We start from the raw sequence: 71,061 nt of genomic DNA on the forward strand, positions 1-71,061 counted from the left end.
CCGCCATCCCTGCGGCAAGTCCCGGCCGGCGCCCGGCCGCGCTCGCCCCGCGCCGCCTCCCCCGCTCTCGCCCTTCCTCAGCCGCGGCGCCACCGAGCCGGCTGTCCTCCGCCTCTCAAGCGCAGCGGTGATTGGGCAGCCGCGGAGATTCCTCGCGGGCGATTGGTCGTCAGCCCGGTCAATTAGGGCACCGGAGGCGGGCGCAGCTGGAAGCGGCGCTGTGTGCGGGGTTGGTTGAGAGCCGCGGCGAGCCCCGCTACCGGCCCACGGCCGCCCCCGCGCAGCCTCGCGGCCGAGGTGCCCGCTGGGCGCTGTAGTCTCCCTCCGCGGCGGGCCGTTTCCCGCCGGGGCTCTGAGGGAGCGGTGGGCAGCGCCCGTGGCGGGAATGGCCGCAGGGCCGCTCAGCGCTGCAGCGCCCGCTCTGGCCCGGGGGGAGAGCCGCCCCCTCGCTGCGGTACCGGCCTCCGCCTCAGCAGCCCGGGCTCGGCCACCCCCGGGCCTCATCGGCGAAGGGGCCTGCCTAGGGGCAGCGGGCCCGCGCCGCCTCCCCCGCTCTCGCCCTTCCTCAGCCGCGGCGCCACCGAGCCGGCTGTCCTCCGCCTCTCAAGCGCAGCGGTGATTGGGCAGCCGCGGAGATTCCTCGCGGGCGATTGGTCGTCAGCCCGGTCAATTAGGGTACCGGAGGCGGGCGCAGCTGGAAGCGGCGCTGTGTGCGGGGTTGGTTGAGAGCCGCGGCGAGCCCCGCTACCGGCCCACGGCCGCCCCCGCGCAGCCTCGCGGCCGAGGTGCCCGCTGGGCGCTGTAGTCTCCCTCCGCGGCGGGCCGTTTCCCGCCGGGGCTCTGAGGGAGCGGTGGGCAGCGCCCGTGGCGGGAATGGCCGTAGGGCCGCTCAGCGCTGCAGCGCCCGCTCTGGCCCGGGGGGAGAGCCGCCCCCTCGCTGCGGTACCGGCCTCCGCCTCAGCAGCCCGGGCTCGGCCACCCCCGGGCCTCATCGGCGAAGGGGCCTGCCTAGGGGCAGCGGGCTGAGGAAGGAGAGGCGGGGGCGGGAGGGAGGCCGGCCCCTCGCCTCACCTGAGGGACCGCTGTCCCCTGCGGCGGGAAGCGCTGCCCTGAAGGACACGGCGGGGCTGTCACCCGTGGGCTCCACGCTGTGGCGGTAGGAAGGGGTTGATGCGCCCCGCACACAGGCCGGTAAAGCACATAGGCCTTCGAAGAGAAGGGTTCAGCCCTCGCTGGTGGCTCCTTACTGCAGACGGGACTCTCCAGCCCGCTGAGGCGATGGAGCCGGAGCTGGCACAGCGGCCCACGGGACGCGTTTGTGGGCCGTGGTGTCAGCCCGGAGGCCGGATCCACACGGTGTCAAACCCAGCGATCCGATCCGTCTGGCAGCTAGGAGAGAGCTGTTCGGGGGGAAGGGGGAAGGAGAGATCTGCTGTCCTCGCAGCAGCTTGTGTGCAAGTGAGTAAACGCGTTGCAGCCTTCCCCTCATGGGAAGTTTCTTAAAAATAAAAAAAAAAAGAAAAAGCAAGCTTATATTTCCCTACTGATAGTGTGCATAACTTAAGCTGTTTCTTCATTCATCACAAGGAGATCATAGTCAAAGAGTAAGGTTAGAAGAGAGATCCGAGAGCTAGTGGTTTACAAATGAGTTACCCAGCAGTGGGGGCTGGTGATATAACCCAATAGTGAGCCCAAACGGATGTGACTTGCACATTGTCACCTTCAGTCAGATGGTGACACCTTCTTCGTTCTCAAAGTGAACTACCCCAAGCAGTGGTCCAGCGGTGGTAGTGGTGCGGGTACAGCACTGGTGATAAGCATACATTCCTCTGTAGATAGAGAATGTGTGTGTGCACAATGTGTCCTAACTAACAATTGAAGCAGTTACAAGAAGAATTGAAGAAGTTACAAGAAAGATGATATGATAAAGAAATGTTTGTTCTGTGAACAAGGAGGGTTGCTCGGACAAGGGGAGGGTTCCTTTTTTGTCTATTTTTTTTTTCAATAGTACATCTTTTCCCTAATTGAAAAATGGAGTTACGAGTTTTGCTCACCTTTGATAGACATTTACAGTTTCTCTGATGGAGAATATTCTACTGAAGGTACACATTCTTCCAAATCTGTCTTAAAGGCATTGCAAAGGTGGCAATTACTCTAGGATAGGCCTGTTCCTTACACTTACTCTTCTTATGCACTCCTTCTAAACTAGACAGTACTTTTTTTCCCCAGATTACAAGGGGGGTAGATGAATGCCCTAACCACCTCTTATTTTAAATAATGCCAACAAAACTTGCTATGTACTAGGTGTAATGGGGAGCTTATGAATATGAATCCATCTGTGAAGAATACTTTATTGTTCCCCAAACAATTGACATATTGCCTGAGGCGTACAATTCTTCAGGAAAATATTCTGATTCAATTAAACAGAATGGAAAGGCCTTAACAAACTTGTTTGTCTGGTTTGTCTGTTTACCTGTTTAACATTGCTAATCCAAGCCGGTGGCAGTGGTGTGGGTACAGCATTGGTGATAAGCATACATTCCTCTGTAGATAGAGAATGTGTGTGTGCACAATGTGTCCTAACTAACAGTTGAAGCAGTTACAAGAAAGATGATATGATAAAGAAATGTTTGTTTTGTGAACAAGGAGAGAATGTGTGTGTGCACAATGTGTCCTAACTAACAGTTGAAGCAGTTACAAGAAAGATGATATGATAAAGAAATGTTTGTTCTGTGAACAAGGAGGGTTGCTCGGACAAGGGGAGGGTTCCTTTTTTGTCTATTTTTTTTTTCAATAGTACATCTTTTCCCTAATTGAAAAATGGAGTTACGAGTTTTGCTCACCTTTGATAGACATTTACAGTTTCTCTGATGGAGAATATTCTACTGAAGGTACACATTTTTCCAAATCTGTCTTAAAGGCATTGCAAAGGTGGCAATTACTCTAGGATAGGCCTGTTCCTTACACTTACTCTTCTTATGCACTCCTTCTAAACTAGACAGTACTTTTTTTCCCCAGATTACAAGGGGGGTAGATGAATGCCCTAACCACCTCTTATTTTAAATAATGCCAACAAAACTTGCTGTGTACTAGGTGTAATGGGGAGCTTATGAATATGAATCCATCTGTGAAGAATACTTTATTGTTCCCCAAACAATTGACATATTGCCTGAGGCGTACAATTCTTCAGGAAAAGATTCTGATTCAATTAAAGAGAATGGAAAGGCCTTAACAAACTTGTTTGTCTGGTTTGTCTGTTTACCTGTTTAACATTGCTAATCCAAGGGACATGGTTTCTCTCATCACTTTGTAACTTCACAAGTTAATTCATTATCTAATATAACCGCATTGTCATGCACAATATCATGGAAATAGCATTATGAATATGTCTTCTTAGCATACTGTAAGTCAGGATGCACGCTGCAAGCTTTAAAAGACAAAATACTCTTTCTCTTCATCATCTGTTAGTTTTAAAGTTCTGTAAAGTGATCTGTTAGATTTCAAATTACCATGGACTCTTCATAAGTAGACAAAACCTGAATGGTTCAAATAGAAATCAAGCAGGAAAAAAATATACTCAAACTGAGTCTTCTCGAAAAGAAAATCTGTTTCCACTTAAATGCAGGAGGTCAGTTAGTTTTAAAGTTCTAGCGATCTGTTAGATTTCAAATTACCATGGACTCTTCATAAGTAGACAAAACCTGAATGGTTCAAATAGAAATCAAGCAGGAAAAAAATATACTCAAACTGAGTCTTCTCGAAAAGAAAATCTGTTTCCACTTAAATGCAGGAGGTCTTTACAGAAAAGATCTCATCTTTTTTAATTCACTGCTCCAGAAATATATCAAGAGGTTCTTCAAGGCTTTCTGTTCTACTATTTTTGGTTCAAAGACGATGGTAAATGTAACAGATGCCAGCGTTTCCTCTATCAGTGCGAACTCACAGAATATTTTCACCACACACAAAAAAAAAGCCCAAGACATTAAAATCTCTATCTTTGTGTAACTATGGAATCAAGCCACTCTACCATTTTTACTTTTTAATTCACTGCTCCAGAAATATATCAAGAGGTTCTTCAAGGCTTTCGTTCTACTATTTTTGGTTCAAAGATGATGGTAAATGTAACAGATGCCAGCGTTTCCTCTATCAGTGCAAACTCGCAGAATATTTTCACCACAAAAAAAAAAAAGCCCAAGACATTAAAATCTCTAGAACTCACAGAATATTTTCACCACACACAAAAAAAAAGCCCAAGACATTAAAATCTCTATCTTTGTGTAACTATGGAATCAAGCCACTCTACCATTTTTACAGTAGTACAGGTAAAAGCTTAAATGCATAGTGTTGATTGGGCCTGGAAAAAGTTATGGGGCCAACCTTTATTCAGATTTTATGTTGCTAATTCCAAGTGGCTATCTCAATGTAAGAATGTGCCTTTTTTTGTGGTGTAACTATACCTTGTTCTTATCTTCTAACCAATTGTATTTTATTGCTGTATCTGGCTCTGTGTGGTAATTACCTGGTGTTCCATTACATGTCATTAAGAACAGTTTTGGATGCAGAGGGAGTAAAAGGGGGATTAAGTGTAAAAAGTGCCCCTAAATGGTATCTACTTGTGCTACTGTTAGAGACAGACTAGAGAGCCAGGTGGATAATGGGTCTGACCCTGAAGGGTATTTCATGTCCTGATGTAACATCTTTTTTTTTTATTTTTTATAGGAGCTTGTCATGCAGCATTTGAATCGCTGTTATCAAACATATGTGAGTGAAGAGACACTTCTGAATCTGCATGGAATGGTAAGAGCATCCTAGGTCCTCCTATAAAACTACAAAGCTCTTGCAAGCATATTGAAATGCAGTAGCCCAGCACAGATACACATTTAACTCCAATGTGGCCGTGAATTAATCTAGTCATTTTAGTTTATTAGTACTTATGTAGAAAGAAAAGGGGAAAGAAGATGAGCTTCTAACTCCAACCTGTTGCATATCTCTGAGTCTATTCCTGCTACGAATATTCCCTAGAAGGTGAATTCTCGTATGTGCATTTTACCTGTCTGTGCATATAAACAGTAAACCTAAATATTTCTTCTTAAAAGTATTACATCGCTTTCATTATTCCTGAGAAATGCTTACACTGAAATTAGGTTAGCATTTTTATCATAAAATGTAGCGAAAACATTACTTTTATAAATAAATTATTAAAATCACAGGAAGGGGAAAATCATTATTCGCATCTACAAAGGTTCAGATCTTGCCAAAAGGTGAATTTCACCTTGAGGTGGAGAAGAGCAAGTACTGGAAACAATTGTCAGCTGGTTTAACTTTTCTGAAGTCAGAAACCTTAGGATGTTACTTCCTAAGCAGAGGGAAAATGAAGTTACTTAGCAAAGTTAGTCAATAGCTGTAAATCACCACACATGGACACCTCTGTGTTTGTTCTGAAGATTCTTAAATATCTCGGTTTGGTGAACTTCCAGGATTGTCTATAGATGGAACGTAACTTTCTAGTGTTTCAACTTCTGCTTTCTTAAGCTTCATGGATAATCATGGAAAAATAAATTTGCTTTCCTGGAAATCTTCTTCCTTGTGGAATAAGAGAGATGTGAAAATTTTTATCTGTGTTTTTTGTCTTAAAGGAATGATCTAATGTTTCTTCAAGGAATCTTTAAAAATTAAAAACCACACCTAAACACAAACATGTGCTTATATCTGCCAATGGAGAAGGGTGACATGATTAACAATGTGTAAGACCTTCTGAACTCTGCTGTTATTTTCTTGAAATAAATGTGTATGGGAGCAGATGATTCATCCAGCATAGTACAAACTCCTTGGTTTCAAATACTTTTATTGGAACTTCTTTGCCTAGACATCAGTGTGTTGGGTTTATTTATTTATTTCTGTATGAGTCAGAAGTTCTGACTACTGTTTCTGCTTAGTTGACCACAGAAGTAAGAGGCAAAGCTCCAGAAAATTTTTTGAGTGTCAGAAATCAAATTATTGTAAGAAAAGAGGAGAGAGAAAAAGAAAGAAAAAGAGGGGAGATAGATAGTAAGATGCACAGACTTCATAATTGCTCATTTCCAAGAGATGGAAAATTCCAAGGTGAGAAAAAGAGATAGATAGTAAGATGCACAGACTTCACAATTACTCATTTCCAAGAGATGGAAAATTCCAAGGTTTGCTTAGTCAGTAAATGAACATCCACCAAATTGTGGAATTTGTTGAAAATTGCAACTAAAAATGCATGTATAAACAGAGGTGGAAACAGTGCTCTCGCTGAAAAGTAGAAAGGAAAACACATTTTATAAGCTCACATTTTAGGCAAAAGTCAGTGAGCAAAAAAGTATTGTCCAAAGATGGCATAGGACTTACGAAGTTTTGTAGATGTTTAAACAGATATTCAGTTCATAGCAAATGAAAAATTACAGACCTTGAGACATCTAGTTCAGCCCTTTTTCCAAGGAAGGACCAACAGTCCTATGAAGTTCCTGGCTAGTATTTGTCAACCTTTTCTAAAAGTTGATGGAAATCCAGTTTTTTTTATTGTCTGTTTCACTATTCTACTAAAAGAAAGATTTCACCCATTATTTCTTCGTTCCTGGCTAGTATTTGTCAGCCTTTTCTAAAAGTGCTCTGTTGATGGAAATCCAGTTTTTTTATTGTCTGTTTCACTATTGTCACTAAAAGAAAGATTTCACCCATTATTTCTTCTCCTGTCACCAAGGAATTTATTCCCTTTCACTGTGCAACTATCTTAAAATTACTTGAACACAATTTTTACCTCTCACCATCAGTCTTTATTCTAAGAAAACCAAGTTCCTTCAGTCTTTTTTCTTTTTTCACCGATCACGATTTCTAGACACAGAGTGTCAATACTCTATGCTAAGAAAACCGAGTTCCTTCAGTCTTTTTTCTTTTTTCACAGATCACGATTTCTAGACACAGAGTGTCAATAAGCATAAAGTCCCCTCTGAAGGGACAGAGGGATCTTGGATGTCTTTCAGAAGAGTGCTAAGAGCACTGGGTCTGGGTGCTGGGTTTTGTCTATTTGACAGCTTCAGAAACTTTGTGAGTCTCTTTTTTTTTTCATAACTGTCTCCTTTCTAAAGGAATCTCAGATTCCCTACAAGATGTTCTGAGTGATATTGTTCAGTTCAAATGGTGTCTAGAGAGTGATAAACAGCACCGACATCAGGTTCATAATAAGGTGAGAACAGACATCCTGATTAGTATAAGAGGTCTATAGGAAGTCTCTTCAAGGAGAACTGTGAGAGTGTATGTCTGACTCCTTTGCTAGGGGAAGAAGGGTTAATTGGCAGTACAGCACACCAAAGTATTGATGCTATGAGATATTGAATAGAAAAAGGAAATTTTACATTATTATGTAAAGGGAATTTTGTTGGGAGCCTTCATCATATGTGTTTAATTCCATTCTGCAAAAAGCTTCCTGATGACTGACTTGTGGTCATAGAATCATAGAATTGTTTAGGTTGGGAAGGCATCCTGATTAGTATAGGAGGGCTATAGGGAGTCTCTTCAAGGAGAACTGTGAGAGTGTATGTCTGACTCCTTTGCTAGGGGAAGAAGGGTTAATTGGCAGTACAGCACACCAAAGTATTGATGCTATGAGATATTGAATAGAAAAAGGAAATTTTACATTATTATGTAAAGGGAATTTTGTTGGGAGCCTTCATCATATGTGTTTAATTCCATTCTGCAAAAAGCTTCCTGATGACTGACTTGTGGTCATAGAATCATAGAATTGTTTAGGTTGGAAAAGACCTTTAAGATCATCAAGCCCAACCATAACCTAGCACTGCAAAGTCCACCACTAAACTGGGTCACTAAGCATCACGTCTACTTGTCTTTTAAATAACTCTAGGGAAGGCGATTCCACCACTTCCCAGGGCAGCCTGTTCCAAAGCTTGACAACCCTTTTGGTGAAGAAATTTTTCCTAATCTCCAATCTAAACCTCCCCTGGGGCAACTTGAAGCCATTTCCTCTTGTCCTATCACTTGTTACTAGGGAGAAGAGATTGGCACCCAAAATGGATTCAGAAAAAAAGTTAGAGCCAGAATGGAAGCTTTAGGTTACTAACCAATTTAAAATACAGTTTCACTTTCCGGCTTTACCATAGGCTACTGGTCTGATTTTAAGGTGGATACACTATTTCTGTGCCTTAGTTTTCCATGTGTAATGACTCACCATGAGTCAGGAGTGGATGACTCAGAGGTTATGGACAGTAGAGCTCCTATGGATTGAAATCAGAGCCAGCTTGATAGGTACCTGCACAGAATATCGAGGAGTCCTGAAGACTAGCAGTACGTGTGCAGCGCAGTTCATGCAAGTCTTCTGTAATCTCCTTTCTGCCTGAGACTGGCTCCATCATCCATATTGTTATAACTTTAAACATATGAAAAATGAGAATTATAATACATATTTTTCTGATTTGTTTAATCTGTGATTTTGTCAGGCAATGCAATGAGCTACAGTTACAGTATTTGGATTTTGCATGCAACGTAGTACAGTGGGTCTTCTGGCACAACAGTGGTACAGTGTATAGCTCTAGTTGTAAAAACATATAATTGACTTCGTTTGCAATAAGCTTTGTGGCATTCTAATGTACAAACTTGGTTCTTCTAAATTACTGTCTATCCCCAGTATCTCTTTCCTTTGAGTTTTGACATGCCCTCTGCCATCTCTGCAATTCCGTAAGAATTTCAGGTGGTGTGATTTAACGTAGGTATCTTCATCTAACTAAAACAACCATAATCATCTAGATATCACTATACTTCCTTCTTAAAAGTTCAAAAATTTAATTGAGAGGTGAATATTCTGTAAAGACCCAGTTGCTTCTATTTGCCTAATAATTTACGCCTCTCAGTATCTGCTGTGTGGTTCACAACTTTACCAAGGCCATAAAAAACAGAAAGTCTAAATTCCCTTTTTCATGCCCTTTCCCCATTAACACATACCAGAGAGAATCTCTTTCAGAATGTGGACTGTCCCTCTGAAGCACTGACATGTTGAAGAATAGTTGTGCCTCTAGGTTTAGTCCATTACACCAAAATCTCTTTAGTTATCATTTACATTAAATACAAGATTAAATGGAAACGCATGCAAATATATATACTAAAAAAAACCCCCACATTAATTTTTGGAAACTAGATGTAAAATACAGTTTTGCAGCATGCATCATCCCAACTAGCTATTTAACTAGGCTAATTCATAACGCATCTGTCCTTACTTGCGGACTTACATATTTATAAACAGATAAGTAATTGGCCAAACATACATTAAATTTACCTGTCTCGGATCCGAAGCTACGGCACAGCAATCTCCACTGTTAGCAGGAAAGTATGTGTTTCCCTTCTACACCACTGGTTGATAGATGGCAGGTCCCCATGTACAACCACTCCTGCTGGGTTACAAAATGCTACTCTGTCATTATCATCTTGGTGTCCAGGCTTCCCAGCAGGTCTGTAAGGAAGTGCAGCATGGTTATTTATAGAGGCCATAAAACAAAAGTAATTTTTGAGTAATTCAACTTTAAGTATTAACTTTGCAGCTGAAACCATTTCCCAATATGAAACAGAACAAAAAATCCAGGTAGCATTGACTTCTATTCACATGAAGACTGGTTTGAAGTGATTTCTCACAATGATGCATTCCTGAGCTGCCCCTAGCTGTGTGAGGGACCTCTAATCTCTTGAACGCAAAGAAAAGACAGCTTCTTCCTTTGCACTGTAGAAAAAAACCCAAAAACCAACCTACATACAGCAGTACTGCCATCTTCTGCTTGCTTGCTTTCCTGCATGGAAGTACCAGGTTTATACTGCAAAGCAACAACAGGAAAGGTGCTTTTTTCTACTACTAGGTATCTGAAGCAATAAAACTTTCTAATAGTCAGGGATAACATATGTCTGGAGTTCCACAGATGGGGGTAGAGGGGTAGGTTTCACATGTGAACTTCTGGGCATAGAAGAGGACTTCAGATGTTTGTCCAGGATTTCTAATCTATCACATCCCAGCCAGAGCAACATCTCAAAAATGCAGAAGGCAAACGTGTACATTTGTGTACTTGTGCTGTCCACAAGGAATATATTATACTCATTGAAGGTGCTCCTTAGAGGTGATCCCTATGAAATTGTACACATTTGAACAGAACTAACACATTCCTTGTCATCTGCACAAGTACACCAAGACCAAAGCACGAATGACCCCTGTGCACAGGACTAATGCAATGCAGTTGGGGTATATTTGATCATAGGCAAGCATTTGTGTGGTCCGTATGCAGTAGGTCCAACAGGTCCCAGATGTATCACATGTGCTCTTCATCTGCAGTTTCCTGGATGTGCTGTACATCCACACATAGGCAAGAGAGAAAGCTGGAAGCCCTACTTCAGGTATTTTTCTTCACTGTGAGGGTGGTGGAGCACTGGAACAGGTTGCCCAGGGAGGTGGTTGAGGCCCCTTCCCTGGAGATATTCAAGGAGAGGCTCGATGAGGCCCTGGGCAACCTGGTCTAGTTGGGGGTGTCCCTGCTGACTGCAGGGAGGTCCAACTAGATGACCTTTGGAGGTCCCCTCCGGTCTGGGCAATTCTATGATTCTATGATTCTATTTTCTTTAGAAAGGTGAAGGTATGGTAAATTATATTTTTCCAAACTGAAGTTGCCAGCAAAAGGCACATTGAGCCAGTGTGGGCTTCAGGGACCCCACACACATCAAGGGAGCTGCTCTGTATAAGTTTGCCATATGGTCCTAGCCGATGCATTGTTGGATGGAGCACCCAGTGTAAATACTGATGGGTGCAGAGGGGTGTGAGGCCATAAATGAGATGAACAGGCGTATTCCGAGGATCCAGAGTTAGAATGGGAGTGGTATCACGGGGGTGGTTGACTGCTCCTCACCAGCTGGGAGCAGACAGCTTGTGCTTCTGAGAACATTCCTATGCATTGCAATCCCCGGTGCAGGGTCCCTGGCAGTCAGACCTGTGTGCCTACTGAACTGCTGATGTGTTATAGACCCTACAGACCAAACCCGGTCCTGGTGAGTGATTCAGTGCTGGTACTAACATCACCACTGACTCGATGGAGCATTGCTCAGGCTCAGCTTGTTGCCACTGCTGTTGCCAGTTCTGCCCAGCCACATCCATCCCACAAATTGCTACATGCTGGGCTCAGAAATGCCAGAGGACAAATGCTTTTGCTTCTGGCTCGGGATAAAGCTTTTAAGAGTCTAGGGCAGAGGTTTCTACTAGATTGTTCTTGAACCTGGAAAGCTTCCCACACCAGAATCTGCTGTGAGTCATAGAGGATGATCCAATTGCTCTGGTTTACTTGAATTCCTTCCTTGGACACATCCACAGCCAATATACAGAGGATGGACAACTCCACCCAAAGAGAATAGTGATGATTGCCTATATAGACTTTCTCTTCCCATAGACCCAGAAAGTTTAGTTAGTTTCATTCTTCTCTTAGACCCAGAATTACTGCTAAGAACAAATTAAGAACTAATGAAGACATTAGCAGGTAGTGAAGAACAGTCTGTTGCTTACTACCCCAAACCTCTGGGGGATAAAAAGGCAAAAGATGTTAGCAAAAATCCATTTTGTCAGTGAGATCTCAGTTCACACTCAGTTAATTGGCCTGTTTTGCAGGATTTAACCTGGTGGCATAAGAACCTTGAAATAAATCTCTTAGATACGATTAGAGATGAAAGAGAGATTAGCACGGGCAGGAGAGTTGAAGTCTTTTTCTCCATCTCTGTAGGTGAGTCAGTGTAAAGACAGAAGAACTACACAGACATCAGGAAATCAGTTCTCCACTCTTCCTCAGGATGCCTGACCCAGGTATTTTCTCCCCTGTACTCGGCAAGTTACCAGTTTCAAGATCTTGTTCAGTCCTCTGAAGCAGGTTAGTGGTTTCTTTTATATTAAATCACAGATAGGAATGTGTGATTAGCTAAAATGGCAGGTTTTCATGAAATTGTTTAAGATAAGATGTGGTTTATTTATGAAAAAATTGCAAGCCAAATTTCTTTAGAATCATAGAATGGTTAGAGTTGGAAGAGACCTTAAAGATCATCAAGTACCAACCCCCCCTTTAGACAATTTGCATCTGATACGTCAACATTATAAATGAATAAATAGCTGTGCTATGTCTTGTTCTCCATAGTTAGAGGAGTTTGATAGGAAAGGAACAGGTAGGTGCCATCTTGGAAGCAAAAAGCTCCAGTATGCTGGTGGAAGCTAGACAAGAAAAGCTTGAGAACAGTATCGATAATACGAGAGAGATTTCCACATTTGTTTGGCTGCTTCTGTTGAAATAAGTATTTCTCCCCTTACAGAATAAAATCCAGCTTGCTGTCCCGTAGCTGGGAAAAAAAGGTCTGTGTGTTTATGCTTCATAAATCCAAAGTAGCTTGTGTGCAATGGTGAGGAGTGATTCTAAGAACTTTGATAGAGATGTTAGTTCCACTGAACTACGAGGAGTGTTTGTGGTTTTACAGTAGCTCACTGCCAAATTAACTTGGAAAAGAACAGATACGTTTTGCAGAGCAAGACAATGACACTTTTATCTCATAACTGCACTTTAGTTCTTTTGGCTGGAAGAACTTTCTTCACAGTGCTCAAAAAATGCTTCTGTGTGGCAGCATTTGTGTTGCAATACAGCTTATTCATAAATGTATTCAATACTTCATCAAACAACTAGGGAAAGAATAATGTTATGGTGTATTTACAAAATTCATCATGATGGGAAGAGAGTTTTCACATTATCTAGCATAGGAAAAAATAATCTCAAGAGAAGTATCCTTGTAGAAGCTGGGAACACGGGAACGGAGTAGATATAAGTTGTTCTTCTTGATACACTCAGAGTTTCACCAGAAGCACAGTTATCCCAAAGATCCTTTGTGCAATCCTGGGTATATAAGTGACGACAGGGTCAATCAACAAGTGGTTACTACACTACAACAACCAGTCACTCCCCTGTTTTGCTCTGGCCAAATGGCTCATGTGGAACAGCAGATCTTATACTGCTGGAGGACTGGGGTGTGGGTACCTCTGTTAGATGAACGTGAAGATTCCATGAAATCTGGTCTTACAAAAATTGCACCAAGGAAGCAGCGGGAATTACCTTATGAGAATTACTGAAGGCAAGGACTTAGTAGGAGAAGGTGCTCTTGCACACAAATTTTTCAGTTTTTTACCTTTAGGCATCTGAAAACAGGGGAAGGAGCTGTATCGGAATAGCTACATGAGATAAACTGCTTATGGAATTCAGCTTCAAGTTGCTTTATGGCTAGAAAATGACAGAAAAATCTCAAATTTACCTCTTCCTAAATCAACAGTGCCTCTTGAGTAGATGGATTTTAAGTAGAACAGTTTACAAATTTTGTTCAAATGTTAAAGCAAAAAATGCTTGGCGAATAGGGGGTTCCTAGTGACACCGTTACTATATATATCTGTGCCTGACAATTTAGAGGCATTTTGCAAATACATCTGCCATGTCATACATGAACAGTGAGCGACACATTCATATACACTGGCCATCAAATGTGAGCTGCGCATCAGGCAGCCAGGAGATTCCACAACAGATTCTCTCTCCTGTGAGCCCTGAGTATCAGGGGCCAACAGGCCTATTTGCAGCAGCCACCCGCAGCTATTTCAGTTCAAGTCACGAACTGCTTAACTGGTGAAGCAATCAAAGGTGCTGTCTCCAGGCTTAGCAGACAGGCTGTCAGCTAAGGAATTCCTATGGAGGCTTAATTCTGTGCCAGCGGAGCGTGATCCTTTTAAATGAGGTCTGAAGGGTACCACAGAAGAATGGTGTGAAGAAAGAATTGTCATTTTATAAATGACTGTTCTCTGGACTTGTTTGCACAGAGGTGTCTATCAATAATCAGTGTTCTGTCATGACAATCGATAAAATTATCACAATATGATCACAATCAATACTCAACCATAACTCATGATCAGCCTTAACAATCATTAAAATTAGGATCTTGTTTTTAAAGTCAAAGAGCCGCTGGCCTCAGCACCTTTGGAAATAATACCAGTAAGTGTGTATTGTCCAAAAGACATATAGAGATGAATAGAGGGGAATTAGTTTCCTCTATAAATGCAGGAGAAAAAAAACATGCAACATGAATTAATTAGATCTCACAGGTATTAAAATGTTTTAATATTCAAATGCATGAAGATATCTAACTATGACAGTTTCTAATATGAATGGAATCTTTATCTCACCTGTACACATACAATTGGTTCTTTCCAACAAATACAGGTGAAGTCTCTGACGTACCATTACCTTTTTAAACTGCACTCTACAACAATCTGCTTACCCAGTGTTAAGCTTCATTGCCGCTGCGGATCCTTTAGTGGGTAGGTGTAGCCCTGCTTCTGTACAGCTTGTCTTGGTTTTCATGCTGGTTTAGCTCATACCAGTTTTTTTTCAGTTTAAGTGAAGTAGTAGAGTCCACTAGCTTAAAAAATACTAAGCGAGAATAATGCTGCTTATGCTTCCCTATTTCCCCAAGTTTGCAGGGTTATAAATGCCATTGTAATAGTGGAAGTAGAAGACTGCATAATCATATAAACACAGAGTTGTACAGTATAAAACCACTCTAATGAAAATGACTGAATTAGTACAAGACCATGCTGAGAGTAGGTGTTCTGGGGAGGAAAGAAAGAAAATCTCCATATATCTTGCACATGTTGGGGAAAGGCAATCACAAAGCATCAGAAGCACTGAAGAAGGGTAAAAATTCATGGTTTGATCCCGAGGTACCACAGCATAGTTCTACATCCACATCACGTACACCAAACCCACATTGTCTCCAGCTCTAACAAGTTTTAGATCTTGGATGTTATTAACTGCTCTCTGCCTGCAATTGCGGTATAACTGGGGAAGTGCAGAGAAGCTAGTAGTAAAGTTGCAGAGAAGCAAAGTCAAAAGTGCTGGGAAATATGTTATTTTCTTAGCTCCACTAATTGCTGGGGAAAAGAAGACAGACCTTGAAACACAGAAGTCGTCCTTCAGCTGTGAAACTCGGAAATATCAGATTTGAAACTCAGGGCAGAAAGAGTCTCTCTGAATATATTTTATGTCCGTCATTGTGATCTTTGGAGAGAAAACCAGAAGAGTCTGTAGATCACATGGGAAAGTTATTAAAGGACTGCTAATAATCTAAGAGTAGGTGTATTGAAAAGAAACTAATAAAACATACAAGATATAAACTACAAAAAAAAAAAAGGAGTAGATTCCTGTAATATTTCAAATGGCTCCGCTTCAAAAAATATTGTGGTGTCTGTTGGGCTGCAGAGTTTTCTTCAGGTGGGAGAATGGAAGCAGTTCCAGTGGACGGTGAAGAAGACCAGGTTATTGCAGAAAGTGCAACCAGGAATGAAGTTTGGGATTCTGACTGAAATATGGGGAACTGGGAAAGAAAACTAGGCTTCAAAAAATATTGTGGTGTCTGTTGGGCTGCAGAGTTTTCTTCAGGTGGGAGAATGGAAGCAGTTCCAGTGGACGGTGAAGAAGACCAGGTTATTGCAGAAAGTGCAACCAGGAATGAAGTTTGGGATTCTGACTGAAATATGGGGAACTGGGAAAGAAAACTAGTCTACAGGTGGTAGGAGGGTTGGAATAAGGTTCTCAGGACAAGGGGAAAGAATAAGGAACTTTAGCTGCAGGAGCAGAGGTTAAGACAGTAGTGGTGATTCCCTAAGGATTAAATAGGCCTCATTTAATACATCACGCTATTCCAAAACCTGTTTCTAAATAAGAACTTTCAGAAAGAAAGGAAGCACAATCAGGTAGAAAAAGAAATAGAGCATCTTAAACTGTTCATTTTTTTTCTTAAGGTGTGAAAATGTTCTGCTTTTTTTTTTTTTTTTATGTTACTTCATATACAAATGGTAGTGCTTTTATGCCAGATCCAGTATGCTATTCAAAAAATCTGTTTCTAAATAAGAACTTTCAGAAAGAAAGGAAGCACAATCAGGTAGAAAAAGAAATAGAGCATCTTAAACTGTTCATTTTTTTTCTTAAGATGTGAAGATATTCTGCTTTCTTTTTTTTATGTTACTTCCTATAAAAATGGTAGTGCTTTTATGCCAGATCCAGTGGAAAAATGTGGTGGAGGCTGATTTGTTCACCAGTCAGGTCACAGCACTTACAAGTTAAGAAAATTTTGATCGTATTTTCTAGAAAACCAACACAGTCATTGATAGCTTAACTACCTGTTGAACATTTTGTGTCTGTGGCTAATCACAGTCACTTCCCCCTCCAGTTGTTGCCAAACTGATCATATCTTAGTAGTATAAGTGTAGGAATAAAACTGTGCTTTGCTAGCAAAATCATGTTTTACTGCACATAATTGATGAAATGACTAAAATTGCCTGTAGGAAACTGTTTCTGGTACTATTTTCATGGTTTTTTTCCATATGGATAAAAGGCTTATGTGATTATGCTGTATATATCTGCTCGTTCATCCTGCTTGTTCAACTTTTGAAGGCAAATCTGACCATGATGCAGTAAGAATTATAAATTCCTATAATCCTCAAGAAAATACAGGCAACAAATAGAAGAGAAAAGCACTGTGAATTTTTTTGAAGGGAAAGACAGCAGATCCAGCTCATTTCCAGACATCAGAACACCTGCACAAAAAATTGCTCTTGACAAAAGTCCCCAGGAATCCAGAGTTCATTGATTCTACTGGTCACTTATTTTTGATTGCTCTAGCTGGTCCTTAGAATTTGGGGGTTTTTTTCAAGTGATTCACACTGTATGAAGTTTAAGCAATAAATTTCCCTGGGGCACTCCCTTGGCAGGACTCGGAGCACATGAGGCCGTACAGGAAGTTTTGTGTGGTGTCTATAAATACCCGGTCAGACAGACAGTAATCTTTCTCTCTCTCTTCTTCAGATTTCTGCTGCATGCCTTGGATACATGCTCCTAATCAGCTTACGAGCTTTCCTTGACCTACGCTTCTTTTCCTGACGTTGATCTGACTATGGCTGTCCTCAAAGTAAAATTCACCAAAACTAGAAGGGACAAATTGGCTCAGATCTTATGGATCCTCAACTGGGTTTCTGTTGTGAGTGGGATAATTCTCTTCAGCCTTGGCCTCTTTCTGAAAATAGAGATCAAGAAACGCAACGAAGTGATGGCAAAAGGGGACATTAACTCTGTCCCCAACATGTTGATCTCTGTAGGGGTCATAGCATGTATCATCAACTTTCTGGGTGGCAAAATCTGCTACGACTGCTCAGATGCCAACAAGTTCTCTCGGTGGAAACTAGTTATGCTCCCATACATCGTATGTACCTTCTGTTTTACCTTCTGCATCCTGGTGGGTGCTCTCATGTGCTATACCATGAGGAACGAGCTGGAAGAGTCTCTCTATCTGGGACTGAGGGATGCTATGAAGTTCTATAAGGACACGGACATACCTGGACGATGCTTCTTAAAGAAAACAGTGGATCTGTTACAAATTGGATTCCAATGCTGTGGAAACAATGGCTTTAGAGACTGGTTTGAAATTCAGTGGGTGTCTCCTCGTTATCTGAATATGGCTTCCAAGGAAGTTCTGGAGTAAGTATTAACTAGTCGTAAGAACAAAATTCTAGGAAAAAGCCTCATTCAAGAAGAATTTGTACTGAACAGGAAGTAAGTAACAGTCCTGTCAAAAGATCTCAAGACGCATCGACGTTAAAGAGAATATAGAATAAGAACCGCTTGTTCTCTGCCAGCAGCCAAAATATTCTGGCAGTGTTTTTCCTCCTTATAAAAACAGCATCTTGTGGCTAGAAGGCTTCTCTCAAAGGTCATTCTAGATAATTCTGGTAATGGGCCCGAATCAAGAGGAGATAGATAACTTTTCTTTGGTCACAGGCATGTTCACAAATACTCTCATAATTTAACTAATGTAGAAACCTTTACTGAATAATAGTGGGAATAACACTGTCCTGTTTCTAAATAAGAACTTTCAGAAAGAAAGGAAGCACAATCAGGTAGAAAAAGAAATAGAGCATCTTAAACTGTTCATTTTTTTTCTTAAGGTGTGAAAATGTTCTTCTTTTTTTTTTTTTTTTATGTTACTTCATATACAAATGGTAGTGCTTTTATGCCAGATCCAGTAGAAAAATGTGGTGGAGGATGGTTTGTTCACCAGTCAGGTCACAGCACTTACAAGTTAAGAAAATTTTGATCGTATTTTCTAGAAAACCAACCCAGTCATTGATAGCTTAACTACCTGTTGAACATTTTGTGTCTGTGGATAATCACAGTCACTTCCCCCTCCAGTTGTTGCCAAACTGATCATATCTTAGTAGTATAAGTGTAGGAATAAAACTGTGCTTTGCTAGCAAAATCATGTTTTACTGCACATAATTGATGAAATGACTAAAATTGCCTGTAGGAAACTGTTTCTGGTACTATTTTCATGGTTTTTTTCCATATGGAAAAAAGGCTTATGTGATTATGCTGTATATATCTGCTCGTTCATCCTGCTTGTTCAACTTTTGAAGGCAAATCTGACCATGATGCAGTAAGAATTATAAATTCCTATAATCCTCAAGAAAATACAGGCAACAAATAGAAGAGAAAAGCACTGTGAATTTTTTTGAAGGGAAAGACAGCAGATCCAGCTCATTTCCAGACATCAGAACACCTGCACAAAAAATTGCTCTTGACAAAAGTCCCCAGGAATCCAGAGTTCATTGATTCTACTGGTCACTTATTTTTGATTGCTCTAGCTGGTCCTTAGAATTTGGGGGTTTTTTTCAAGTGATTCACACTGTATGAAGTTTAAGCAATAAATTTCCCTGGGGCACTCCCTTGGCAGGACTCGGAGCACATGAGGCCGTACAGGAAGTTTTGTGTGGTGTCTATAAATACCCGGTCAGACAGACAGTAATCTTTCTCTCTCTCTTCTTCAGATTTCTGCTGCATGCCTTGGATACATGCTCCTAATCAGCTTACGAGCTTTCCTTGACCTACGCTTCTTTTCCTGACGTTGATCTGACTATGGCTGTCCTCAAAGTAAAATTCACCAAAACTAGAAGGGACAAATTGGCTCAGATCTTATGGATCCTCAACTGGGTTTCTGTTGTGAGTGGGATAATTCTCTTCAGCCTTGGCCTCTTTCTGAAAATAGAGATCAAGAAACGCAACGAAGTGATGGCAAAAGGGGACATTAACTCTGTCCCCAACATGTTGATCTCTGTAGGGGTCATAGCATGTATCATCAACTTTCTGGGTGGCAAAATCTGCTACGACTGCTCAGATGCCAACAAGTTCTCTCGGTGGAAACTAGTTATGCTCCCATACATCGTGTGTACCTTCTGTTTTACCTTCTGCATCCTGGTGGGTGCTCTCATGTGCTATACCATGAGGAACGAGCTGGAAGAGTCTCTCTATCTGGGACTGAGGGATGCTATGAAGTTCTATAAGGACACGGACATACCTGGACGATGCTTCTTAAAGAAAACAGTGGATCTGTTACAAATTGGATTCCAATGCTGTGGAAACAATGGCTTTAGAGACTGGTTTGAAATTCAGTGGGTGTCTCCTCGTTATCTGAATATGGCTTCCAAGGAAGTTCTGGAGTAAGTATTAACTAGTCGTAAGAACAAAATTCTAGGAAAAAGCCTCATTCAAGAAGAATTTGTACTGAACAGGAAGTAAGTAACAGTCCTGTCAAAAGATCTCAAGATGCATCGACGTTAAAGAGAATGTGGAATAAGAACCGCTTGTTCTCTGCCAGCAGCCAAAATATTCTGGCAGTGTTTTTCCTTCTTATAAAACCAGCATCTTGTGGCTAGAAGGCTTCTCTCAAAGGTCATTCTAGATAATTCTGGTAATGGGCCCGAATCAAGAGGAGATAGATAACTTTTCTTTGGTCACAGGCATGTTCACAAATACTCTCATAATTTAACTAATGTAGAAACCTTTACTGAATAATAGTGGGAATAACACTGTCTAAACCGTATGCTCCCTCTAAAAACAAAAGGTACCGAAGTACTCAAGGCAAAAAGCATCCTGCTGTTTAGTCATTCTGGGGTTCTAATACACACCTCACAAGGCCAAGTTGATACTAATTTCTGCTGGACCTTTGTCTCAATCAAAAAAACTGTAGAATGACCATGTTACTCACAAAATAGGCTAACTGCATGCACAATCCAAATCGCCTTTTGCTAACTTTTTTTCCAGGATGCTACACAAAGACATATCTTTCCTGTTTTTAATGGGTGAATTAGCTACCTCCAAATTCCCATTATATTGAGCTGATGATGGAAAGAAAAAAGGATGGTACTACCAATATATCCCACAGTCATGCTAAACACTGAAAGATCTTTCTTCTTCAAGATCTTAGACTTTACGAATCCCAGTTCAAACCTGAACGTTCACGTGTGAGAAACTGCCACCACCATGCATACTGCATAAAAAAGGAGGAAAAAACCTTGAATATTTTTGTTGGTGCTTCACACGATGTAGCAATTGTGAAGTTATATGCTCAAAAAGAAGAATCTAGTAATTCTTTTCTTCAGACAATAGAAAAGGTAACTAAAAATTTTTTTAAAAATAGACAATCCAATATGTAATAATTCTTCTAAAGCTGAAAAAATAGTCTTCACTGGTGAGAGCAAAGTAGCTATAAGAAAAAAAAAAGTCTTCACTGGTGAGAGCAAAGTAGCTATATGTACCTGAGAAAGACAAACACAAAAATCTTGACTGGCATTTGTCAAGTCTTCTGTTCAGTTCAACTCAAAAATCAGTGACAGTAAAGCCAGAAGAAGGGAGGCCAAAGATCTTTTTTTCATAGAATTTGCAACTTGAAACTGCCATTACAGCAAAGCATAAATACAAAGCTGCTGCAAATATAGCAGAGGACAGGACTTGGGAGGAATAGGGACAGGAGGGTGCCACCATGCATAAGGGCAGTTGGCTGTGGACATAAAGCAAGCTTTAGAACAAGTGTTCTTGAGAGAGAAGCTGGAAAGCACCAGCGACACAAAGCAGACCGACCCAAGAGGTCTTTTAAATCCTGGTTCTACACTGATAAGTGACACGACAAGAAAGATGGTCCACAGCAACTTAAGAGTAGTATCTTATTGTGAGGACAAAAGTAAAATATACTACTTTTTATTTCTATGAGACATGCAGAAACAGTAACATTTTACCCAGGGTCTTGGCTAAAATCCATTTTCTCCTGCAGGGTCCCCTGTACTTTGCCATTATTTTGAAAATAGACTGTCAGTTAATTTTTGCCACATGTAGGCAGAAGATGCCGGTGAAATGCATGAGGGAAGTAGTTACACTGCATCATTTCTTTTACTGTATATAAACTGGAGAAGTCCATCTTGATTGTTAGAATCCAAGTTGGTGCTATATAACCAAATTACACTATGATTTCCAAAAATCTGGTAGTGAAACATTTGATATGAAATTGTTGGAAGCAAAGTCCAGCTGGTTACGTTCTCCAGGACGGAGAAGGAACCAAATACTTTTCTTGGTTTCATCTTGTACTGTGTGTCAATTAGTACTTGGTAGATTAAGAGGCAAAGCAGTTGAGAACTGACATACTGTCAACTCACACATAACCTTCATGAAACTGAACTTTTCACCTTCCTTGATAATCCTCTTTTCCCCTCTGTCTTCTGTATCTCCATTGCCAGCATCCCAATGTGACAAGAAATGGAGAGAGTCAATGGGATGGGTAGGAGAAAAAGGCAGGTGACAGCGGTGCAATCCTATCCCTGCTTTGGTTGGGTAAAAATCATCTTTCTATAGTCTCAAAAGCAAGTTTTGCTTTACAATCCCACAACACCTTCAAGCTGCAACAAGAAATGGCAGTGAATGTCTCACTCCCTCAGCTCTGTCACCAGGGCCTCCCTTCTAACCGTACCAAGATACATCATTCTTTAATTTGCCACTAGTAGAGGAAACACGATGGCAGAGGGACATAACCAAAGTCTGGAAACTGCTATTTTTGGCAGCAGAAAGAAGATTCCTCTTTATAACATGTGGCAGGAAGAAAAAAATATAATTAAATTGATGCTTGGGATCAAATGAAAAGCCTAGGACCTCGTTTAAGAAACTGTATTTTAACGATTTTAGATGCTGTACTATATTTGGGTCATGTCACTGAAATACACAGGGCATTTTGCTGGCCCATAGCAACGTGCTGACCCTCTGGCTCCCTCCCTTGTTTCCTTCCCAGTGAGTGGTTTTGCCTGTGTCCGTTACGCTGTCTGCACACCTGAGCCTGCTTTCAGTAGATTGTTTGGGTTCTTTTACATTGGTTTCATTGGGTTGCTGTTACCTGGAGTGTGATGGCCACAAAGTGAAGAGCTGGACTTTAAGATGGAGAGGAATTCATGCTTAACCCTTTCCTAGGTGGGAAATGGCAGATGAGCTTTCTGACTTACTTGGAAAGATCTTCGAAGAAGATAGTTTTGACTAAATGTTAAACAAAACATGCCACCACTACTCTCCCCCCTCCCCTCCAAAAAAAAGGGAAAAAAAAAAAAGGAAGGAGGTTGCATTTGGCAGACCCACAGTAACAAAATGAAGGCGATTTTTCTGCCATCCCAGCACAGCCACAAACACTGACCTTCCTAGCAGCTTCTTTCTTTTGAAGGATACATTTAGTCCCAAAAAAGCCTTAAGAACACTGGACCACAGAGTTTCTGCTACTTCTCTTCACCTGATGACTTCCCTTTAATTTAGATCATCTGTAATGGAACAGGAAAATATGATGTGTAAACTTCAATACATGAGGATAAGTTTTGGAAAATATTAAAAATTCTACTATTAGCAAATGGTGAAAGCTGGGTATCTAAGAGAAAGTTGTCTTCCCTCTCTTCTGGCTCCCTGGCAAAGGCTGAAGGGCATGGACTTCATTAAAATAGGGCATGGTTCTCACCTGTGGGGAGCATGAAAACTGATACATGCTGAGGAGCTACTTCCCCAAAGGGTGAGAGCATCTTTCAACATCTTACATGCTCTCCAGTTTCTGGAAGATCTATTTGTCTGAAGAACCTGCTTGGAAACAGAAGCCCTTGCAAGGATGCTAAAGAGCAGGGAATAGAAGGAAAATAGGTCTTGAGGATTCATTTAACTGTTCCAAAAAACTCTCAATTAATCTGAGACTCTTTTCTCTTTCCATCTATGATATTTTTTTTTCTTCCTCCTGTTTCTTTTTCTTTTCCCACTTGTTTTTCTTCTGATCTTACAAGGAAGGGAAAGGAGTATTTTTTAGCAATGAATACAAACAGTTTCAAAAGTTACAAAAAGTATAGTTACAAGAATCATAGAGTCATCTAGTTTGGAAGGGACCTTTAAGATTGAGGTTAACCATTAACCTAACACTGCCAAAACCACCACTAAACCGTGTCCCTCAGCACCATGCCTACTGTGTTTTAAAGGCCTCCAGGGAAGGCAATGCCACCACTTCCCTGATCCAATGTTTGATAACCCTTTTGGTGACGACATTTTTCCTAATATCTGATCTAAGCCTCCCCCGGCGCAACTTGAGGCCATTTCCTCTTGTCCTATTGCCTGTGTCTTGGGAGAAGAGACCAACCCCCAGCTCACTACAACCTCCTCTCAGGGAGTTGTAGAGAGGATGTCTCCCCTCAGCCTCCATTTCTCTAGGCTGAACAACCCCAGCTCCCTCAGCAGCTCCTCATAAGACCTTTGCTCTAGACCTCTCTAGAAGTAGAAGCTCCTTTGTGAAGTAGTCTCAAAACATGTGCCGAACCAGCCAAACCAGGGTACAATGACAAAATGCCAGCAGACAATTTCCAGTGGTTCCTGTGGCATGCAAGGTTGTTGTATTAGGTTCTTAATTAATGCTTGTATTGAAAATCAGTCCAGAAGTAGAGAAACACAGGATTTCTGGGGCCATAACTTCCATTAGAGTTCCACCAAAAACAAGTTCAGTAATTGTCTACTATTTTCAGTGCAGATACCTAAAAAGGCAACATCTCCATGAACATTGAACCCACGTCTTGCACACACGGTACCAAGAACCACCTGAGACACCGTGCTGATACCACAGTTAAGAAATACAGCAAATAAAAAATGTAGTTTTCCTGAAGTAAGCAACTTTTCCAGTTGGAGACGTATTCCCATTTTCCTTTTGTTACTTTAGAGAGGCCTATATCGCAGCATCACAGATGCTACCTGCTGCTGCCACCAGATGTGTAACACCCAGATTTCTGTCCTCTTGCAGCCGTCTAAAGAGCAACGTGGATGGCAAGTTCTTGGTGGATGGGGTACCCTTCAGCTGCTGCAACCCCAGCTCCCCGCGGCCCTGCATCCAGTACCAGCTGACCAACAACAGCGCCCACTACAACTACGATTTTCTGACGGAGGAGCTCAACATCTGGGTGAAGGGGTGCAGAGAGGCCCTGCTGGATCACTACACGGCCATTATGAGGTCCATCGGCATCGCGGCGTTGCTTATTTGGTGGTTTGAGGTGAGTCTCATAAAAATGGTCTGGGGCAGATTCACCAGAGACTTCCTGCTCTCTAGGATGGGCAACAACTACGAGAAGTGCCTTGGTATCTAATATAAAGCCCACGAGCACTTCAGGAATGTTGTGGGGCTTCCTTTAGGACAGACAACTTTCTCAAAGTCCCCAGAGTAAAAGCAAATCTCATTGAAAATGAGAACTATTAGAAATTCTGTGCATTTACACAGCTTTTTCAATCGATTGGGGCGTATTCCCTTCCCTGAAGCATTTATGGGATCAGATACAGGATGATACATGCAGCGACACAACTGCAAGGAAATTAGGTGAGAAGGTCTGAGGGTTGTTTCAGGCCAGTTTTAACAAAGAATATATAAAATGTGAGCAGGCCTTTGGCTGAATATGCTAATTTCATTTATAGTAAAAATTGAGCATAAATATTAATGTCTCAGAGCCTCCTTTTTCCATTCCATAGCTCCACCATATAGACAGTGCGTGCAAACATGGCATACCTTTTACATGTAGATTAGACTGCTTATTATGCAAATCAAGATAAGCATATCCCAGGCAAGCACATACACCTGCAAAGATGCCATCTTCCTGCTGACACCTGCAAAGAAGGTTGTCTGGATGTTGTCATCCACAGGGAAAGGACCCCCTAATGGCATTGGCTAAAATATGGGTTTCTTCCCTCTTTAGGTTTTACTTTTCTTATTATTGCTCTATTGCATAAATATTAGCATAATAGTTCACAGCAGTTCTCAAGCAGTGCCAGATGGAATGGTGGTGCCAGGAACAGCAGGCTTTTGGCAGCTCATGAAAAAGCTGCGGGCTGGCTCTCTGTCCTCCCTGACACGCCGGGCAAAGAGCAATGAGAGTGGGGCTTTCTCCTAAACTTATACTTGAGCCTCTACTATAGGCTGTCTTTAATGCATTGGTGTATAGGACACGTACGGCTTACGTATGTGTGATTAAACTCCTTGGAGGAAATACCAATTTAATCAAGGTTAGTGGAAAAAAAAAATCCACAGAAATTAAGACACTACAATGTAATATTTTTTTTCCCAGTGACTGATGGTTCCATGACTTGATCATCCAAGTCACAGGAGATAGGACAAGGGGAGGTTTAGATTGGATATTAGGAAACATTTCTTCATGGAAAGGGTTATCAAGCATTGGAATAGGCTGCCCGTGGAAGTGGTTGAGGCACCATCCCTGGAGGTGTTCAAAAGATGGGTTGACATGGTCCTCAGGAATATGGTTTAGTAATTTTTATTTCCTATTTCTTATTTATTTTTTGGTCAGAGTTAGGTTGATGGTTGGACTAGATGATTGTTAAGGTCCCTTCCAACCTAGACAATTCTATGATTCTATCCATTCTGCATCAATTAGTTGTAGTCTCTGCTGCTGCAGTGCTCCCAATAGTAGGTGTTTATGTGCTAATAACATGTAGGTGTGAATGCTACCAGAAGAATGGAGAGAGAATCAATCAGTCTCTCCCTGGCATTTTTCTTTCTGAAAAAATGTAATTAATTGGGAGAGCAGTCAGATATATTGCTGGGATAAAGAATTTGTCTGCTTTACTCAACATTAATTAGTAGGCCTGTAAATAGACAAGTCAGCAAGCTGACTCAGGGGTAGGAGTGAGGCTGTAAGTTAAACTCTCCTGTTTAACCATTAACTGTTTTTCCAGGTCTCTGTGCTTATCGGTGTCCGGTACCTGCAAACAGCAATGAAGAATGTCCTTCTGCTGGGAGATCTGGAGGGCGAGTCCGACGGTTGGTTACTAGAAAACAGCTTTGTGGAAACTGCCAAATACAACATCAATATCATTAAGAACCTCGGCAAAGCCAATCAGATCTCCACCGTCTCAGGCATGAACGACCCCAACATTGACGTTCAAAGCACAAACTGTGGCAAAACCAATGTTACAACAAAATCCATCCCAGCAGCCAGCTAGGTAAGTCCTCCAAGGAGGGACATCACACGTGTAGCTTTGACATATTACTGTCACCAGATTTTTCACTGATGGGGGAAAAAACAGGTGGTGAACCCAATAAGACAACTGAACAGAGCACGGACTGGTGACAGCTCCAAAAATGTTGGTATTTCTTTGACTGGGCGCATTTTTACTCATTCTTTTGAAATCGCTGATTTTCACTCCTGCACAAAACCAACTTTTGGAATTTTATTTTCCTCTCTTTTTCTCCCTTGCTTACAGACTTCTATCATGGTCCAAATACATCAGAATAATCATTATGCACGACCAAATGTTCCAGATAGGGGTACTCTACATCTACTAACCTGCAGATCGGTCTACTATGTACCAACAGAGTCTGTCATTGCATCTGTAGAAATCCCAGCAGCAGGGAAACCCCCAAAGGAAATCCCCAAAGGAAATCCCACCAGATAAAGAGACCAAAAAAAAGACAAAACCTGTGAAATGAAAACTCTGTTAGTCCAAGTTAGGATAGAGGAAGTTTTTGCCCAATTATACATATTTTCCAGCCCTTCTAACAGAACCTACCAGCCAGGTGAAACTAGGTTGGAGACAATGAAAGTAACATAATGTGTTTAACTTTTTTTTTTTCCCAAAATAGTGTGAATTATCTCCTAATTTTTCCCCGCTCCGTAGTTCAGAGAAAGCTGCCAAACCTCCCTGAAGGTCCATGGCTACTGCTGAAAGGAGTTCTGGGCTCAAGAAAACTAACTGATAGCTCATACCAGGATATCTGAAATTTCAAGTAGCACGTGACAGCACAAGTTTTAATGCAAGCAGATACTTGCTGTGAAACTAATATTGACGATCCTAGGTGCTGTAGAGCTCCTCATTTCCAAAGCACTTACACAGATCCAGGGGGTGGAAGATAGGGATTGTTTGGAACCGATGAAGACAAAGATCAATGGATCTCCCATCACATTCCTGGTACAGTGCTCAGGAACGTTGTCAATGCTTGGAGTAAAAGCCTTCTGCAGCCAAGACACTTGTAGTTACCGATACAGAATAAAGGATAAAAGACCAAATGAAGTATTTTACTTGTTACTGTTGTGAATACTACATTGTTTGACCGTAACTCTGGATGGTTTGTGCATTCTTCGTGCATAATCAAGTAAAAGAAGTTCTATCACTGGGATATTCAAAGCAGAACTATTCCTGCTTTTGAAATTGCATGAAAGTAACAGTAAGAATTCAAAATTCCTTCACCTGTCTAAACAATGTTGTTTTCCATAACACTAGAATAAGCAAAAATTCTACTGTAAGAAGATACTGTAAATAAAGTGTGTGATGTAAAAACCTATACTGTAATTCAAGCAGGTTATAGACACAATCGTTATTTTAAATGCAATTGCTTCACTGCTTAAAACTTTAGGCATATCCTTAAGTATGTTAAAAATAAAAAAGGACAGGTGGGATCTGTCTACAGCAGCAGCTTGTAGCGGGTGTTTTGCAAAAGGCACATAAGACGCCTTTAAAACAGATCATTAAAAAATAGTTTTTCCTGGAATCCTCCTGCTTCCAGGAAACAGCAGTTTGGGACTTGGTCTGACACAGAGGGTATTGGTATCACTGCGTTTTAATAAAGCTCAGTGGACATCTTTTTCTATGAATTTGCATATTTATTTTTTAAACCCATTCATGTTTTTGATATCCAAAACACCACGAGGAGCTTCAGATTTCAATTTCTCACAATTCAATTCTACGTTGTCTGAAAAACTGCTTCTCTTTGCTTGTCAACTCCCTGACAGCTCAATCAGGTGTCCCCCAATGCTTGCTGTAAGATATAGCTGACCATCATTCCTCATTTATTCCCTCCATATCATTCCTGATTTTACAATCCTCCATTATAATCTCTCTTAGTCCCATCTTTTCAAGTCAAAGAAGCTGCTATTTAACCTTTTCTTCTATGGAGAAGTTGTTTCACACCTTTGATAATTTTCATCACTCTTCTCCATTTATTATTTTTAATTGAAAACGCTGTGTAGAGCTGAACGCATCATCAACTAACTAGCTCTTCTGTTCTTTTCCTAAGAATTCCCATAATTGCTTGCCCTTTTGACTGTTTCTGGGCATTGAGATAGTATTTTTATAGATAATTCTGTGAAAATGTTAAGAAGGTCTTTGCTGTGGATATAGGTGGGAGCCCCGGCAACTGAGGGGGCAAACCCCGTCCTGGGGGGCATCAAGGACAGTAAGACCAGCTGGTCAAAAAAGGTGATCATCCCACTGTTTTCAGGGTTGGTGCAGCCTCACCTTGAACACTGTGTGCAGTTCTGGGCCCCACCACAATTTAAGAAGGATGTGAAGATCCTTGAAGACATCCAGGAGAGCAACAAAGCTGGTGGAAGGGCTGGAAGGAGTGTCCTGTGAGGAGCGGCTAAGGACTTTGGCTTGTCTGGTTTGGAGAAAAGGAGGCTCTAGGTGAGGCCCCTCTATGATGGATTTATCAAGAATCCACTCCAAAAAATAGATTTAGAAGGAAGAGTGAACTCAAATGATCATCCAGCCCGAGCATCTCTGTAAAGACAGAACTTTCATGCAGCAGTTGCTGTAGCACAGGAGCATGAAGAGCAGAGGAGCAGCTGCCCAATTTCCCTGCCCCCCCCCCCTCATTGATTTTCCTCCAAAGAGAACACATTTCACCACAAAGGACTAGTTAATATTTGGCAAGCCAGCCTGTGGCGGGCAGTGGGACCACTTGTGGCATTCCCTGCCTCTCCACACATTGCCCAGGGAACAGCTGTCCTCTTGGCAGTTACCAGTAATTACTGGTAATTAGATTATTAATTTCTCTATCCTGTCTGGGCATTTGGAGTCCCCATGGAAACAGATGTATTACAAAAAGGTGACAGCTCATTTCACAGCAATTGGGGTAAGTTTTACTTCACTAAATAACTGCTTTCTTTGCTGTGGGTGTCTGAGGTTCCTCAGAGAGCGGGAGCACCCCCTGCTCCTCAGGCTCTCCTGACACCAGCAGGGCTTTCCCAGAGCATTTAACCTTGCAGCCACTGGATGAAGAAAACAAACCCAGGGAGCAGCCCAGACTCCCTCTTTAATTCTCCGTAATTTGTCAAGACAAAGATGGCATTAGCAAGACAAGCCTTTAAGCCGGAGCATCTGCTCAGATACAGAAATAAATACGATTTGGGGGACACTTCTTATCCTATTTGTTATGAATGCTTAATCCAGTCAGAATTAATAACAATACGTTGGTGCAACAGCAGCTTCCAGAGTGAGGAGCTCACCTATGCATAAAGCCACCTGCTTTATAAGCAGTTCTTTGTAAAAAAAACCTGAAACCTTTTACTATTCAGTTTCTGGTGAAGGCACTTCACCCGTACCTGACAGTTCCTGTAGAAACTGCCATTAAGATGCTCTTCCTCTAAAGCTTTCTGATTAGCACTGAAAATACTGATCATAAAGAAAAATTACTAATAATATACAAACACAGCACATTTAGAGTTTCATTTATATTTTAAAAATGAACTCAGCACATTTCCTTAGAAGCTAGAAACCCCCTTTCCACAAGGATTTTTTTAAATTGCATTGGGATACATTTCGTTTTGCCACTTGTAGTAAAGGCCAGCACGATTCCCAGGAAGAAAAATGGGATGAAAGAATTGTTAGCATCTGGAGTGGCTTATTCCTCAGGGTAACCTTCCAGCAGGAGCTCTGGGATGAGCCCTCTCCAAGCACGAGTCTCTACTCGGTACTTGTCACTGATGTCACACGTGGGGCACTACTGAGAGGAAGGAGAGGTAAGGTTCTGCTGAAACAGACTGACCACAGATCTTCACAGACACAGAAACGATGATGAAATCCACAGTCCCCAGTACCTGCTTCACAACCTTCCCTCGAGGCTCATTCACTCCAGCATGGAGCCAGAAAACCTCCTAAAATTAAGTCTGATGGATTCTAAGTTGTTTGACAACCTGCAATTAAACAGCACAAACTACACTCCTCATTTCGACACTGATCTCATGAAATAAAAAAGAAATCTTGGGCCCGGTTTTAATGTTTTATGTTTAACTTCACACCTGGTCTCCTCTTACTCATCATTACACACAGTAACGTATATAATTCCCTTGGAATTTGGGCTCACTCTCCTCCAAGGCACATTTCCTTTCCACACCTCTTTCACGTACACTTGGAACCCCATGGAATGCCCGTTCAGTGAAACGTACCCAGGATTAGAGGGTCTTCACAGACACAGACATTGAAAGGATGATGAAATCCACAGTCCCCAGTACCTACTTCACAACCTTTCCTTGGGGCTCATTCACTCCAGTGTGGAGCCAGAAAACCTCCTAAAATTAAGTCTGATGGATTCCAAGTTGACAACCTGTAATTAAACAGCACAAACTACACTCCTTCTTTCGACACTGATCTCATGAAATAAAAAAGAAATCTTGGGCCCAGTTTTAATGTTTTATGTTTAACTTTACACCTGGTCTCCTCTTACTCACCATTACACACAATAACGTATATAATTCCCTTGGAATTTGGGCTCAAGTTGACAACCTGTAATTAAACAGCACAAACTACACTCCTTCTTTCGACACTGATCTCATGAAATAAAAAAGAAATCTTGGGCCCAGTTTTAATGTTTTATGTTTAACTTTACACCTGGTCTCCTCTTACTCACCATTACACACAATAACGTATATAATTCCCTTGGAATTTGGGCTCACTCTCCTTCAAGGTGCATTTCCTTTCCACACCTCTTTCACGTACACTTGGAACCCCATGGAATGCCCGTTCAGTGAAACGTACCCAGGATTAGAAATATCTGCCTTTGAGAAACTTGTCTGGGAATGAATTTTCAATATCATCCATTTGTTTTCTGTATCAACCCCCAAATTTAGCCTACCTGCAAAACACAGGTAAAAACGAATAAAAGAGATTGTGCCACAGAAATTAAACACCTTTCATTTTTGAAGAAAGTATCTTTCAAGATCTTGTCAAGTAACAGGTTAAAAGAACTTGAGTAACAACCTTAGATGTTGTATCACGAATCTGACTAGTTTAGGATGGAGATCTATTCAAGGATCTTGTCTAGAGACTGAAGTGGATTTCAGCCACAAAGCTTCTTACTAAGCAATCATCTTCACAACGTTTTTGGTAGCAGACTTTATCTACCCTTACCTTTTACCTTTCCAGGAATTGGTCCTTAAAACCCCTTTGCTTTGCCTTTGAGAAACTTGTCTGGGAATGAATTTTCAATATCATCCATTTGTTTTCTGTATCAACCCCCAAATTTAGCCTACCTGCAAAACACAGGGCTTTGAGAAACTTGTATGGGAATGAATTTTCAATATTATCCATTTGTTTTCTGTATCAACCCCAAATTTAGCCTACCTGCAAAACACAGGTAAAAACAAATAAAAGAGATTGTGCCACAGAAATTAAACACCTTTCATTTTTGAAGAAAGTATCTTTCAAGATCTTGTCAAGTAACAGGTTAAAAGAACTTGAGTAACAACCTTAGATGTTGTATCACAAATCTGACTAGTTTACGATGGAGATCTATTCAAGGATCTCGTCTAGAGACTGAAGTGGATTTCAACCACAAAGCTTCTTACTAAGCAATCATCTTCACAACATTTTTGCTAGCAGACTTTATCTACCCTTACCTTTTACCTTTCCAGGAATTGGTCCTTAAAACCCCTTTGCTTTGCTAAGAACAGACAGAGGGAGCAGCAGGACGTGCCAACGGCCAGCGGCTTGGAACAGAAAGAGAGGCAAGAAGTACTGGCCATTTCTATGGAAAAGATTTCTTGGCTGCTTGCTCAGCTCTGTGATACAGCACTTTTTTAAAGGAAAAAATAAAAATAAAAAAATTTGGTATTACACAGCACATTAGACCGCCACCACAAAACTGTTCCCTTTCTAGAGGTTAGGTGTCTGGCTTAGAGAACACCCCGTTTTTGTGAGGCTACAAATCCACCCAACTCACTCAATGATCAGTTCAAGGACACCAAATATTAAATTTAAGACTACTTAAATCACAACATTTTTGCTAGCAGACTTTATCTACCCTTACCTTTTACCTTTCCAGGAATTGGTCCTTAAAACCCCTTTGCTTTGCTAAGAACAGACAGAGGGAGCAGCAGGACGTGCCAACGGCCAGCGGCTTGGAACAGAAAAAGAGGCAAGAAGTACTGGCCATTTCTATGGAAAAGATTTCTTGGCTGCTTGCTCAGCTCTGTGATACAGCACTTTTTTAAAGGAAAAAATAAAAATAAAAAAATTTGGTATTACACAGCACATTAGACCGCCACCACAAAACTGTTCCCTTTCTAGAGGTTAGGTGTCTGGCTTAGAGAACACCCCGTTTTTGTGAGGCTACAAATCCACCCAACTCACTCAATGATCAGTTCAAGGACACCAAATATTAAATTTAAGACTACTTAAACTTAAGACTTCTTTCGCAAATTGAGGCAGACACTGCAGGAATTTGCCCCCGTGAAATACTAGGACAAGTTTCAAGTGGAATATTTCTTTAAATAAGAAAAAGCCTGTCCCCATTACTCACGGTTACAAGGATACAGACCACAGGGAGAACTGGAATTGTTTGCCAACCATTTAGTAACTCTTCCACCATTCCACACTGACAGATGCTCCCCTAATGCTCTCCTAAAATGAACTGGGAAGTGTCAAAGCGCCTCCAAATAAAAACTGAATAATCTATGAGAAGTTACTTTATTTCCTTTTTTAAATATACATATACAAGATATTTTATTTCAAAAGCACAAGAACATTATACAAGTTTCAAATTTACATTTTTGCAATTAAAGATACCAATATGTGCATTATCAAAGAACTTCTTCTGTCAGCTTGGATGGAAACAGAAACCAGTGGCGTAAGCGTCTTGCGGTCACTAAATACAGATTATCTGTCCCCATTACTCACGGGTACAATGCTACGGACCACAGGGAGAACTGGAATTGTTTGCCAAGCATTTAGTAACTCTTCCACTGTTCCACACCAACAGATGCTCCCCTAATGCTCTCCTAAAATGAACTGGGAAGTGTCAAAGCGCCTCCAAATAAAAACTGAATAATCTATGAGAAGTTACTTTATTTCCTTTTTTAAATATACATATACATAAACCTTCCCTTTCTAGAGGTTAAGTGTCTGGCTTAGAGAACACCCCATTTTTGTGAGGCTACAAATCCACCCAACTCACTCAATGATCAGTTTAAGGACACCAAATATTAAATTTAAGACTCCTTAAACTTAAGACTTCTTTCACAAATTGAGGTAGACACTGCAGGAATTTGCCCCTGTGAAATACTAGGACAAGTTTCAAGTGGAATATTTCTTTAAATAAGAAAAAGCGTGTCCCCATTACTCACGGGTACAAGGATACAGACCACAGGGAGAACTGGAATTGTTTGCCAACCATTTAGTAACTCTTCCACCATTCCACACTGACAGATGCTCCCCTAATGCTCTCCTAAAATGAACTGGGAAGTGTCAAAGCGCCTCCAAATAAAAACTGAATAATCTATGAGAAGTTACTTTATTTCCTTTTTTAAATATACATATACAAGATATTTTATTTCAAAAGCACAAGAACATTATACAAGTTTCAAATTTACATTTTTGCAATTAAAGATACCAATATGTGCATTATCAAAGAACTTCTTCTGTCAGCTTGGATGGAAACAGAAACCAGTGGCGTAAGCGTCTTGCGGTCACTAAATACAGATTATACTCACAGTGAACAAAACTGCATAGGAATTTATGAAATGAAAGATGACCACGCCAGTCCGTGAACGATACGGGAGCCCATTTGCTAAATCAGGAGGTGCAAACGTACAGAAAGATGCCACTTTCCTCTCCCACTTCTTCAGCTACAAAGAGATTTCTAGAGCCTTAAACGTGAGCTCACCTGCTCCGACCAGCTCCTGTCCTGGTGTACTACAATTCAGGCAGAAAACAAAACAAAGTGATCTCACTGCAGATTCGGTAACGGAATTTTTGGATCAGTGAAGTGCAAAGTAACAGAAAGTTTTTGATAACTGAATAGGTAAATATCAGAGAGAAACAGTAAGTGAATCCAGTCTTGGTATCAACGCGCCAGACGTTTGCTCCTCTTAATCCAAGCTTTCTGTTGGTAAATAGTGTTTCGATGACCTTAGAAATGGCCAGTGCGTGCAAGTTTCCACGACAACTGCTCTTCGAAATCCCGTGTGCGTTTCAAATACATTTTAGGGAATTAATGTTTGTCTTTTAAAAGAGTTTCATATTCAGGTTTAAAATCGGAAAGAATCAAAATAAGGAGAATGGTCTTAATTGCAAGAAACAGAATACCTGAAAAATATACCAGAGCCAACTATTTCTATCACCAGGGAAGGATTATAGCACAAGTTAGAAAAAGGTATTTGAAATCAGAACAATATTGGAGTTCATTGGTATTCCATTTTCAGATGAGTTATGGTGCTGCTCAGTGCACTCATACGTCCTCTAAAAACTTTTTAAAACGAAGGGAACAATGATATTTAATGCTAAATCATTATTTGTGATTCTACTACCTCTCATACAATCAGTAGCAAAAAAATAAAGAAGAAATCATACAAAATCACGCTCTCAGACATTAATTTGAAAACCTCCCCTTGCTACCTTTATTAAAATGACACAAAAGAATCCAAATAGCGAAGGGGTGGGGAAATTTAGAGTACTGACAACTTCCAACTTTCACACAGAAATGGGATTTCCTGGGAAAGCATTTTTACCCCTCACGTTACAAATTTTCTTGTGTATATTATGGTTAAAATATAGAAAACAGAACAGCAGACATTTAGAACTGAAGCACAATCACGCACCATTGAGAGAGAGTCCGACCACGACGTGCTATGAACTACTGAAGGGCCAAGAGACAGACTCAGCCCCTTCTTTCCCTTTTCTGCTCTCACCGGCACCAAACGGCTGAGCGTGCCCCCGGAACACACCCTCTCCTTTCTGCAGACAGGGCTCCAAACAAGAGCGACAGAAGATGAAGAGTGGAAAATGCCTCAGGGATGGGCAAACAAAACTGATTTCTGATTCTAAAACTTGCTGCTTTTGGGCCTTGCTTTTAGTCCAGCGATAGCTTCGCAGGTCTTTGACTTTACGGAAGTCTCTGGCTCTTGCACACCTTTGCAGAGCAACACTACAACTACCTATCCGTATGGTCACATTCAGTTCTTGGGGAAAATCTCAGAAGAAACACTGTAAAAGAAGTAAAACTAACCACAACCTAGGCAAATGGTGTAGCTCTAGACCTGTGAGGATATACAACATTAATAGAGGACAAATTCATTAGATAAAGTGCAGTTCTGGCAATGCAAAAAGCACAGACTTTATTTTTTTGATACAACAAGCAAGATGGTAATTCCCCCCATGCACTTTCTATCCCACACTTCTTTAAGGAGCTCATTAATGAAAGCTCTTCCTCAAATGGCAGGATGTAGCTGAATGCAGGCTGCTCTGTACAACTTCATGTTTGCTGTGCCTGTTGCTATGGATTACTAAAGGCCTGGCTCCACTTCCACTCCAATGTTATGCCACAAATCTTGGCCTACTTAAAAGCTTCACTAAGCTTGGGAAAAGAACCCAGGAAGAAAGTAAAGGAGGCTTTTCCACAGTAACACCATCTCGGTACATTCTCAAGGCATGGAAGGGACAGCAACGTGGTGTGTGCCCTGAAGCACAGGATCTGTCAAAACACATGAAGCAATCGCAACTTCACGAAAAAGTGGAAACACTTCTTGACTTGAATGTTCAGTAATTGAACCCGAATGCTGAATGAACCTCGAGCTGAATGTTTTCCTCTCTTTTGGGGGAAGAACAAAAGAAATAAAATTTAAAAAAAAAGAGAGCAGAACATATGATGTGAGATTGTTTCAACGTGTCAGTAATACATATGTCCAACCTAGAGAACCCATCGATCGTGTCCAAGCTACAGAATCCACTCAAGAGTAGATAATTTACTGCCACCCTCCTTTCCTTTTCCAAAGCACTGCCAAAGGTCAAAGTTTTCACTAAAATCAAGAGACTCAGAGCAGTTGCCAGTTGAATCCCAAGAAGATCTGATTCGTTTCCTGGCTCCTGGCAATCTCCTCTATGATGCAGTGCTGCTGCCACAGCAGATGCAGCTTCCGGTAACGCTCCCGACATAAGTGCAGGGGGTTGCCTCTTCTGCACAGAAGAAAAGAGGAGAATATCCAATGAGCACAGCAGAACAGCAACTGAAAAGCTCTTCCATGGACAGTCTAGCACCGACACTCTTAACGACAGCCAGAAAATACGAAATCCTTGTAGGAACACCAATTCCAGCAAGTCTGGAAATGAAAAAGTAAAATTCTACACACAACAAGCAACAACTGCTGTTTCCAAGCCGACATTTCAGCAATGGCAGTTGCACGTTTCTGATGAAAGGCAGACAAAGTATTCTTGAGAAAAGTAAGAAAGTTTAACAGTACCAAAAAAGTGTATTTTTCCATTATGAATGACCAATTCATGACTGGAAATGCCATCCAAATCTGAAGTTAAACAAGTTCACCTGGCCAAGATCCATATTACAGTGCTGCACATGCAGCAGGAGAACACGTTCGATGACTGCTGTTTCCAAGCCAACATTTCAGCAATGGCAGTTGCACGTTTCTGATGAAAGGCAGACAAAGTATTCTTGAGAAAAGAAAGAAAGTTTAACAGTACCAAAAAAGTGGATTTTTCCATTATGAATGACCAATTCATGACTGGAAATGCCATCCAAATCTGAAGTTAAACAAGTTCACCTGGCCAAGATCCATATTACAGTGCTGCACATGCAGCAGGAGAACACGTCCAAGGGGTGTAAGAAAGAAAAAGGTACCAAAATGGAAATTTAGAAAGACATAAAATCAAACATTTACTTACTTCAGACCTGGATCTGTTTCTCCATATTCATCCAAGTAGGGAGCAGGATATAAGCAGCCCCTGGTTTTACCTTCAATGAGGACAACTTTGCATTCCCTGATCCTTAAGGAAAAAATAGCTACAGTTAAAACGCAAGACAACTCCCAGCAGGTTCTTAACTTTTGGGTGAGCGATATTTTAGGTCAAAGCAATGTTTCTTCATGTCAGACAAGAAGAATCAAGTGCTTTGACAAGGTTGTGAATTTTGACCTTCAAGTATTTCCCTTTTAATTAAACACATTAATTAAATTCTAGCGAGCTACTTACTTGAGGAACATACAGACTCCAGCTCCACATTGAAGAGCATGAGAAGTACAGGCTCCCAGCTCCTCCCCGTTCACCAGTTCCTGACAACAAGTATTCTGGGAACACAGCATAGCCCCACAGAATAAACACAGCACTGGGTGCTTCTGTTCATCATCAGAAGACCGCGGGCATCTAGAAGCATAACCAGAATGTTACTGCAGGAATTAAAACTTCAAAAGCAATGTTAACTACAGATAATGTTCCAACAACAACAAAACCCCCAACCCACAAAGAAAGACAGACCAAAGACACACTATGTCATAATGGTATTTCAGGTATCTGTCTCCTTTGGCTATGTTTTTACATTGCTTGAAACATTTCATCTGCCAAGATACCTGCTTTGAGCAGGAGGCTGGAGTAGATGATCTGCTGATGCTACTTCTAACCAGAATTACCCTATGATTCACTCTTCCTGGCATAAACCAGTGCCAACCTTCTGGGCTTCTTGTGTCCAGTGCAAAAAATAATTTTCAGACTTATGGCCAAACCAAAGGCACATTGCACTGGTGAAAAACAACCAGCAGATCAAGTTATAATCATTGTTTATTTATTTCTATCATACACAAGGGATTTCGTTTAGTTAGCTGTTGTGTTTCAGATTTAAAATGAACATGTGTTAGTATTGGCCAGTGCCTTCACTTCTGCAAAATATTCCTGTACATAGTTTTAACACCAGTTACAGTAACTGCAGGAATACAAAAGTGACTAAAAGTGACAAAACAAACAGGAAGACAACTAAATATGCTGTATCTTACCTAAACTGAGAGGCTTGGTTCAGAAGGCAGCTATAGTCTTCAGGAAGCTCTATTAAACTATTTCTTTTCCTAGGATATCTGGGTAAGCGAAAAAGAGCTATTATGAGAATAATAAAGATCGCAGCAAAGAACAAAACAGATAGCTGTAAATTCCTGCTGAGCTTTCCGGCTTTTCTGCAAACTTCTGCAGTCCTGCAGCAGTTCTTCAGGCCCAGAAGCCCAAGTGAGAGGCTCCACATGGGAGCTTCAGCGTTGCTATATTCCAGAAAAGGTGACGAAATTAAATTTCATACATAAGCTACATGAATGAAGACATTTCACATTTCAGTTAGCTTTTGTTATTTCCTAATCTAAGCCAGATAACTTGCCTGACAATGTTGTACATTCTCAAGAGTCACTACATGGGGAGTAATACACAACCATTTAAAGAGAAAGTAGAAAAGGAGGAAGAAAACACAAGCACTTTGACTTCCCCACAACAAGCACTTAATTCTTTCAACACTTTTAAGTCAAAAACAGAAGAAAAACCAGCAGTAACAACTTACTTTATTGCACTGCTTTTCCCCTTCAAACAACTTAACACCAGCGGGTCAGCACACCACCTATTTCAAAAAAGCAGATGACAGTGTTTGATATTAATATTCTAAATATAGGATCACTAAACTAAACTAGTAAGCAATAAGAAAACACAGAGCACAGATCAAGCATTGAGAGCTCTAGTTAAAACTTCACGAGGAAATAAAGCTATTCTTTACAGTGTTGCTTCAGGAAAATAATTTAAGTTTGTATAAAAGAAAAAAAACCCTTGTGAAAAACAATGGTGCTTAAAAGTATCAAGACAGACACAGAATTAAAAACTGAACCAGTCTTCAGACATACTTGAAGTTCTCAAAGTGGGCTACAATACACAGCTCCTTTGGAAACAGATCTGCTGAAAGCCACAGCATAAGAAAATATATACACTCTACTAAGAAAATATTTATTGCTTATATTTAATAACCTTCATCCAATGGTTATTTTACAATGTTTTATTGCATGTGGCACCTTAGAGCTTGTTTAAAATGGCCAAACGTGTCTACTAAAGCAACAGAAGATAGTGGCAAGTTACTAGAGAGAGGAATTGGTATGTCTAAGGTACCTTTTTAAGTTATTTCTACAAAAAGGAGGAGAAGGGAGAGAGAACTGTGGCAGATGGTCAGTCTAGTAAGCATCATTTAACACATTTCTCAACAATTATCAAACCTAGTCTTCTGAAATAAGATTCTTTCAAAAAACATATGGGAAGCTGCATGATGATTTGACAACTGCTACTACTGCATGAAATATGGAGCTTCCTACTTGAACCCTTTGGTTTTGACCGGGCGTGCTATAATGGGCTTATTAGCCCTGCATCCAGCCATCATTTCCTAATCTTCACAAGCATCTGTCCATGGTCTTCTCTTATAAGCACCCTTATGTGTTTGAGCAAATGGGCAGGAATGTATAAGACAAACTTATTTAATAATTTACTTGTGAAAGTGCCATTAGTTTATACTAATCTTCACAAGCATCTCTCCACGGTCTTCTCTTATAAGCACCCTTATGTGTTTGAGCAAATGGGCAGGAATGTATAAGACAAACTTATTTAATAATTTACTTGTGAAAGTGCCATTAGTTTATAAGTAATTATATACACTACAATTTATTTTTTTTTATATATATATACTGCAATTAATTATAGTAAAATTGTATGTAGGGAATTTTTTAGGTCAGCCACATGGACTCTAAGTTGGAATCAACAGCTCAAAATGTTCCTAAACTGAAGGACTCTAGAAAACAAAACAGAACGGAGGTAAAAAAAACCCACAAACTAAGAACAAGTAATAGTAATTAATGCAACCAAGTGCACAAACAGTCACATTAAACACATGGAGACGTTCTCCAACACAATATACCAGGATTATTCTCAGAGTTGGGGGGGGAAGTGTCTGCTTATTTTAACTTGTGTTTTTGAATGGAGAATTTTACCAACTCTTTCTTTACTGCTAGATTGCCACGTACATAATACTCAAATTGGACCTTTTAACCATTAGGTGAACTTCAACATTCATCAGTATTTTGGAAATCCAGAGAACAGTACAAAACCTACATAAATTTCCCATATTCTCATTTTTATAGCTTGTGTAATCAGCACTTTTGCTGTAGACAGATTAAAAATAGGCCAATGAACAGTCTGTGGCTTCCCATGTAAGCCAAGGTTTATGATAACTCCTTTCTGCACTGAATGGCTGAATGATGCATTTCCCTTAAGCTACAATTGTTTAGTGTCTGAATCACCATAAAATAGAGAATGTTTTATGGTTTTGAAGTGTTTTAAGAGATTCAGTATACTGGCGCACAGGAAACAAATGTTTAGGACTCTAGTATGAATTTGAGCTCAATCATTTCATTATTATTAATCTTGAATTCCCATAGGGCCATCACAACAAAAAAAAAACCAAAACGGCCTGTCCAGTCCCACTTAGTACCTTTGGACAACAACAACAACAAAAAAAGGCCTGTCCAGTCCCACTTAGTACCTTTGGAGCAGTGGATTTACTGTGTCCCAATATTCCTGGAAGAGCAAGAACAAATTGGTAGGCAGAGAGAGGTAACTACAAAGTGCCTTGAACTGCACTTCTTCAGAAACTGCTAAAGAAAAAGAAAACACGAGCAACTGTTAAAGTGTTTCAGCACTGCTGAATAATTCACTTAAAACTAGAAATCTCCTGATCCCTTCTTCATTGAATAAGACATATCTTGCAGCTTCAGCATGGCTCCCAGCTAGTACAATTACATGTTATTCTACTGACTCAGGCAGAGCTACAATAATTTGCATTAGCTGCAGATTTGCTTCAGGTTTAACAAATTTGACATGATTAAGTAATTTTTATGTCATGCATAAGTCACTGTAATAACAGAATCCCTTGCTTAAATTCCATTTCACTGCGTAGTATGTAACACACAGTAGTGCAGCAGATTTCGGTACTTGCCACGTTTTAGCTTTTGACTACAATGGACTTTTGCAATGGTATTAAATTTTGCTACGATCAAGTCAGTTCTAACACATTACATAAAGTTGGGCTAATTTAACGACTGCAATGGTATTAAATTTTGCTATGATCAAGTCAGTTCCAACACATTACATAAAGTTGGGCTAATTTAACAGTTTGCTGGGTGGTCATTTATTGCCTCTGCTACAGAAAACAGCATTGCTGATTCACTAGGAAGACTCCTCCCTAACAAATCAAATGGTAAGGACAATAGCATATCCCAAAGTACAAAGATTTTTACTTATATATCCTAATCATAGCCAAACTTAGTTCATACTTTACATAAATCGATTTAAGATGCTATATTCTGTTTCACTTGATCATAGCAATTTTTGGTCCTCCTTGCCAAACAGTTGATGATTCTGTGTTTCACTGCCTTTTGACAGAAGACAAAACAAAACCTTTGTTTTGGGGTTTAGTATCTGTAATGCATTAGGATCCCTTAAGAAGGAGGTTTAAGTTTTATAATGTGCTTTATATCTACTTGGCTCTCTTTTGCTAAATCCCTGGGTTATTAGCATTTACTAACATTAGCAACTGCACAAAAAGATGTGTGTGTTGGTTCTTTTTAAATATACTCCAGGCGACTTCTTAGGTGATGTACTCTAAGCCCATAGAATTATCCTTAAACCACAGAATCCTTGTATCCACAAATATTTACTATCAATACATCATTGATAATTCACATCTTTGCACATACTCAGAAGTAACTCTTTTCCATGCAAAGAAGGCAGAGACAACTCAGCCTCTCATGCCTGCCCTTTCCTGTACAAATTAGTATTTAATTTTCTGAGTCTTACTTAAATGTATTATCTATTGTTACGTTTCTGTGAACATTTAAAAATTCCATTCATCCAAGAAAACAGTAAACAAAGCCACTATATAGCCACGTTTGCTTTCTCATATTTACCTTGTAGTAGCTCCTCAGGTGGAGAAACTCCCAGCAAATAATGGAAAAATAAAGCAGCGCAACGAAGGTAAGGCATGATGCCTTTTTTAACAGAATCCCACACAAACCAGCCTGGAATATCCTGACTGAAGCAACTGTAACACACAAACAAGAAATAGCTGCAGCAGTTCACAGTGCAAATCTTTGTAGCACTTTCACATTTTGGCTAGCACTGGGAGAATGGCAGCTGGGTAAAACCAGCACTGATGTATCCCAAATTCTGTGAAACCAGCCCAAATTCTGACCACCCCTGTGCCTAAGGAGTTTAGGTAGAACCTTCAAATTATCTCAACTTCTATTTTTCAAAATAATAAAAAATAGACAGCCAACACATAACTGTCCATCTCTAGGTAACTCAAGATAACCTGATTTAAACTGTGCAATACAGCATCATACATGGATCAACTGATTCTTGCACTGGTTGTTTTTTTCATTACCAAAAGCCAGCGATTTTTTGAAATGGTGAACATTTTTCATTCAGTTGGTGCTTTTAATGCAATTCAAAAATGAGGAAAGAACCAACAGCCAAACATAAATACTCTTCAGGAACAACAAAACCACCACAATTAAAAACTTAATACCTCATACTCCATGATGGAAGTCACAACAGTAACACTCAGATTGTTTAAAATAAAGCTATAATAATCCCATTTTTGACAAAAGGCACTGGAGTGATCCTCTTCTCAGTAATTATTCTTGTGCAATATGAGCATTTTGTCTAAATTTCATAGTAAATTTAACTTACTTACAGTGTCCTTGCTTTCTAAAAATTTTAAACTGAGTTAAATTCACATTTACGTGCACAGGATGTTCACACAAATGTTGACCAGGACCTGCTGAGGAGCCAGCTGTAAAGCTGTAGCTATAACATTCTAGACTACTGCAGAATTATTATGCAGATTGTGCTGTTTAAGCACAGGTAGGTGAGAGTTGGCAGATGACAGTGCATGTGCAGAAATTAAACCACTAAAAATTTCATTGTTGGGTTGTCTAAACTTTGCCATTTTATTCTTTAGTGAGGCATCTCAATACATTGACCTGGTTTTCCAAAATCCTACCTCAGAAAAATTGCTCTTATTATTCAAATATAAAATTTTAAATATTTAGAAATAAAGATTTAAAACTTTTAGACAAGCGGGTAGTGTTGTCAATCCTTGAGAAACGTATCTTTGCAACTAGCCTTGGTGAAGATAAATCAAAGCAGAATTTGTAGAGCGTGCATCCATATTTTCTTGCTTATTTCACAAAGAGATACCAAAGTACTCAAGAGTTCATAACTCTATCAAAAAAGTCTGAAAAAGTTTCCTTTTTTTCAGTGTTCAGGAACACAGGAAGAAAGCACACCACATTGTGCCAAGTCCCCATATAAAATGGACATTTTTTTTTTCCTGTTTTCTGTGTTGCTCAGGTCAGCCCCTGGGGATTGCTTTGTCTTTCTAGGAAAATGCAATGCAGTAAGTGAGCTGCTACTTACCCACTGGTGTACTGACAAACCTCCCTACAGAAAGACTGCGCAGACCGTGCCTCCTCGCTGTTGTCAGGTGATCGAGCAGTAGGGGATTCTGCACACAAAAACATTAATCCCACTGGGCACACCACATTGTGCCAAGTCCCCATATAAAATGGACATTTTTTTTCCTGTTTTCTGTGTTGCTCAGGTCAGCCCCTGGGGACTTCTTTGTCTTTCTAGGAAAATGCAATGCTGTAAGTGAGCTGCTACTTACCCACTGGTGTACTGACAAACCTCCCTACAGAAAGACTGCGCAGACCGTGCCTCCTCGCTGTTGTCAGGTGATCGAGCAGTAGGGGATTCTGCACACAAAAACATTAATCCCACTATAAAACCACTTCATTTGTGACACACTTCTATTTTTTTTTTTATATATACTGAGCCCTTTTTTTTTTTTATGTAAAAACACTTAATTTGTGACACTTCTATTTTTTTTATATATATACTGAGCTCTTTTTTTATTTTTAAACACATTGCAGAAATATTTCTACTTTGTTTTGCTTAATTCATTTTCTATTTGCTGTTTTTAACCTAACAAAGGTTCTCCTAAAACTGCATGCTATAAAGAAGAATCAGGATTACTGCCTCATTTGCTCATCCTCACATAAAAACTGCTTCTTTCTCTTGAACTTTTGAAGTTGTCATCTCACATAGATTAAACTACAGGAAACTTTATTTGTTTGCTTTTTTAATTCCCATTTCTACTTTGTTTTGTTTAATTACTTTTCAATTTGCTGTTTTTAACCTAACAAAGGTTCTCCTAAAAACTGCATGCTGTAAAGAAGAATCAGGATTACTGCCTCATTTGCTCATCCTCACATAAAAACTGCTTCTTTCTCTTGAACTTTTGAAGTTGTCATCTCACATAGATTAAACTACAGGAAACTTTATTTGTTTGCTTTTTTAATTCCCATCATGCTGAAGAGAAATGAAAGTAGTAGCTAGGAAGCCTGTAGGTTACTGACATTTTTTTAACAGTAGTATGAAATATAAGGAAAAGTGAAATTCTCTCCTATCGGTTTATAGGATTCCATATTTTGGCTCTGGGTATTTACTAGGTTGAAGGGTAAAGAAAAGTTTCTTTCCCAAATCCATGCTGTCACTGCACAGCTCCGAGTTGATGAGGAAGTTTATACCTGGAAGACACTAATGGTGTCCAACCATTTTTTTTAAGAAACTGTGTAAAAATGCCAGAATACTTCAACCCAAACACACCTCCACCTGCTGCTGAAGAGACGACGATTTGTGTGATGTGTGCCAGGGTTGTCAGATGGAAGAGGTAGAGGTGGTTATAGGCTGAACTAATTGATGAAGGTTGCAAGTCTACAGCATCCTCCCAGTATAAAGATGGAAACGATAACACAACTCCCACCTAAAGTGAAAGAGAAAATATTAAAGTAACAGAAATTTGGCAATAGCTACATGGTTAATAGAAATTATATTCTCACTATACATTTATATTTAATTTCTGTAGTCAATATGAATACTGTTGTTTATAGCAAAAGATCATTGGAAAATATTAACCACTTGTGCCCCTCTGGCATGCAGGAAACTCAGATATTTTGTAATTGCCAGTTTAGAGATACATCAAGAAAGTTTCTCCAATTCCTAGAAAGCTTAATTTCTGGTTTTTGACATAAGACAAAGCACACTGAAAAAAGTGAGAAGAGAGACCAAGCATTAGTTAGGAAAGCAACCAGGGCAAAACCGGTTTTATTTTGGTGGGTTTGAGTTTTTGTTTGATTTTTTTTTGTTGGCTTTTTTGTTGTACGGTTTTGTGGGGGTTTGGTTTCTTTTGGTGTTTTTTTTTTTTTTTTCAAACAGTAGAAGAAAGTGTAATATAGATTTGTATTAAGAACAGAAAGAAGAGGCCAAGAAGAGTAAAGAAGGTGATGAGAGCGAACATAAATGAATCAAGGTATGAGAGGCACAGTGAGACAAAAGGAGAGTGAGGGAAACAAGCTGAGTGGGTGCATTTCTCAGGGGTTTTTGAAGGTTTGAGATCAATGGAGGTTGCCAGCATGAGACTGCAAGCACGAAATTTAGTAAGAGTGAGACAGCAAAGACTTCTAAGCCAGAAGAACAACAGAACTAACAGTAAACACTTGCATATAGAAGCCATATGTAATCATTTGCTTGTATGCAGCGCTCATGTATAACCATTTGACTCATGCAAGTGAACAGACAATACAGAATTACAGGGTAAAGTACCCAAAAATCCATGCTAAAAAACCCCACCAAACAAACAGCTATTAATATGAAGAATAAAACTGAACCTGCTTACCAAAACGTGGAACATATCTACTTCTAAGAGGGATGGAGTGTCTTCCACTTTAAAGGCTGGTAGAAGAACTACGAAATAAAAGTATCGATTATACATTTGATATGTACTTTTTTCTTTTGGATTGAATGGCAATATCAGAATCTGATTTTAGAGCCTCTATAATTTCTGTGTTTTCATCAAAAAAATGCCCAAATCTCTCAACTAAGGAAGTATCTAATTAACCATTTACCACTTACTTAATTGGGTGTGCATCTGTTTAGCTATTTCCACATGCTCAATGACTACATGTTCAAGATTCTAAGATAAAAGGCTTTGATTTATTTCTCCAGCTCTAATAAAGCACACAGTGATAAGTGTGAAAACCACAGATGTCTTTAGGCACTGCAGCACCAGATGCATCACAACCTCACCCAATACAAAAGCCACCCCCAAGAATCCTATCAAACAGGAGACAGGTCAAAGAGGAAGAATCTTATCAATCCTATCAAACAGGAGACAGGTCAAAGAGTGGGATTCACAGGCCACCACACTCACCTCAGCAGTAAGAAACACGAAGGATAGCTATGTGCCTCAAACTAGCTCTCCCTGAGACCAAAATACCTTAAACTAGGCTGCAAGCAGCCTTTTGAAAGTACTAAAAAGTTGGCCTCCCATATGAGAGAGAGGAATACCTGTTTTGTGGCTTTATCCACCCATTTAGCATCATTTTGAACATTTTGAACACTGCCAGAAATAGGCTACTAACCATCTGTAAATATTCCAGATCTGAGAATGTTTAGCACAGAGTTTAAGTAATTTTGAACACTGCCAGAAATAGGCTACTAACCATCTGTAAATATTCCAGATCTGAGAATCTCCAGGTGTATGTAATCTGGGATAGAAGATTTTTTGGGGACTTCAAAAATACAAGGCTGGGTTAACAAAATTATTGATTACTTAAGTTCAATCAATACTCCATGACTTCATGCAACATTAGAGAAACTGAAGTTAGCACTGCAGTCAGGAGTCTAGCCTTTGCTTCTATGCTGCATTAGTGGGTGTGCTGGTTTGCACCAGAAACTTCTGCAACAGGAAAGGAAGCCCAGAAAAGGAATACGATACCTCCTAGAAGACGAACCAGATGTTTCTGAATCAGGCCCTGTGGGGATGTTGTTCTCTGAGCAGCTGCAAACTGCACTAATGCTTTAAGGCCACTGTGCTAGAGCGCATGAAAAAATGGTTGGACAGCAAAAAAGGAAGATATAAAAGTGAAATAAAGCTGTAAAAACATATCTACTTCTACAAACAGAAAAATACATCAATAGGAGAACTTAATATGAACTTCCATGTATAAGTAGAAATATGATTCTTCCAGAACATTTTTTATGTTATCAATCTAAACTTCTCAAAATCTACATTTTGAGAGCTATCCCTCCAGAGGGATAACATCAAGATGTTTGCAAGATTTTAACAGTATCAACAGTATTTTTTTTATATATATGTGTATTATATATGTATATAAACTTTTTTTTTGTTGTTTAAAATATACTGCATATCTTACTTGCCCATACCTGTCTATTTTGTAGAGATCCAAATAAAGGCTTGCCTTCCGTTTCCAAGAGGTTTTCTTAAAATCAAACACAGAAGAAATTAATTTGCTTTGCTCTACAGGAACTAACATAACCTTTCTGTTAGAATACACTTCGTCCAAGATTAATTTACTCTTAATATATGAACTTCTTTTTAAAGCTCAATTTTATTCTGATAAGAGAATTCTCTTGAAAAAAAAAGAATCTAGCCTAAAGGGCACTGAATGTTTCCCATGTACATGGTTATAACAAGCTTTTTAAAAACATTTGGTTTTCATATCTTGCTAATTTGGGATATAAACGAACATGGTTTCACATGAACGATGATAAGACATTCTATGGATTTAGTTTAATTTTCAGTTACCCTTATACAATGCTCAAAAACTTTAAGGTACGTTTACAGGGATGCTACACAGCTCTGATTTGCACTACTGCAGTCGACTGTTGTTTAACAAAAATATTTTGTAAACAAAATTCCCAAGTTGGAATACAACACAGCTTTCCTCCCTGAGTGCATTGGTTCTAAAGGGATAATAAAGAGAAAATAATCCAATAAAAATAACAAACCAAGTTAACTCAATTTAGTAAAAAGTGAATAAAAAGGTATCAATTAAGATGTTTGTGCTTTAGTCACTATAGTCACTTTTCAGAGATTAATCAGTACACTTCAAGATCTTGGAAATTTTCTTTTGTTTGTTTTCACTGGGGTTTTTTTGTTGGGAGGGTTTTTTGGTTTGTTTTTTGGGTTTGGGTTTTAGTTTGGTTGTTTTGTGGTTTGTTTTTTTTAAACCACCACTAACAAAAAAATGAAAGCGTTTCAACTTAGCACTTCCATACATCAGTTTAACACACAGCATGTGGAGCTGCTGAGGAAACATGAGAAAAATCAGATTTCTATTTTTAAGTGGCTTTAGGCTTAGGCAATAAAAGCAATTCACATCCCTTGTGTCATCAATGCTTTGAACCTCCTCTAGAGACTCCACTAATACAGGCATCTCGGGCTCATTGTCTAGGCAGCTTGGCTACATGCCTGTTAAATGATCTTAATAATGCACTTTGTGACTAGATTCAAAACCAGCATACAAGAAGCTATGCAGCATTTTTGTTTTTCAATTTCATGGAAGCCTGCTCCATTTGTAAACAAAAATTAATAATCCAAGGAGATGGTGCGGCCTAGGATAGGCCAGACTGTCACAGTCTGGTTTTATAATCCTAGCCTGGTAAGGCGTCTGAATTTTCTCCTTCTGACATATGCCTTCATTATCACATCTGTAACAGCAGCTATTGCATAGATACACTTGCTAGCAACCTCATCCCTGACAGCCACCAAGGCCTTTTTCAGATATTAAATGAAAACAATCTGCACAGCATTAAGTGCGTTGACATTAATAGAGCTGGTGGCTTCCAGTCCTCTCCCGACCCATTTGAAAACTCTGATAAAATCCAACCCTAAAACGATGCAACGAGTTTTCATGACTATTCCTGCCTTATCAGAATATTCCCCATTCTCCTACAAACCTTTTGAACTCTTGATACTCCACTTGAGTCAAGTCCACTACAGATTTAAGGTAGACCACACTTGTAACTCAACAGTTTCATCAATAAAAAGTGGCATATTTAGCAAATCTTATTTATAGAGATGTACAATTCTCAATTCCATCAGCACGCATTTCAGACTTACCTCTTGCCTCTCTCCCTGCCTGGAAGCCACTACAGATTTTTTTTACAGCTTCACATTTACTACACAGACTCCTTTGTGTATATAGTACAGAAATGAAATGAGACTGACTGCTAAACAGGTACACTAGCCCAAAAAATGCAATCATTTTTATGGTAATTATTTTGCCTTCAAAAAGAGATTCATGCTACAGAGTGTTTGGGTTTTCTTTTTTCCTACCAGGATTCTGCTTAGCAATTTCAGAATATACAAGACCATACTACTTCTACAAATTCCATGAGAATCCTTTGAGAATAGAGACAAAAAACAATATGAGAGGGAGTAACTGTTAGATATTTAGCTGTGTAGCAGATGCCTGCAGGTCAATGATCTCTGGCAGCCTGAAGATATTAATTGAATGTGCTTAATGTTACAATTAGTAATGTGGAACATGACCGCTCCCTGCTCTCTCAGACTAAACTCGATGTTGGCATTCCATATCTTAGTTTATGAACTATCATCTACCAAAACCATCCTATTATTTATATCGAATTATAGATTATCATTCTATTATTATGTAATTACATATAATATACATTGTTATACTATTGCATATTGCTCTTGTTTATGTAGAGCTATTATTATTTATACAATCATATTTTATAAAATTATACAATCAAACAACTGTAAGGTTTTCAAGTCATTAAAAAGGAATAAACCCAAATTATGCTTTACCTATACACTGGATGGTAAAAGCACACGTGCTCCAGGTCATCATAGGAATCCTGTAATCAGCTTCATTTGGAGCAACTTTTAGCCCAACTCTATAAATGGTGGTGGCAAAGAGAATAAGCATCTCCTTGATACTGCTGGAGTATTTGGCTCTGCAAAAGTAAGCCAAGATAATTTCAGTCTGAATTATTGATAGTGCTTATTACTTACGGTCAATCACTAACAATGTCTAAGTTAATTATTAACAGATTCTTGAATACAAAGGCCCTTTTTCTTTACAGATGAAAAACATTTCTAGTTTCCAGTAGTAGATAAGTACCTTGACATAACAGGCAACACGAATCAAGAGATTAATAGCTGCCAGACTGGAAGGAGTCTGTTTCTATATATTGTATTATAATTCACACTCAAAAAAATGAAAACATTTAAATCAAAGTAAAATACAATGAAAAAGCAAAATGCAAGTAACTAATTCTAAGTGCTGAGGTGAAAAAATATCCCATCTCATAAGGCACTAAAAATGCAAAGAAAGACATTTCAAATGCTTTTTTAGCATTTAAGCTCCTTTCAGCTGCCACTGGGTTTGTTTATGTATGTAGTTATATGCAGAAAGGTGCCTTGGCAAAAACTGGTACAGTTTTAACGGCTCGTGTTTTTTCAAAGTCATACACAGAACTTCGTAACAGAAACATATGACATACATATTAATTCTCCAAATCTCTACAGCAAAACAATTGTACCACAAAGTTTGGGAATTAGCCAGCATCATACTTAAATATGACATAGTTTAAGTGCAAACTGTAAGATCTTTCCCATGGAGGTGAGCTATCAAGAAAGAATTTGATTCAACTATGATGTCAGGCAGAAGCAGAAGTAGTAGAGTACTTATAGCATGATCTAAAAAGAAGACAGACAGCTGAGTACACAAAGATACTCTAAAAGTATCTATCCAACCACTCTGTTTTAGTGGGAGAGGGCTTTTGTGCACTGGAATAGAAGCAGCCAACACAGCCCTATTCCTTTGGGTATCCTCTATTACATTACTGCATCCATAACCAAGTGAAATCTACCCATGAAACAGAAACATAGCAGGAAAATTAAGGCAGACAGACATAAAATAACTTGCCTAGAGGCACAGGAAGTGACCCAAATCACTGAATTGTGGATTAGAATCTTCCAGACTCTCACCTTTGTACCAAGAACATAACAACTACCAGACTGGATTTAACCTAGAGGTCCATCTAGCTTTGTATAGGTCTGGCATTAGCGAGGAAAAGTGTAAGTAAGCCCATATTCAAATCAAACAAATCATATGGCTTTCCTTCTATACAAAGCCTAAAGAATACCTAGGTTATTTTAGGGAGAATTAACATAATGCAGAGAGCACTTCTAGTAACACTTACGAGGACTGAACTCCAAAACTAAGAATGGAATGGAATTCCAAAGCAGAGTTCCCCGGGCCCTTGTTGGCAAAAGCTGGAAGATTTTGTTTCTCTCCTTCCAAAAAAAAAAAAAAAAAAAAAAAAAAAAAAAAAAAAAATTATTCATATTAAAAACCAAAGAAGTTGTTAGGGTTTTTACAGCAGTCTAACAGAAGTGAGACAACTTTTTATTTTAAACTGGTTTGAAAATAACTGTATACAGGCCTCAGCAGCCAAACTGTCTTGTAACCCTCCTCACTAAGTAATATTTTCTTCTATTCCCAAAAATATGGGGATTAAAAATAGCGCTTCGCTGGTGAGGAAAAAGAGCTTTCCTGCATTGTAAGAGTGCAAGGAATATGTTGATTCTCTGCACCTTCTGTTTTCTAAACACTCATACATGTTTTTATTTTGGCCCTTTAAATTTAATTTTTTCTCTTTTTTACTGCATCAGTCAATACAAAGGTTTAATTAACTCTGAGTGTTAGTTGATGGCTATCCCCTCCAAGTTTACACAATTTTCTTCTACGGGGAAGATGGAAAGAAGTTTTCTGTTGCTATTAGTTAAAACATGTACTGGCATATTAGATATCCCCCAGAATAACTTCAAAATTAAGATAACAAACCTTTAGCATTTTTCAGACTGTAGCCCAATATCCTGGCTGTGATAATCTCCAGCCACCTAGCCAGGGAGAGAATTTGAGCTACGGCCTCTGCATCCTCACTGAAAATAGGAACAGAAAGCAGGTTTTACTTTAACACTCAAAGGATCACCTTACCTTTAAAAACAGAGGATGCATCTGGATCAAAAAACATCAACTCAGTATTTGCAGGGTTTTGCTGGCTTTGTAAGTTTTGAGCAAACAGTACAAAAGTAAGTATTAGGCTAATACTAGAACTAGGTTCTTGCTCATTTGATATCAGCTCCAAAAGACAACTAATCCAAACATGCTTTTTTTAAAACAAACAAAAAACCCCAACTTTTTAATTGCCAAAAGCAGTATATTTGCTGAATAATCAATATGCAGTCTTTTTATACAGATTAGGAAGATCAGCCCAAATTTTCCTTCCAAAAATTTGAAAAGTCAGCCTGCCCCAAAGTAATTTTTATTTTTCTTTTTTTAATTAAAGCTTATGCAATCTTGTAATTCACCTGTTTATTTTTTGAGCCTGCAGTGGAATGATAGGAATCACAGTATTGCACAGAGATTTGCAGAGTGGACAAAGATACTCTCCGTTCTCCAAGTCAAATATCTGTTCAACGTGCAGACGTTGTCGGAAGTTCAGCTGCATGGCTTCAAAGTACCTGCAACATGGAAAAGGAAATTACTGGAAAGTGGAATGGTGCCAATGTGACACGAAAACAAATGTTCAAGTAATTAAAATTGTTATTCTCTAGCAAGTTCCCATCCAAGCCAACAAACAAATATCTTCCTTTGATTTTTAACTCTTTCACATGCTCAGACATGAAGATATAGTAAAATCTTTGCACACACACATGAACTCATGCAAAAATGCATGGTATTTCACTCATGCAAAAGTGACAGCAGCTCTTTCTTGCTTTGAAGAGCCTTTTAAGTTTCCTTAGCGCTTTTACAGACAAGCAATTCTTAAATTTTCTACTCTTCTATCACAACATCTTCAAAACAATGAAACACTGTATCTAGTATCTCATATGCAACTCATTACAGGAAGTTTGAAACAAGGACTGTACATATTTTTATTTTGTTTTAGGAAAAACTAGTGATAATACTTCACAAAGGACTAAGCAGCTATTTGTGGCAATGACTGAGCCTGATGATTAGACAATGAAACTATAGCTTTATTTTAACAGGAGGAAAGGATAATTTATATTACAATATCACACTTCAGCTGTTTTATACTCAAAGGGAAACTCAGAAGTAACTATCACCTTTTTACAGGTTTCATTATAATTTTGCCCCCTCAGTGGATGCGGGAAGCATTCAAATTTCATTAATGTCTCGGTGGTGTTATTAGGAACAAAAAGATTCAACATTCATATCTTCTTGGCTGGATACAAGCAACTAAATTCAGTACTAATGTTCAGACTGGGTACATAGGATCTTCAAGACTGATATGAAATTGTCTAAATTCCCCACTATGGTAATAACAAGATTTTTTAATTTTTTTGCTTTAAATCACACATCTTAAGGGAAAGAACAAAATCCCATTTATGTAATAAGAGAAAGTGTGCATGTAATTTTTTTTGCTTTAAATCATTCATCTTAAGGGAAAAAACAAAATCCCATTTATGTAATAAGAGAAAGTGTGCATGCAGGGGTGTCTGCAGAAGTTCTAATGATCACAGAATATTGAGGAAAGTATTCTGTTACAATCAACAAAAACATACATTTATTTTCCCACATTCAAACAACTCTGTTTTTGCAAGCAACTCCTCTTCCTCATACATGGCAACTACACAGATATTCCATTCATCTGAACTCTTTTAGAGAGTATTTTACAGAATTTTTAGGCTGCACAGATGCTCTAGAAAGGTGTGGCAGGCAGCGCTTAGAGGAATATTAGTAAGTTAGAATGTCTGTTATGTAATAAATAAAAGACTATACTCAAACCTTCTGTGCCATCCCAGAAGAGCCTGTTGTCCATTTTAATCCCATTTACCCATACAGCAAGTCATCTTTCCTTAAAAAGTGCAAGGGAACTGAGCTCCAATGTTGCACTACTTAGATCTACGCAGATGTAGATGGATCTGCCAAGAGCAGATGTATTATACTCAAGGAACATACTTCCATATAATTTTAAGTGTGTGCACCTATTTACTCTGTATCAATGTTTTATTGTAAAAAAGAAAAAAATTTTAAAAAAATACACATATATAAAAAAAGTGATAAGCACCAGAAGTTTAGTCAGATTTTTTGAAGTAAAATGGCACAAGTACAAACAACAAACCTTAAGATACTGTTTATATCATACAATAACATAAAGTAGGTTGCAATTGCATGACCCTACTCTCTTTATCTGTGGCTAATACTTCAGTGGGATTATTTCTATTATTATTTCACACTATTTATTTTATTTAGAACTGCCAGACCTATGTGGAGTCAAATGCAGAGAGCATTAGCTTTGCTCTCCGTAATCCTATGAACATCGATGCAACCAGGGTGACTATATTCTACAGGCTAAGTAGCTTGGTCTTTTAATATTTCAGGTTGCACTCTAATCCTACACACTTAGTCTAAATCGTGGGCTCCCCAAAACAATAGAAATCTAGCAAAGTTTTTAAGCACTGTACCAATTCTTCCTTTTTACTAAAAGTTTGTTCACCAATAGGGGAGGGGTAGAGAAGAAGTATTGGTAGATTTAATGATTCATATTCTATTCTAAATGCCAGATTTTAATCTAAAGACTCACTGGAACAAGTCGGCTTCATTCTTTGAAAGTCTGTCACCAGGTCAGTACTTGGAGTCAAAGCACTGTTGCTACGGAACGCTCACCTGGAAGATTCCTACTGTTTCTCATTGGCTTCCTAAAATAAACCCACTAGATATGGTTTCTTATTCTTGACCAAATTTATTCCCATCAGTTTTAATTTCATGAATTAGTAACTCCTTAAGGGATTCTTCTTTGGGTTATAGAAGGCACTAAAAACTTCTAATGATTTTCTTCATCAGGCCAAAACTTCTCTTGGGTGATATTTCATTTTCAGATGAGTACAAACAGTTTTGACTCCGTAATAAAATATCCGGTTACTGCACTGCGTTTTCAGTGTGCACTTCAGTGTTTTGGAAAATAGATTAATGAAAAAAATAATAAAGAGGCTGCAAAGATACATCCTTACTTCTGCCAGCAGGCTGCATGCATTACATGCCCACAGCTTCCTGTGTGGGTCCCACAAGGCAAGTCCGGGTGCATGAAGAGAGGATCTACAGTATCTAGAACGACAAATCAGAAAGAAATTACCAAAGGAACAAAAACACAGCTTCCTATCAGTATCAACAGGAATGAACAGCAGCATACACAGAACACAAGCCTGCGGATTTTATTTTCCCCACAGTTCACAGTGTCACATTAACAATCCCACTTGGCTGGCTTTTCCAGACCAGTACTCCAGCAAAACAACCACAAGACAGAGCCCGCTTAAACTACTGAAGGCTTTCGACTAATTATGAAGAAAAAGACAACAAAATCCAAAAGCAATAGTAAATTGGTCAAAAGAAAAAAAAAAAAAAAAGAAAAGGATTCTTCGGTACTGGCATAGCTCTGCAGTTGGATTCACTATCACTGAAGTTTTTCATGTGTTTGTTACTGTATTTTTAAAGTAAAGAAAATGAAACTGCTAAGAACAAGAAACATTAGGCATTTCTCCAACTCACCCCACATATTTTCAGGCCACTGACATCCACAGCACTACTGAATAACAAATTCAAGTCTATCTCTTACTGATCCTGCATAATTGTTAACAGCAAAGACACTACCTAATGGTGTCTTTGGCACTCGCAGTGAGACTCCATTCCCCCTTAGAGATACCTAAATAGTACTCAACAACAGCAGTCCTCCAAACTTCAGCTGGTGGACTGTTTATGAGTTTGGACAGATATATATTTTGTCAAATTCAGGTGTAATAAGAGAAAAAGAAAAAAACAAACAAACAACATAAAACCTAGCACCCAAATTGCACTGAAAATATAATTCTATTTGACAGTGGCTGAAGCTGCCCAAAATCAAATGGGCACTGAAATAAGAAAGTGAACCTTGGTGTAACACTAATCTGCACTTCTGCTGTGGTAACAACCATTTTTCCACTTACTTAGAACTTGAAAGAAAAGCAGCTCTTACATAGAATTGTAGGCCTACTCACAGGCCTGCTGCAGAGGACCATGCAGTAGAGAGTAAGTGCTATAAATAACATCCAGAAGTGGCCTTAGGAAAAGGAGCATCATTCCCTTCTTTTTTTCAATTATTTCAATAGCCCAACAAGTCACCACAGAAAGCTTGCCAGTGTATCTGACTACAAGAGCACAAGACTTAATTTGTACTTCAGGTTACCACAGAAGAGAGCAAAACAAACGGATGCAATTAGTACGTGGCCTAGATAAAAATTCTATACAGCCGGCCCAAAATTTTTAAGTTGTCTTATAAACTAATCACAATTACTATCTTCCAACATAATTCTGGGACATCCAGCCTGGATAGAATACTCAAACTTTTAGTACTTTCTCATTTCACTTCTGTTTCTTTTGATGTGTTTTTTTTTTTTTAAACAAATACTTTGCTGCAATCTCAGAAGGCTAAGAAGGGCAAACATTTCCTATGCATTTAAAAAAATAATTAAAGAAGGCAATATACTGAAGGAAATGGTTCTTCTAGTACTTTCAATATTACCTTAATAATTGCCAAGGTGAAGTTATCTAGACACTGTTTCAACTCTTCTTATCCTACTCTAGACTGCATTTCTCTGTTCTTAAAATTAACAGCCACCAAGCATCCATCTGATCTTGAATTATTATTATTTTCCTTTTTCAAAGAGAGCAAAAAAGTCAGTGAGTACTTAAGTTTTCCCTTTTCCTTCTACTTATTTTCTTTCTTTCCCTTAAGTAACTGACCAAAATCTCTCTCATGTTTAATCAACAGTTACATTTTCATTTATCAGATGATATCATGTGATCCTCACACTTTTATATTTTTTTATGTTGCTGTTTTTATTAGTTCCTGGACATAAGGAACAAAAAAAATTCAAACAAAAAAAAGTCCAAACCAAATCCTCCCTAGGCTGCCATATTGGCCTTTGACAATGTTAATGTATTTCCTCCATACTGGGAACGTTTGCTGCTGTACTTGAATTAACAGGAACTGTTAACATTCATGGATTTTTTTCCAGAGTGACCAATTCTATCAAATCTCTAAGTTCTATAAAATCTTCTTGTGAGATTAACATTTTTCTGATTTCCCAAGGACAAATCAAAATCTTCATAGACTTTTCATTTTTAAGTTTTAAAGCAGGAATTTTAAAACAATTTTTAAAATTTTAGCTTTCTTTCTATCAAGTAGGATAAGCCATTTAGCAATCTGATTGGATACAGAGTTTAATTAGGTTCAAAGCTCTAGGTACAGAACTGCTTGTAGTCTAAACGAAGAAAAATCACATACCCCCTGAGAGTTCAAGAATTCTGCTCCTATTTTGAGTTAACGCAGTTGATTTCTGGACACAGACAGATAATACCATGGCAGCACTTTCCAACTTTACTTCCTGCTCCTCCTGACAGAGAATACAGGTCAGAACTTCTTTCTCAGCAACAGATGGACCTCGTTTGGGACCCAAAGCAATTTTGGAGTAATCAATTGCCGAAGACATGCTGTAAGACCATAAGTGACACAGATATAAAACAATCAAATGGCTTTTTCTAAACATTCTTCCATGTATCTAAAAGGCTACATATTGCTAACATTTCCGGTTTTATACCAAAGTGCTTTACAAAAACAAATAATGATCAAACAATGAAGAAATGCCTCAATCCTCACTAAAATGAAGTACTCTTTAAATACAGAAAGGGGCAGCCAGCTGACATGGAATTACACAATGAAATGGATTCAGCAGGAAATTCAGGAAGCTGTATTCAATGCAGATTGGATTAAATATATTTTAATCATACAGACATATTAAAACCGTTTCCCATTCTTGAAGAAAACATACTGAAGATGAATGCCACTACCTTGATTCAAGGCTTTGTGATACAATAAGCTTCCTTATATTTTTTTAAATATTCCTTATTCCAGAGTTCAACAATGTTTTATAGAACACCATTTATTAAAGAGCAAAGCACAAAGAAGTGATCTGTACTTTTTTTCCTATCAGGTATCTCTATTTTCCTGATTAGTTTTGTGCAGCCCCAATTAGACCAAAATTGTGAGGTGTATTAGGTATACTATATTGTTGAAGCATCTCTGGAACAGGAAGAATCCATACCATACAAAATTATAACCAATATAAACCAAACATCTTCAGTATGAAATTAGATTTTAAGAAGTAATGAAGAGAAATATGAAAACTTGAGCTACAAGAAGCATATTTTCTTCATCGCAACTTAACCTTAAGGGATATTGGCTTTCAGATTCTTCCCAAATTAAATACTTGAATTTTCATATAAGGTAGACAGTCACATCCAAAATTAGTGCTGTCAATTCAGCTGCATTCTAATGAAATTTATTCAAATGTTGAGAAATATAAGTATCCATTTGAAGAAATAATTAGTTTTCTTATAGTTTATCTTGTGCTGCTCTACAAAGTGAGTCCATTGTTCTTACATTAGTATAAGCACACTAGTTGACATATAATTCTGTAACAGAAGATGACTTAAAAGTAAGAAGAGAAGTATTCAAGTTTTCTGACTGGGATGACACAATCTGTCCCTTGAACTAGAGACACAAGTTTTTTGACTGGGATGACACAATCTGTCCCTTGAACATCCTCTCAAAATGTTTACGTGGATACTGAACTTATGCAGCCAGTAATCGTCCCTTCCCACAAGAACTCTGGATGTCTGCTTTTTCTTACCTTTCTTCCTCCATAATAGCATCTTCTTTCCCCTGTGCCTCCAGGGTGTTTTCATAGAGGAGCTTATGGGTTTCAATGAAATTCCTCTGCAGTGCAGACATCTGGGCCATAATCTTCTGACGGTGCAACCTAGCTGCTTCTGCCTTCCTCTTCCGCTCAGCCTTCTCTTGATCCTGGGTGCTCTGTGTCTTACAAGAAAAGAGAATAAAGAGATCACAGGCAACAGAGAACAGCAAAAAAATGAGAAGAATCTTTCCCCACCAATACATTCTAACCACTGACATCAAATTCCTTAACTGACAACAAAGAAAAGTTAAGCGCTATCCGAAATATGTAAAGCTGAAATCTTAAATTAACCTAGTCAGAACAAAGAGATTTTTGAGGGGTCCACAAAAGGTCACTAGTACAATCTCTTGCCCGAAGACAGGATCATTAACACCTGATCCATTTTAATTAAGTGCTTGCCTGTTCCCAAGAAACTTTTGTGAGCTGATCACAAGCCTCCTCCAGAATTTTGTTATTCCCCCATAAGCAAAATTCCTTTTATTCAATTACTGAAGGCACAAACTCAATATTATACACATCATTTCCATTCACGATACCATTACTTTTTGAAGAAATGAAACAAGAAGCTGCTCCAAAAGTAGTGGAACTGTAAAAGTCTCACTTCTGACTGACTTAGGCATTTTTTTCCCTTACCTTCCCAGATACCATATGACACCTTTCTCAAAAAAGAACCACAGCATATGCTGTGGTAAATTCAGAGCTACGCACGCAGTGACAAGCCAAGAGACTGTCTGGCAGCACAGCAGGCTGTTGCCAACAGAATGTGTAAGAGCAAACCAGCCTGTTCTTTGCAAACTATCTAAGGGTAGTTGGACTCTTCTTCTCTATGCAGCTTCCAGTTAAAAAAAAAAAACAAAAAACCACCAACAAAACAACAACCAAACACTCACAGAACTCCAGTAATCTTTGAAATCTTCATTTCACTATCTCATTTGACCACTGGATTCAAAAGTTATTTTGAGGAAAGTGTAGAGTCCGATAAACAGACAGAATAATCACCTGAACCTGATTCCTTTATACAATCAAGGCAAAGCAGATTAACCTCTAGGTAGGTCATGTAAACTACAAGACATCATTTTAAGTGGATTTGTATTTCTAATTATTGCACAATGACAACGTAATAGAAAAGGTGATCAAATCATAAAGGTAAGAAATGGAGAAATGAACACAAATTACTTCTTCACCCCCTCAGTTGTTTCACTTAACTTGGAAGTACTACCAAAACCAAATTAGCTGCTGATAATTCCATGAAACATGTTTAGCATAAATTTAATTTATTAAAAATATTAATCTTGGCACATAAATCCTATTTGTAGGCAATATATCAGAAATTAATATTTTCAAAATTATTTTAGGTAACCTTTTTGAAAACAGCCATTCAAAACATTAAATACAAGGCTTCCATTGAACATTATTATTACCTCATCACCTTTTGTAGCTTCTGAGCCTGATGTAGCTGCTACTGTTGTCAAACTAGATTTTTCTCTCAGTCTTTTCACTGTGTCAAACATCTAGGAATAGAGACATAAGTGTTAAAAATAAAATGCAACGTGGCTCTTATGACAATATAGACAGGATTAAAGCTCTTGATATTTAATTTCACATTATTTTCAGATTTTCAAATGGATGAACCCAACTGCCATACTTGTAAACAACAAAAGCATGTAACTGAGACTGTATGTGCACTCGGGGTAGCGCTGCTGCCTCTGTACCCTAAACCTGATGAACACCGCTCAGTCTTCTTGCGGTAATACTGCTCAGCAGCTGTATCATTTGTACATCAGAAGAAAGGACAGAGACTGCTAGCTTATTTCAAGTAGGTGAGATGTGGACCATCCCATGGAAATAGTCACTAAAATCATGTAAAAACTTATACACCTGGAACAGAAAGCCTTCTACCATGTACCTAATTTGTTGAAACTGAGGCTTCAATTTTTATTCACTACTTTCTCCAGCCATCTTTACTTTAATAAGTATCTTTTTGATAATATTAAATATTCTACGTTTACTATACGTATAATAAAGAAGTTAAATATAGTTTTTAAAGTACATTTTTACTTTTTTCCTTCAAATTTTAGAAGTATAGCTTCTCAAAAATAAAATCTTGCAAACCTGCCTCCCTAATGTACCAGTATAGTTGAACAGAAATATAGAATATAGAATAATATATTTATATATAGTTCATAGTAGCCGAGGATAGTTTTGGAACCCTACTATGGATTCTTACCCTCTTTTCCAAGAGGACTGCCTTCTACATTTGCCATCTAAAACTACAAGCACCTGAAACAAGAAGCCCAAGATGGAACAGGACAGTAGTTACTCCTGCTAAGCAGAAGCAGCAGCCTCCTACATTAGAGATGTCACAGCTCTAGAAGGTTTTCTCATCTCTTACTGCATAAGAGCAGCAAGTAGGATTCAAGAAACCACATCTCCTCTGGAGGGAAAAACGTTCCAACAGATTAAGCCGCTCAAGAAACCATTGCAGCTGTAAACACTGGGTTATATGTAGGAATCTTAACATCTTTCATAAACACTTTTTAAGTTACTAAAATCAGATCATATTTATCTCATTGCGTACCTGCAATATCCAACTGACTGTGTCTTTCTGTGCCTCTAACTGAGGAACTCTCTTTAATTTTTCCAGAAGCATTAACACGTTCACAGCATTCAAGGCCGAGCTTCCCATTCCTTTACAAAGGAGGAAAAAAGAAAATTAAAAAAAAAAATTAGAAAAGCATGGCCCTTCAGGGAAAAAAACCCTCAGCATTTTAATGCATTTACAACCATGGACATGTTTTAAAATATTGCTAATTATATAAGACACATATATGAACACAACATTTGTAGCTACGTTTCTGTTTTAATTTCATCTGTTTATTCTGGTTGAATGTGGCATAATCTTCTCCCCTTATAGATCAACAGTTTTTGCTACCTCCAAAAGCATAAGAACAGACAAAACCAGAATTGCCTTTCGCTTCAAGGAGTAGTGGTGAAGTTCTTATAGATTACCCAAGTTTCCTAACAGCTCAGTGTGTGCAAGTTTATTTCTATCACAAAAACTATTAAAATTACAGTAATTATTTGCTTTCTCCACCTCAGTAACAATAAATAACATTTTAGGCCATTCTCTAAACAAAAGGGTGCTTTAAAATAGAGACCATTCTCGTCAATTATATTTCTTTTGCAGTGCTTTCCATTTGAAATGGATTTGCACATTTTCATAACCAAGACAAATACATCACAAAAAACATTTTTTTGGTAATTTTTAAAAATCACTTTTCAGTAAGAGTTTTCTTACAAAAATACTGATTACTTTTGTATCCCTTATCTATAAATGGGCTTTGGTTTTTCTGGTTATGCAAAACTAAAGCTGGTAAAGAAATTCTTTAATGTCTCAATCGTAATTATTTTTAGTGTATTCCTACAGCTGACATGAAGCTTCTTAACAGAAATATGTTTGCTGTGATTATAATACTTCTTGCTCAACCATAATAACAAAATAAAAAGAGAAAGTGAAATGGCAGTGTTTTTCAAACTCAGTGACACCTGTTTAGACAAGATTTTTGAAAAACTATATGAGGGCAGTTCAGCAGCTTTATGTGTTTATTTATTTATGAAGGAGGTATTTTAAAGCCATGTAGATGTGGTGCTTTGGAGAAGGGTTTAACACTGGACTTGGGAGTGTTAGGTTAACAGTCAGACTGGATCTTAAGGGTCTTTCTCAACCTAAACAATTCTATGATTCTAGTTCGTAATTCTTATCTCTGTTTCATCTCTCAAGTGACAAATTATGTTTAGTTTGATAATGGATTTTTTTATTCATTTATTCTTACACAGTGAAGGAGAAACTCTAGATAAGGTGGAAGATTATTTAAAAAATGTAGATTCCAACTCCCACTCACGAGTCTTGAATGTAAGATCAGGCATTTGCTTCTGTTATCACTACCATAGTAAAAGACTTTAACTTGGAGGTAGATGAACAATTGTACAGCTCAGGAATACAAAAGATTGAGACAGTTCAAAAACTAAACCCACAACCAAAAAAAGCCCCCACAACTTCAGCAGGTTTTAATTCTATAGCAAAAAGTAAATCCTTTCTGACTAAAATTGCTGAATACTTTTCTAGTTTATTTGTGTCCTTACAAAATCAAGTTAGTCTAATTTACTCTGCCCTTTTAAAGGAAATGAAACATACTTGTTGCTTTGTGATAAAAATCAAAGGTTACTTCTTCTTCTGGGTGCTTCTGTAGCTGCTGCTTCTCTTCTAGTAACCCTAAAGAAAGAAGATGAAGCACCTACAAAAAGAGAACAATAGTAAATCTAATTCACTGTTGGAGGTCTGGAAAACTGGCATATAAAATAAGGATGTTTAAGATAGTTCTGTACTATATGCTGATTATAAATAAGAAAAAATGCAGAGATCATACACAGAAAGTGAAACAACAATACACAATATAATTTTCCTGCACATTACTTGCACTAAAATTAACAAACTTGCATACATTTTACATTGGTAACATATGAATCTTGTCATTTTGCTGATACAAATCTATCAATATTTGGTTAATTCTATAATCCAAAGATTAGCAGGTAAGGCAAGATAATTAAATAATCTATGCGCTCTAATTAAGAAAACTGATTAATTCAGTCTGTAAATTTAGGTCCTAATCCTATAAATATTTTTTGATGAAGTATTTTTATTTATTTTTAATGTCAGCAATTCCTTTTTGTAAAGCATAAAGTCACTGTGGTAAAATTAAATGTTTTAAATCCTTTAAAAAAATTATCTCATTTCATGACTGAGGCTCCAAAGACATTTACATCTTCAGAGACTTTGCAGCTTACAAGATGAAGCAACTCCAATTTCTCGAAGATGATCAAAAGGGTTACTTATCTGCACATGAATTTTTAAGTAAAAGATGAGGTAAGGAGAATTACATACTGAAACAGTGATGAGGCAACACAGGGGAGAAAGCAAAGTAGAAGACTGAAGAATATTCCCAATTTAATACTACTGTGTTTCACATTTCTATTTTACAGGGGAGATAAATAATTAGAAATATTCTCCTTGCTGGTAAGGTTTATAAAAACAGGTTTGGGGACAAAAAGTAAATGCTTATAATTTAAAACTGAAGTCTGTCTCTACACATTTTGATCTTAACCTGGTCAACACAAAAATGCCCACAGGAAGAAAACCAAAGCTAACCATACCATTTGGATCATGGCTTCAGTCCACAAGTGGGTTTCCAGCTCTACTGCTCTCTGAAGAATGGTCCGCAGTATGTGCATCATAACATCACAGTTCAGAATCCTCACCACGTTGCTGAAAGCAGGACTGAAGTCTGGAGGAGGAGGTGGTAGCAATGCTAGAAAACGGTGATGTGCAAATACATTAACAAACTGGCATCTCAACAAAGATGGCAGGTAAAAAGCAGAGAGCACAAACATACTCATTCCAGTAAAAGAACAACTAGAATTTTAAATTAATAAAAATATGCTCCAACACAATTGTTCACTTGTCAGCTTTTATCTTCAGCAAAACCAAGTACTTTTAATAAGTTCTTATATAAAACACCTGCAAACTAAGGTAAACAATCAATCACAAGTACTTAGTTGCATCTCTAAGTGCAAATACTTTACACTGTCTGATCACTTATGTATCACTAATAAACATATAGTGTTTGTCCTTTGCATCAGATATAAAGTTTTCAAGTAGTTAAAGAAGAGCGAGCAGTGGATCTTCCAGAGTGTAGTGTCTCACATTAGTGTCCCACGTCCCATGGCGTTCTGATAATTCCATAATTCTGATAATTTCTACTTCTATAAATGCAATGTCTTCAAAACTGTCAATAATTTGGCAATTTAGACTGAATGAATTATAAACATTTACTGAGAAAGACCACATAGCCAAATAAAACCATATGCACAAAGTATCTGCAACAAAATGGGTAGCCTCGGGGGAACACCCACTGAGGTAAACAGTTATCTCTGTAATTTGGAACTGTATTGTCTGATTATGAGAATGTGAGTTTCTGACAATTACATCTAAATATCTGCATTTTTAAAAAGTTCTACAAAATAAACATCCCTGCTAGCATTAAGTTGCTAAAGTGAACAAAGGAAATAAAAAAAATTAAGAGGGCACCATTGAAAAATCTGTCACCTGCATATAATAAACAGTGGGAAAAGAAAACAAAAGTAATTCAAAGATTTGGTTTTTTTTCTCATTATTTTCCAGCTGCCATAATCTTCCAAGTTACTTACAACTGAAAGAAATTAAATTTTTTCAAAGGGAACGTGATTTCTGATTCAACTGTGTCCCTCCTAAACAACAATGCCAATTTATTCTTTTTCAGTTCCACAGTTTTTCAACTGAAAGGAATCCAAAGCAAATAAAATTTACTCAGAATGAATTTTAACCTGTATGTAACCAAGTATGAAAGACTGTAGTGCCCCTGATAGTACACAAAAATCAAAATAGGCTTTAGAATATGAAGTAAAGATTTAGGTATTCAACTGGAAGGGCAATCTGGGAAGATGAAAACAATTACCCGTTGCAACTCACAAAAGCAGGTGATAGTTGATTTTATTGAATTGTTCATTGTACCTAATTAGTTCAGCTTACAAAGTCTTCCCAAATCAAGTCAATTAACGTTTGTGACTTGAATGGGCAAAAGTAAAATCAAGAGGGGAATCACATTTGTGCTACAATAGAAACATGGCACTTTATATGTATTTGCAGCTTCTGTAAAAGAATTATTTTGAGCCTCAAGTCTCATATTTAAAGAATGTATATGAACACTAGTTCGTGCAGCAACCTCCTCTATGTGGCACTATTATGTCTCAACATCGTGCTAGAGAAACTACTCACAAAAATAAACTTTTGCCCCCTAGAGTTTTTGTGGTGGAGGAACTAAGTTGTTCATTTTGTCAATGGTTGCTATGCCATGTTTATTTGTCTACATGGAAATTAAACTAAAAATTGCTATCTGTGTGTTAAAAAAAGGAAAAAGAAAAAAGAAATGCCAGATTCTAATTAATTACAATTACTACAAATCACAACCAATTTGATATGAACTCAATTAACCATAATTAAGTCACAAGACATCTCCCAAAGCTCATTTTATATGCACAACTACATACACTACTGAATTGCCACATTTATTGAGCTATCAGTTTCCAGTTTTTACCTTCATCTCTGTTTTCTTGTTTCCTCCTTTTCTTTTGTGTGTGTTCAGCCTACAGAAAAAGTAGTGTTGTTATGTCAGCATTTCTACAGAAGTGCACAATGAAACAATAAGAAATGTTAAACTAGAAATGTGGCAGGATACACAGTCAGTACTTGGTTGTGTAACTAGAATCTTGCTTGAAATCCTTTTAACAATACTGCATTTTGCATTTCAATATGTAGTAGAGATAAATAATTGGACTTGCTTCCTCAATAAGTTTTAAAAGCAAACTTTGATAAGAATTATCTTTGAAGTAGAAAACCCCAGATTTTGTTCTTAGCATAAACAGTTAACAGATTTAATACATAAGTTATCATAGGGAAAATACTAATGCAAACCATACCACGTGAATTTGTATTAAGTCTTAACTTCATCAGAAGCTTAGTTTTGAAGTTAGCTGCATATACTCTTTACTGAATCAGTTTCTTTAGATTCCATCATTTTCTTCAATTCAGCAAAATTCTCTAGACATTGGCACCATTTTCTAACCTTTGAGAGTGAATCTTACACGGCTTACCTTGCTGTGCTGGGTCTTAGTATAGTGATAAAAGAACATATTGAATTCCTTCAAGCATTCATCTTTCAGTTCATAAACTCCATGGCCAGACACACCTGGTTTCCTTACAGAGAGATATTTCATGACATGGAGATTAATTATGTATGTTCGGCACATCTTTCAATGTAAACAAACCAGCAACACCATTTATTTTCTAAGGAAATGCTAACAAGAAGGGGAACAGTGATGGTTGTTCATTAACTTATGAAGAAGATAGAGTACAGTTATCAGTCTTTCATTTTGAAGACTGCTTACTACTGTAAATCCTACCCAGCAGCAAAATATTTTTAGTGTATACCATCCACAGCACACCATATGACCTCTGACAGGTAAATGCTTTTTAACTTTCTGGCTTAGAATTTCATATATTTGATGTGATTGTATGTAATTCATTACTTTCTTTAACCAAAATACAAAACAAGTAATACAAAGAGCCACTTTCCAGCCACTGAGATTTTTTGAACCTTCCAAATAATTCCCAAAATTCCTAGGTATCCCTATAGTTGCCCTTGATGAAATGTAAACAAGTGAGCCATGTGAAACTTAAAATAAGGTAAACTAAAATAATTAAAATTACAAGACATTTTTGTGACAAAAAGAGCAGACATTTGAACTAGTATTTCTCAGCTGCTGCAATTGACTGTTCCATACTTGCATGTATATCTATGTTAAAAAAAAATTAACTCCCATCTTAAAGTTACATCAGGCTTGCAGCTAAATAGGTAACGATTAGGTGGTAACTGTCCAAGGCGCAATGAGTTGTTAAAGCTACCAACCATCTTTGAAATAAAATAAAATTTGAAGATTTTCCCACTCGGATTTGAGATTACTGAACTCAAACTGGATTTGAAAAAAGAGGGGGGGCAACAGGAGAAAAGCAGCAGCTTTGGGTACTCCATATGCTTTTCTTTCCTATGCATATTTGAAAGCATATATATTTAAAGACAGCAAAATATTAGCTGAACAGAGACTGTGCTGCGCAGCTTGTTTAACCCATATAATCCAGGAGATCTTATTTCATGTTCAAGCTACTTACAAAGTAATTTTAAGAACTTACTTAAATGTAGCCACTTTATCAATTACATTCTCCAAGCCAGTTTCATTGTTCTCCTGGTAAAAAAAGAAAAATAGTTTGGGATAAATATATAACGATTCAAATATCTTCAGTACTATCCTAGGTATAACAAAAATAGACATATATGTATTTTGCCTACTCTTATTCAGAAAGGAAATATTCACAATTGACAAGCTACTTTGGATAATACTTAATTTAACCATATAACATTTTATTTGTAACAGAGCTGAACTCCAGAAACAAAGCAGTGCCTAAACCCAACTTCAGTGGAGGGAAAAACAGAATATTAGTCTCTTTGAACAGTGAACGTTGATCTCCCAGTATTGGTTTCTGACAATATTCCAGGCCATTTAATTTACAATAAAACTGAAGTGTTTTGCATTCGTTACCAGCCCTGAAAACTTGCACAGGCTATAAAATCTATTCCACATCTCTATCTTTTGCTTGAATTTTCAACAGTTGGAATAGAATGGCAGGGAAATCTGTGCTTTCAAATAGACCTGTACAATACTTGACTTCCAATGAATCTGCACAGGTTTAAGTGATCAAAATTACAGGATCAAATTTACTGATGGTACACAGGGCAGAATGGAATCCAGCTGCGTGGTCCTACAGGGCCTAAAGAGAAAAATATTTTAACACTTTTTAAAAATTTTATTTTAATCTAGGAGTACAGCTGAATACTCTAAAAAAAATTCCACCTCTTCACCAAAAAGCACAGTCCCCATATGAGCCTTTTCAGACTAGACTGTACTTGAATCCAATACATTTACCCTTATATCAGGAAGGCGTGTAAGCCCCTTTGTCATGCTATTTTGTAATTCTGGTATAAAGCTCAGGTCTTGGTTTCAGAAATAAAACACTTCCATATAAAAGATACGGAAGCTAAACAAGAAAAAGACATATACCAAGAAAAAGTGACTTAAGGAAAAAAAGTAAATAAAACAGGACTCACATTTTCAGGCAAGGACTCGGTAATTGCACTGTGAGCCATTGGTTCAATACATAATAGATGGATGATTTCTCTCATGGTAACATCTTCTTTTGTCACATTACTCAGTCCAGGCACATATCTTTCCCCTACCAGAGCGAATCAAAAGGAAAAGAATGGCAAACATGACAGTTATAAAGCAATTCTGAATTTCTCACCAAGGTAATGCTATTGCTGGGATATTTCAAAGCATAAGTTTGCATTTGCCAGAAACTATGCCAAGTGTCTGAGAGGGAAAGTGTTTTTTAGCCTACTTTCCTAACAAAATTGGCTGAGATGGAGTTTCTCTTCATATTGTACTGTAATAGTCAATTACAAAGTTATCTAACAGCTTTTTTCACTGTGCAACCCCTACGGCTCCCAACTGACAGACAGTTGTGCTACTGAACCATCTATTTGAAACAGGCATTCTCCAGTATCCTCTCCACACCATCTACGTTAAAGAAAGTCATCGAGCCTGCTTTGTCAAATTGTAATAATCCATTACTATGACAGTAGAGAGAAATGAAACTCACCCACAACATAGATGAGAATCTGTAGCATCTCTTCTATTAACACGTTACATTGTTTGATTAAATCCTAGAAGAATTAGAGAAATTAGTGTGGTTTTTTTAAAAAAAAACCACAAAACCACACAAAAAAAAACCAGGCAGGAAAAATCTGTCTGAGCTCAACCTTCAGATATACTACTTTGCTGAAGTACTGGACTGCAAGAAGAAACCTCCATTCTCACAAACTGGAAAAAATACCTGCGCTTGTAGAGAAGATATTATTCTGCAACTGAAGTGCAAGATTGACATGCAGGAAAAGAAACAGCAGCTAAAAATGTATCCCAAATGAAGGCTTAGATGAAAGTTCAAGCCTCAAGAAGTAGCACAACAATTCAAAAAACTTCCAGCCAAAATAAGAACACATAAAATGGCTTAAGAGACACAGAAATTTTATAGCAAAATCATTTACGTGGATTTTTGTAGATGCCCCATGAATTCAAGGTCAAAGAGGGAAAAACCTGTTTGTTAATTTTGAGTAAGCCTCTACAAATTCCAGATAAAAAGTGATTTATCTAACCACCAGGTCCTGTGTTGACTGACTCTTAGAGTGGTAATAAAAATGCAATTATCAATAGTAGCTAGTTTTTCTTGTTACTGTTATGTAAACTCCCAACAAATTAACCAGCAGAAATAGTTGCTACTTACCTGATCTTTGGTGGGCTTGAGTTTTTTGAAAGCATCAGCAAGCTCGTATCTTTGCAGTATCAGCAGGAGGAACTGGTTTGGATCCATGAGAGATGCACCTATCTATCAAAAAATCCAACCTAATGTGAACATCAGTTACTATTACAGTTCTTTGTTAATTATGAAAAATATTTTTACCAAGAAAAATCATACAAAACTTTCATTGAATTTCTTTTAATTTTAATTAAATCTATGAGTCAAACAAGCAATGATTCAGAACATTATACCTGAAGCATGATGATGTCTTTGTCATACATCTCTTCTCTGCATTTAACATCTTGATAATAGAATACCTGAGAAATGGGAAAACAAAATTTAAGCAGAGAAGCAACATAAAGTAATGCGCTATCAAATGCACACCACTTCATGTCTGAGGCTTTTTTAACCTGTAGAGCACTTTTATTGAGCAAGGGAAAGTCCTATGTTTATTTTAAAAAAACATGTACTTTGATGGAAGTGAAAAATGTTTTTTCATCTATTCAATGTCTATGCCATACTTTGACACACCCCCTTCCAAGACAAAATAGTTCTCAGGGCTCCTACTGAATTAAGTCAAAACATCCTACTTCTCCTACCCCAGTTCTCAGAGACAACTCTACAGGGTGCTACCAATACATACTTTCAACAAAGGGTCCTGTGAAAGGTAAACAGAAAATTTTTGCCAAAGTAAAAAAAAAAAAAAAAAAAAAAAA

General features: G+C 38.5%; 3 protein-coding genes across 9 annotated transcripts in view; 2 read left to right on the forward strand and 1 right to left on the reverse strand.

The window, feature by feature from the left end:
- The first annotated feature begins 976 nt into the window (after nucleotides 1–976).
- LOC106892722 (photoreceptor outer segment membrane glycoprotein 2-like) lies at nucleotides 977–17,604 on the forward strand. Of its 3 annotated transcripts, none has more exons than XM_014950136.1 (4): nucleotides 977–1,458; nucleotides 4,720–4,797; nucleotides 11,775–11,918; nucleotides 16,932–17,604. In XM_014950136.1, the coding sequence occupies exon 4, from the start codon at nucleotides 17,020–17,022 to the stop codon at nucleotides 17,602–17,604; it is 585 nt and encodes a 194-aa protein (XP_014805622.1). In that variant the 5' UTR covers nucleotides 977–1,458; nucleotides 4,720–4,797; nucleotides 11,775–11,918; nucleotides 16,932–17,019. The 3 variants fall into 3 exon arrangements, with proteins under 3 accessions (XP_014805622.1, XP_014805624.1, XP_014805623.1); XM_014950138.1 differs by having other exon boundaries at nucleotides 11,775–11,854; nucleotides 16,932–17,024; XM_014950137.1 differs by lacking the exon at nucleotides 16,932–17,604 and adding an exon at nucleotides 12,352–12,384 and having other exon boundaries at nucleotides 11,775–11,854.
- A 1,345-nt stretch (nucleotides 17,605–18,949) lies between these two features.
- Nucleotides 18,950–28,036, forward strand: LOC106892721 (photoreceptor outer segment membrane glycoprotein 2). Its single transcript, XM_014950135.1, has 3 exons — nucleotides 18,950–19,615; nucleotides 24,247–24,493; nucleotides 26,181–28,036. Exons 1-3 carry the CDS (start codon nucleotides 19,035–19,037, stop codon nucleotides 26,445–26,447), a joined length of 1,095 nt encoding a protein of 364 aa, XP_014805621.1. The 5' UTR covers nucleotides 18,950–19,034; the 3' UTR covers nucleotides 26,448–28,036.
- A 5,961-nt stretch (nucleotides 28,037–33,997) lies between these two features.
- UBR1 (ubiquitin protein ligase E3 component n-recognin 1) overlaps nucleotides 33,998–71,061 on the reverse strand; it is a 57,374-nt gene continuing 20,310 nt past the window's right edge. For 3 of the 5 annotated variants that reach the window (XM_014950309.1, XM_014950307.1, XM_014950311.1), the window contains 30 exons: nucleotides 70,597–70,662; nucleotides 70,331–70,432; nucleotides 69,650–69,713; nucleotides 69,099–69,223; nucleotides 68,126–68,178; nucleotides 67,030–67,132; nucleotides 66,474–66,522; nucleotides 64,495–64,649; nucleotides 63,479–63,578; nucleotides 61,862–61,971; nucleotides 60,705–60,794; nucleotides 59,218–59,405; nucleotides 57,813–58,018; nucleotides 55,504–55,597; nucleotides 52,837–52,989; nucleotides 52,310–52,407; nucleotides 51,666–51,759; nucleotides 50,266–50,414; nucleotides 47,856–47,911; nucleotides 47,407–47,503; nucleotides 46,306–46,373; nucleotides 45,237–45,393; nucleotides 44,236–44,323; nucleotides 42,473–42,606; nucleotides 41,050–41,161; nucleotides 39,037–39,093; nucleotides 38,492–38,569; nucleotides 37,698–37,868; nucleotides 37,392–37,493; nucleotides 33,998–36,671 (listed from right to left, as the gene is read on the reverse strand). In XM_014950309.1, the coding sequence (XP_014805795.1) occupies nucleotides 36,530–36,671; nucleotides 37,392–37,493; nucleotides 37,698–37,868; nucleotides 38,492–38,569; nucleotides 39,037–39,093; nucleotides 41,050–41,161; nucleotides 42,473–42,606; nucleotides 44,236–44,323; nucleotides 45,237–45,393; nucleotides 46,306–46,373; nucleotides 47,407–47,503; nucleotides 47,856–47,911; nucleotides 50,266–50,414; nucleotides 51,666–51,759; nucleotides 52,310–52,407; nucleotides 52,837–52,989; nucleotides 55,504–55,597; nucleotides 57,813–58,018; nucleotides 59,218–59,405; nucleotides 60,705–60,794; nucleotides 61,862–61,971; nucleotides 63,479–63,578; nucleotides 64,495–64,649; nucleotides 66,474–66,522; nucleotides 67,030–67,132; nucleotides 68,126–68,178; nucleotides 69,099–69,223; nucleotides 69,650–69,713; nucleotides 70,331–70,432; nucleotides 70,597–70,662 (3,261 nt within the window). In that variant the 3' untranslated portion in view covers nucleotides 33,998–36,529. The remainder of the gene's footprint in view (nucleotides 36,672–37,391; nucleotides 37,494–37,697; nucleotides 37,869–38,491; nucleotides 38,570–39,036; nucleotides 39,094–41,049; nucleotides 41,162–42,472; nucleotides 42,607–44,235; nucleotides 44,324–45,236; nucleotides 45,394–46,305; nucleotides 46,374–47,406; nucleotides 47,504–47,855; nucleotides 47,912–50,265; nucleotides 50,415–51,665; nucleotides 51,760–52,309; nucleotides 52,408–52,836; nucleotides 52,990–55,503; nucleotides 55,598–57,812; nucleotides 58,019–59,217; nucleotides 59,406–60,704; nucleotides 60,795–61,861; nucleotides 61,972–63,478; nucleotides 63,579–64,494; nucleotides 64,650–66,473; nucleotides 66,523–67,029; nucleotides 67,133–68,125; nucleotides 68,179–69,098; nucleotides 69,224–69,649; nucleotides 69,714–70,330; nucleotides 70,433–70,596; nucleotides 70,663–71,061) is intronic. The other 2 variants (XM_014950312.1, XM_014950308.1) reach the window with 2 other exon arrangements.

The sequence above is a fragment of the Calidris pugnax genome, unplaced genomic scaffold (assembly GCF_001431845.1).
Source record: "Calidris pugnax isolate Ruff unplaced genomic scaffold, ASM143184v1 scaffold68, whole genome shotgun sequence".
NCBI classification, from domain to species: Eukaryota; Metazoa; Chordata; class Aves; order Charadriiformes; family Scolopacidae; genus Calidris; species Calidris pugnax.

Coding starts and splice junctions, on each gene's coding strand:
- LOC106892722 (XM_014950136.1), top strand. CDS start 17,020: ATGGCTGTCCTCAAAGTAAAATTCACCAAAACTAGAAGGGACAAATTG.
- LOC106892721 (XM_014950135.1), top strand. CDS start 19,035: ATGGCTGTCCTCAAAGTAAAATTCACCAAAACTAGAAGGGACAAATTG. Junction 19,616..24,246: donor GCTTCCAAGGAAGTTCTGGA/GTAAGTATTAAC, acceptor GTCCTCTTGCAG/CCGTCTAAAGAGCAACGTGG. Junction 24,494..26,180: donor TGCTTATTTGGTGGTTTGAG/GTGAGTCTCATA, acceptor CTGTTTTTCCAG/GTCTCTGTGCTTATCGGTGT.